General features: G+C 39.6%; 1 protein-coding gene and 1 long non-coding RNA gene across 2 annotated transcripts; both read left to right on the top strand.

Annotated features, from left to right (window-relative positions):
• The first annotated feature begins 35063 nt into the window (after nucleotides 1–35063).
• LOC142537545 (uncharacterized) lies at nucleotides 35064–37307 on the top strand. The gene is made up of 5 exons (XM_075643053.1): nucleotides 35064–35079; nucleotides 35195–35900; nucleotides 35956–36487; nucleotides 36618–36701; nucleotides 36792–37307. The coding sequence occupies exons 1-5, from the start codon at nucleotides 35064–35066 to the stop codon at nucleotides 37305–37307; spliced, it is 1854 nt and encodes a 617-aa protein (XP_075499168.1).
• An 897-nt stretch (nucleotides 37308–38204) lies between these two features.
• LOC142537403 (uncharacterized) lies at nucleotides 38205–38668 on the top strand. Its single transcript, XR_012818547.1, has 3 exons — nucleotides 38205–38311; nucleotides 38387–38479; nucleotides 38557–38668. It is a non-coding gene; the product is annotated as an uncharacterized LOC142537403 (long non-coding RNA).
• Nucleotides 38669–72089: the final 33421 nt, after the last annotated feature.

Genomic DNA, 72089 nt, shown 5'->3' with positions numbered 1-72089 from the left:
AGTGTAATATTGCATTTGCATCTCACCGTTTACCTAGGTTTTGGACATGGATCCATATATGGCTCATATGGATCAATTAGCTATTGGTTACCGATCAACATTTATTATTTATAATGTATGTTATATATTGTAAATAATCATCATGAGTGCTATTATTATTATAATAACAAAAGTTGCATAAATCCGATAAACATACAAACAAACATGGAAAAGATTTTAAAACAATGATGAGACAAATTTTCAAATTAAAATCCATCATTTTGAATAAGATTCAAAATTAAAATTAATCTCTTTCAAAAGAAAATTAAAAGAAAGCTTAATAATTCATTTCCTTCCATCAATAGTTGTTGCATGAGCTATCCGCGGTCAGTGTCTGGCTCATATTATTGGGGAGGTCTTGACGACGAAAAGTTTTGACAGTCCACTAAGGTTCAGCTCATATTATTGGCGACAGTCCACTAAGGTTCAATTCATAATGGACTGTCATATTCTAGTATATTATTGATAGGTCGAGCTTGACACGTGAAGATAAAGTTGATCATATTATTGGGCCCTCATCAAATGTGAGGCAAAAATACTGAGGGTTGCAAGAGTAGAAATTGGGCTCTACCTTTTAAAAATTATAATTTTCTGATGGTATTTGAGATAATAATTTACCAATTGGATTTTGCGAACTCGCTAAGAAAATTGAATTTCCAATTTTCATCAGAAGATGTTAAAAATGTAAAAAAAGATAGAGGCAATTCATAAAAACAAAAGTCCATATTTTATTTCTTAAAAAATATTTTAAAATAGTTAGTAAGGTTTATTCTGTTTTGCGAAATCCTCTATCTGTTATATTCGATCAAAAAAGATAACTTGACCAAATTACCTAAACTGGCTAAAAAAATTAAAAACTATTTTAAATTCTGTAAAAATAGCACATGTTCTCAACAACGTTCCTCCAAAATGACTGTTGTCAATGTCCCTGCTGAGGAATTGGCTAAGATTGAAAAATGGTGGGACCATGAATCGAAAGCTAAGAGCTATATGATGGCTTTTATGTCGAACGAGTTGCAAAGGTGGTTTAAGGAAGCTGTAAATATTGATGACATTTACAGTCAACTAGAAGAGTTGTATGTCGAATAAACATGTCCAGTGAGGCATGATACTGTCAAGGAGCTCACGATATCAGGCATGCGAGAATGGGTCTCGGTCCATGAGCATAGTGTGAGAATGATTGGGCTCATCGAGAAGCTAGTGGGCCTGGACCTTGTTATTCCAAATGTATTTTCCTCGGAAATTCTACAACCGTAACTGTCGTCGTCTTTGATGGGTTTCTGGTGAAATTCAATATGAACAAGCTGAAGGTCACCCTTGAAAAGTTGGTCAACATGCTTGCTACCTATAAAACATAATCAAAAAACTTGTACCAACACTTTAAGAATCTATGTACATAAGTCCGGAGGTCCAGGGTTCAAATGTTGGGGGAGGCGAAAGAAACCACTTTCCAGGGGTGGATATTCTATGAGTGACGGTGCATGGGCATGGGTTATGACTCATGTTGGATCATCATAACAACCCATGACCAGTAGTGGTGCATGAGTATGGGCCGAGACTCATGTTGGTTCAACCAAATGGCCCATTATCATTACAAAAAAAGGCTCAACTGGTAGCAATACTTAAAAAATCTAGGTACTTAAGCCTGGAGGTCCTGGGTTCAAGTGTTGGGGGAGGTGAAAGAAATCACTTTCTAGGGGTGAGATATTCTATGATGACGGTGCATGGGCATGGGTTGCGGCTCATGCTAGACCATCATAACGATCCATGACCAGTACTGGTGCATGGGTATAGGACGAGACCCATTTTGGTTCAGCCTAATGGCCCAAGTTCGTTACTAGATCAAATGGTACCAACACTTTAAGAATCTAGATACTTAAGCTTGGAGGTCCTGAGTTCAAGCATTAGAAGAGGCGAAAGAAACAACTTTCTTGGGGTGGGATATTTGGTGAGTGACGGTGCATGGGCCTGGGCTGCGGCTTATGCTGGACCTTCCTACGATCCATGACCAGTAGTGGTGTATGGTATGTGCCGAGTGTACCTAGATTCTTAAAGTGTTGGTACTAGTTGGGCTAGTAGCTCAAATGATACCAACACTTTAAGAATCTAGGTACTTATGCCTAGAGGTCCTGAATTCAAGTATTGGGGAAGGCGAAAGAAACCACTTTCCAGGGATGTGATATTCTATGAGTGACAGTGCATAAGCATGGGCTACGGCTTATTCTGCATCATTCTAATGATACATGAGTAGTAGGGTGGTCTGGTTTGGGGCTGGTCCGGTCTAGTTTGGGCTAGGATAAAAAATTCGAGGGTGGTGCATTAGGGTTTGAAGGTTGCAAAGTGTAGAATTTTCCAGCAGCTTTTTGGTAATTTTTGCGGGTCTTTGATGGTCTGAAATAAGTGGTTTAAGGGCTGGTCATGTAGGTTCAAGTAATGGTTTAAGTTGGGAAAAGTTTGGTTGAGTTTCGGGTTAGTTCGGATTAAAACCAGAAACCTTGTCCAAGTTTTTAAACTAATAATATAATTTCTTGAATGGGCTTGATTTGTGTTTAGGAAATGGTTATAAATTTGTTTTGAGGTGTTTTAATAAGTTTAATTGGCTTCGTGTCAAAATTTTGGGGTCCAGGGGTAAAATGGTCATTGTGCACATGGGTCGTGTTAGCAGTCCTGGTAGTGCTCTGAAAATTGAAATTGCATGTTTAAAAATGTACATGTTAATTTGAATATGAATTTTTAGGAAAATACGTAAAATACGTTGCATGCTTGGTTTTAAGAAAATGTACGTATATGCATGATTTTTATAAGTGATGAATACGATGACATGTTTTTGAAGGAGGGGAGTTGGTTGTGACTAATACGAACACAAACACGAACATGTAAGGCCAAGGCTCAGTGGATGGGTAAAACTATCGCTGATGTCCCCGCCGCGGGGCACTGCAGTTATACATAGATGGATCCATCGATTAAAGCTGATACGAAAGTCACAACTAATGATCTGAATTTAATAAAATAATATGAACACGTATATGTTGATATGATGAGATATGTTATGGATACGTTTATGCTTTGTCATGCTATGTTTAAGTGCATTCTTTTCAGAACATGAAATGTATTTTAATTACAATACTTTTCACTATTTCATGATATGTATATGTAATTGTTATAACGATTGAGGTGTGTTGAGTCTTTAGACTCACTAGATGTGATTGATGCTGATGTTTTATACGTTTCACATCTTTTTATATGTTGATAATATGGCAGGATTTTGAATGTTGCATTTCAGCTCTTTTAAAACGGTAGTCTAGGGATTTGAGGATGTTTTAGATTTATCTAATTGCAATTATATTTTTTAATCGGCGATGGAATAACTTTCTTATCATGCATGATTGTGACATTTTGTTGTGCCACCACCATCTTCAGAAGCTCAGTCGTCAAACCTCAAGTCTATAAGTTTGCATGTTTTAAATAGTTTAATGCTATCACCTGCATGTTTACACGATGTATGTTTTACAGTATACGTTTAGCTGTTTATATGCTTTAAGGATAAAATGTTTTGAGAACTAGATTGAACTGCATGATGGGTAACATTTAGAATTTTGATTGTATTCAGATATTATGCCTTCGAGACGAGCCCTATAGAATAGACAGGGAGGATGGTAATACTAGAGGCGATTGAGGCTTCCCACCACCACAACCAAGAGATCCAGCTACTCGAGTTCTGGTGTGTATTGCTAGATTGATGGAGCAGGATCAGCAGGCTCGAGACCCCAGACTGGCATTTATGATCAGTTCAGAAGGCTCAACCGGAAGGAGTTCGGGGTACTACTGATCAATTCATAGTAGAGGGTTGGATTCGGTCTCTAGACATGAAAGACGGAGACCAGGTCAGATGTGCCACATACATGCTGAGGGACGATGCATCCTTATGGTAGGACGGAGCAGCTCACGGGGTGGATTTGGATACTCTTACATGAATCAGTTGAAGGACACCTTCTACAATAAGTATTTTCCAGCTGACGTCAGGGGGCGCCTGACCCGAGAGTTCATGAGTCTCCAACAGAGGGACTTGTCTGTGGTTGAGTTTATCCGGATTTTCAATAGGGGCTGCCACTTTGTGCTCATTATAGCTAGGGATGCTGCGGAGAAGTTGAGGCACTTCATGGATGGCCTCAAATCGACCATTCGCAGGGATGTCATGTTGATGAGGCCAGCTACTTATGATGATGACACTGCTTGTACATTTTAGGTGGAGTAGGCCTTGAGGGATATCGATGTGGAGATGCCGCGGAAGAGGCATCAGGCCCAGCAGAGCTCACAGTCGTTGAAGAAACAGTTCACCAGGCCACTGAGGAATCAGGGGCAGCAGAAGCCCCAGAGACAGTTCAAGATGTAACAGTCCCGAAAATTTGAAGATCCACGTAACCCACATGCATGCAAGTTATCAAAATTATTTTGTATTTTATTAAGTTGTTTTAATATGCATTAAATGCATGTTTATTGCATAAATATATGTTTTAATTCATGGGTTATTAAAGTTAATGCATAATGGCTTTTAAGTTGCATTCGAGCTCGAACGAGGAACGGAGACCGGGGATATTCAGGAAAATATATTTATTGAATAATTAATTTTAATTATTTAATATGGGGTGTTTTAAGAATGATTTTTGATAATGGACCTTGGTTGAGTATTTTTACTCGCCGGGTTATATTTTTAACCGATACATAATTTTTAACGATTCAGGGGACTTTTTGAGGGCTCGGACAGTATTTTCAAAAACATACCTAAACAAAATATTTTTCGGATGTTTTATTGGGCTTGTTGGGCTTGTTGTAATGCTTATTGGGCTTAAAACCCATTTTATCCCTTAATTTTTATGTTAAGGCCCGTTAATGCTTAATTAATCAATTTAAAACCCTTATTAACAACCCTAAACCTATTCCTTTCTTCTAGTGGCCGCCCACAACACTTTACAGCAGCTCCTTCACGTGAAAAGCAGCAGCAACCAGCAGCTTTTCTCAAAACCCTCCATTGTCTCCAAGCAAGCTTCTTCCCCGCTCCTCCGGTTCCTGTCCCGTGCGTAGTTCTTCGAGATTTTGATCATATAAACGCTAAGGCACGCCATGTATCTCATTTCTCATCATTTATAGCATGATTATATGTTTTTGTTTATTTTCATGAAATTTCGTTGGTCCATTTTCATAGCATCGTTTTTTCAAAGGTTTTGACACATACATGCGTATATCTTGTGTGTAACTCACGTTTTATTATGCTTTGTGTAAGGGGGCTGCTATGGCTAGGTGTTTTGAGGCTGTTCACGTCTAGGACTATGAAGAAAATAGGCTGAGAGCATGTCGAGTCTTTTTTAGGGTGGAGGTCGATCGGTTTTGGGTGTGAGTGAGTACTCATTGGCTAGATCGGAGAAGAATAGAAGGGGGACAATGCATGGGATGTTCCAGGGCCATGGAGGAGGCCTTGATGGGTCTGAGACACGGCTTGGAGCAGCTCGTGCACGGCTGGTCTTGGGTGGAATGGAGATCGAAGGAGCGAGCCGCAAGTTAGGGTCGAATTGTTAGGTTGTGGGCTTGTGTCGTGTAAATCTCGGGAGCAGCGTGCTAGAGGCTGTGAGCTTGGGTTGTTTTGGTCCAAGAGGGTCCTAAAGTGGGCTATGAAGGGTTGGTTCAGGGTTTGTTCTAGTTGGTAGGGCCTAGGATCGAATATTTGCTCGCTTGGTGTGTTAGGATTCGATTATGCATGCGCCGGAAATTTCCAGCAACCTTTGGGCATGGTTCCTAGGTCGTAAGTGGTCTGAAATAAGTTGTTCAGAGGCTGGTCATGTAGGCTCCAGTCATGGTTTGAGTTGGGAGAAATTTGGTTAAGTTTCGAGTTGATTCATGTTAAAACCAGGACCCCGGTCAAAGTTTAAAAACAAATCGTTTAAGTTTTGAAACGGGTTCGAGTTTACGTCTAAGAAATGGTTATAAATATGTTTCAGGATGTTTTAAGGGGCTTGGTAAGCTTCAGGTCGAATTTAGAGTCCAGGGGAAAAATGGTCATTTTGGATTCCCAGGGGCAAATGGTCATTTTGCACCCGAGTCGAGATTTTTGTCTTGGCAGTGCCCTGAGCACAATTTTACATTTTTTTAAATGTTTATGAACCACGTATATGATTTTTTTTATGAATTATGGAAAATGTGTTGCATGCTTGATTTTAAGAAAAATTACGTATATGTATGGTTTTGATAAGTGATGAAAATGATGAAGTTTTTGAAGGATAAGAATTGGTTGTGACTGATAATATATGTATAGGATGATGACGACACCTAGGCCTTGTGGATTGTAATACTGTCACTGAGATCCGACCGCTGTTGGGTATCACGATTATATATAGATGGATCCATCAAATAGATTGATATGATTAGAGCTGATACGAAAGTCACAAATAATTAACTGAATTCAATTAAAGTAAATGTATAAGTATATGATAATGATATGATGAGCTGTTTTGTCACGCATGCTTCTACGATATGTTTACGTTTACGTTTTTAAGATCATGAACTATATGTTAATTACAGTACTTTTCATTGTTGCATGTTATGTATATGTACTCGTTCAAACGTTACAGGTGTGTTGAGTCTTTAGACTCACTAGTTATGAATGATGCAGGTGAGTTTGTTGATGAGGAGGTTGGGGGAGCCGATGTCTGAGCAGGCGGGGCTGTCCGTGCGCACGAGAACTCGAGGACCTTGTATTTTTCCGCAAATATATGATTTTATGGGAACACGTTTAAACAGATTTTTAAATACTTGATGATTTTATTTTGTTGAGAGTTTTGACATGTTTTAATATGCTTGATGTCTTATATTTTTAAACGGTAATTGTTTAGGTTGGTTGCTCTTTTCATAATTTTAGTTGTAGTTGTTTTATTCAACAGTGGGTTAATTTTAAAAAATGTTGTTTCGAATTTTATGTATTTATGTATGCGTGGTTTTGGCCATTGCATAAAAAAAAATTTTTTCTGTAGAATTTTAAAATGTGCAGAGGTTTCAGTTGGTATCAAAGCCAGTGTCCTATATTGGGTTGTGTCACTGTCAGCTTCTGCAGCTCAGTCTTCAAGCCTCAAGTTTGTAAGCTTTTATGTTTTTAACATTTTAAATGTTTTAATGATATCACCTGCATGTTTATGTGAAATATGATTTACAGCGACGTACAGTACATGTTTAGCTGCTCTCATGATTTCATGATTGAATGTTTTGGAAAAATAGATTAGCTTGCATGTTGGTTATGTTTGGAATTGGACATGTCTAAAACTCGAATATTGGACGTTAAGAGAAGTTGAAAATGATTTGACTATACTAATTTTTGGATTAATATTACTAATGTTCTACTTATGAGTCATAAGTTAACCTTGAAAATTATGAATGTTTTTGGGGCATGTACGTTTTCTAAGAAAATATTAATGGTTCGTGGTTAGTAGTTGAGTTAATTTTTGAGGATTTTATATAAAAAAATAATGATTCAAAAACTACGACAATTTCTAGAAGTATAAAAATGTATAATTTAGGATTTTAAGTATTTATGGAAATGCAAGATTTGTTATGAGAGTTAATTTTTGATTTACAAAGCTGATCATTGAACTTTATGTTATGGAAAACCTATATAATGGAATTAGGAATGCCAAAACTTATGGGTAATTATGGAATTTTTGTAATTAAGGACCGATCGGATAATTTTTTAAGAAATTAGGAATAATTTTTGCAATTGTTAAGTAATTTGGGGACTTGTTTAACAATAAGTGACAATTGAATAGTTTAAGTGATATAAATTTTCGACGATTGAGGCTTGAAGGGATATTTAGAATCTTGGAATATCAGGTTATGATGTTATAAGGAATTGTAATCAAGGACATTGTATGATGATCAATCTTGGGCTTGAAAATTTAAGCGTTAGAGAAATAGTGTTGTGGAAAATTAAGAATTTAGAGTGATAACGATTTAAGGTAAAATTGATCAATTAGTTAAATTAATATTAGACATTAGGTTAACTTATTTTTTGGAACTCAAGTTTGATGTATCTTAAGTTTTAACCATGATCTTAAGAGTTAAAACTATACCTTTGGTAGAGTTAAATTTTTCTAGGAAATCGGGTATGATTGATGATTGGGTTACTTGATAGACGCATGTAAGAAGTGAAGTAAATAGCTTATTGAGGAATTTTTTTTAGTCTTTGAGAAACTCGGGAATAAGTGAATATATATGTTCAAAATAATGTATCTAAGACTATTTGGATTGCGTAAGCTTGAATTTCAAGTTTATGAGATATGAGTTTAAATAGAAATTTTGATAAGTTACCCGTGAACGAATATTAAGATTTTCATCGAGTAATGAAATCTAAAATCTTAATATATGAATTCTAGAATTCTACGTATTTTAAGTGAAGTTGAATTATTAGAGTAAATATATCGCTAACATGTGTTAACTTATTAAGTTTTATACTCTAGTATTAATTAAGCATTAAGGATACGTAAGAATACGACATTTGTTTTAAGGAGGGAAGTCCAAGGTTCTAGGCCTCAACTATATTGTAATTGGGAAGAAAATAGTTTAAGCATGTAATTGATGCCAGAATGATTTTATTATATTGGTAGAATATCGATATTGTATATTTGGGTTTTATGGATTAACGTTACTCGAGGTTTAAAATTTGAGACAATTTTATATTCGGGATGTACTTGTAAATAATTAAGTTAAGTTTGGTGTTGTAAGGTAAAGATTTTATTCAAGGATCTTAAGCTAAATTTATTATGGGGTTGAAATACGGGTTAACTTTTAAGTGTATTACCGATGAAAGAAGTCGATCGGTGATTTTGGTGTTAAGCTTTCTTAAGTGAAACTGCATAAATGATAATGTAATAGGTTGATGAACATTATGGGTATAGTATAAGAAAAGTAAGGTACGATAAGTTTGGGCATCCAGTTCTAGTATGAGGAATTGTGAGAAAATTCAAATTCGAGGTTATAGAGGAATAAAACTAAGTCATCATAAGTCGTTTTAAGTTGCAATTCGCAAACGAGGATTTTTGTAGGTAAATTAATTAACAATGAGGAGACATAATGACAGTTTAACACTTATTTTATCAGAGTAGCGTAGCGGAAGCGGGGATTATTGGGATACTAGAATTAAAAGTCTTATTTTTTTGTTTGTTTATCGAGTATAAACGAATTTCGGGGACGAAATTCAATTTAAGGGGGATAGATTGTAACGTCCCGAAAATTTGAAGGTCAACGTAAACCACATGCATGCAAGTTATAAAACTTCTTTTGTATTTTATTAAATTGTTTTAATATGCATTAAATGCATGTTTATTGCATGAATATGTGTTTTAATTCATGGGTTATTAAAGTTCATTCATAATGGCTTTTAAGTTGCATTTCGCGCTCGAACGAAGAACGAAGACCGATGATATTCAGCAAAATATATTTATTGAATAATTAATTTTACTTATTTAATATGGGGTGTTTTAAGTATGATTTTTGATAATGGGCCTTGGTTGGATATTGTTACTCGTCGGGTTATATTTTTAACTGATACCCAATTTTTAACGATTCTGGTGACTTTTTGAGGGCTCGGGCAATATTTTCAGAAACATACCTAAACTAAATATTTTTCGAGAGTATTATTGATCTTTTTGGGTTTGTTTTAATGTTTAATGGGCTCAAAACCTCTTTTATCCCTTAATTTTTAAGTTGAGGCTCATTAATGCTTAATTAATCAATTTAAAACCCTTATTAACAATCCTAAACCTATTCCTTTCATCTAGTGGACGCCCACCTCACTTTGCAGCAGCTCCTACACGTAAAAATCAGCTGCAACCAGCATCTTTCTCAAAACCCTCCATTGTTTCCAAGCAAGCTTCCTCCCCGCTCCTCCGGTTCACGTCCCGCGCGTAGTTCTTCGAGCTTTTGATCATATAAACGCTAAGGCATGCCATGTATCTCCTTTCTCATCATTTACACCATGATTATATGTTTTTGTTTATGTTTTTTTATGAAATTTCGTTGGTCCATCTCATAGCATCGTTTTTGTGAAGGTTTTGACACGTACATGCGTATATCTTGTGTGTAACTCACGTTTTCTTGAGCTTTGTGTAAGGGGGCTGCTATGGCTAGGTGTTTTGAGGCTGTTCACATCAAGGACTATGAAGAAAAGAGATTGGGAGAATGTCGAGTCTTGGTTAGGTTGGAGGCCGATCGGTTTTGGGTGTGAGTGAGTTCTCATTGGCTAGATCGGAAAAGAATAGAAGGGGGCCAATGAATGGGATGTTCCAAGGACGTGGAGGAGGCCTTGATGGGTCTGAGACACGGCTTGGTGTAGCTCGTGCACGGCTGGTCTCGGGTGGAATGAAGATCGAAGGAGCTAGCCGCAAGTTAAGGTCAAATTATCGGATTGTGGGCTTGTGTCATGTAAATCTCGGGAGCAGCATGCTGGAGGCTATGAGCTTTGGTTAGGTCAGTCCAAGAGGATCCTAAAGTTGGCTAGGAAGGGTGTTCAGAGCTGGTTCGAGTTGGTAGGGTTTAGGATCGAACATTTGCGAGCTTGGTGCGTTAGGGTTCGATTATGCATGTGTTGGAAATTTCAAGCAACCTTTGGGCATGTTTTCTAGGTCCTAAGTTGTCTGAAATAAGTTGTTTAGAGACTGGTCATGTAGGCTCGAGTCATGGTTCGAGTTGGGAGAAATTTGGTTAAGTTTCGAGTTGATTCTAGTTAAAACCGGGACCCATGTCAAAGACTTAAATCGAATCATTTAAGTTTTGAAAGGGGTTCGAATTTATGTCTAAGAAATACTTATAAATATGTTTTAAAATTTTTACGGAGTTTGTAAGCTTCGGGTCGAATTTAGAGGTCTAGGGGTAAAATGGCCATTTTGGGTTCCTAGGGGCAAAATAGTCATTTTGCATGCGAGTCGAGATTTTTGTTATGGAAGCGCTTTGAGTACAATTTTACATGTTTTTAAAATCTTTATGCACCACGTATATGATTTTTTTTATGAATTATGGAAAAGTTGTTGCATGCTTGATTTTAAGAAAAATTACGTATATGCCTGATGCAGGTGAGTTTGTTGATGAGGAGGTTGGGGAGTCGAAGTCTGAGCAGACAGGGCTGTCTGTGCGCACGAGAAACCGAGGACCTTGTACTTTTCCTAAAATATATGATTTTATGGGAACACGTTTAAAATTTTTTTAAATAGTTGATGATTATATTTTGTTGAGAGTTTTAACAGGTTTTAAGTGCTTGACGTCTTATATTTCGAAACGATAATTGTTTAGGTTGATTGCTTATTTCATAATTGTAACTGTAGTTATTTTATTCATCAGTGGCTTAATTTTACAAAATGTTGTTTCAAATTTTATGTATTTATGTAGGCATGGTTTCGGCCTGCATAAAAAAAATATTCAGTAGAATTTTAAAATGAGCAGACATTTCAGAAGAAGCCCGTACAACAGAAGCCACCACAGGCTCCAGGTGCTCTTAAGTCAAAGGAGAGACAGCCTTGCAAGTAGTCCAACCGGTTCCACTACGGTAAGTGCATGTGGGGGACCTTCAAGTGTTTTATTTGGAAGGAAGAGGGCTACAAGGCAGCTGACTGCCCTAGGAACAAGGGCCCTACTATTGCAGAGCTTATCTGATGCATGCGGAGGAGGCGGAAGCTGAGCCAGACTCGACACTGAATACCAGAAGGATATATATTTCATGTGTAGCCATGTATGCATTGCAAGATTCCGGAGCTACACATTCATTTATATCCAATACATTTTTCAAGCGACTAGGGATCATACCAGAGGCCATGGATTTGGGATGATTTAGAGCTTCAATTCCTTCCAGCGATCACATGTTTACCTCGCAGGTAGTGAAGACTTTGGAGCTTCGATTGCAGAAAAATGTGGTACTGACAGATTTGATTGTGCTACCGTTGTCCTGTGTTCGACATTATTCTGGGTATGGACTGCATTCTTCGAACGGAGCTACGATAGATTTTCGACAGAGGTCAGTATCTGTCCGACATCCCAGAGGGAAGCCATTTATTTTTGAGACAGCCAGGCACAGCAGATGCCGCACATCATTTCTTGCATTTGTGCGAAAAAACTTATGAGGAGAGGCTGCCAAGCATTTCTTGAAAGTATTGTGACGGTGACCGAGCCAGTCAGTCATAGGCTAGAGGATGTAGAGGTGGTTAGGGATTTTCCCTGTGTTTTCTCGGACGATGTTTCAGGCATTCCACCAGACAGAGAGGTTTACTTTTCTATCGAGATGTACAGTGCCAATTTCTAAGGAACCCTATGATAGAGCTGAAGGATCAGATTCAGTACTTGCTGGACAAGGGTTTCATTTGCTAGAGTTACTCTCCATGGGGCGCACCGGCACTGTTTGTGAAGAAAAAAGACGGCAGTATGCGGCTTTGCATCGATTACAGGGAACTGAACCGGTTAACAATCAAGAACAAGTATCCTCTGCCTAGGATTGAGGATCTATTTGATCAGCTTCAAGGAGCATCAGTGTTTTCAGAGATAGATCTCCGATCAGGATACCACCAGCTGAAGGTGAGAGAGTCTGATTTGCACAAGACGGCTTTCAGGACGTGTTATTGGTGCTAAGAGTTTATGGTGATGCCCTTCAGACAGACGAACGCGCCAGAGATCTTCATGGATCTCATGAATCGCGTGTTTCAGCCGTATTTGGATCAGTTCGTCATAGTTTTCATAGACGACATCCTGATCTATTTGAAAATCAGAGAGGAGCAAAGTCATAATTTGAGGACCGTGCTATAGACTTTACATGACAGACGGTTGTATGCCAAGTTCAGCAAGGGTGAGTTCTGGATAGACAGAGTGGCGTTCTTGGGACTCATCATATCCTGAGATGGAGTGGAGGTTGATCCCAGCAAGGTTGAGTCAGTCAGAGATTGGCCAGCACATAAGAGTGTGACAGAGATTCGTAGTTTCTTGGGTCTAGTTGGGTATTACATGAAGTTCATCCAAGGTTTTTCTTCCATTGCGGTGCCTTTAACCGCCTTGACGAAGAAGAACATGAAGTTTGTTTGGGGGTCAGAGTGCCAGGAGATCTTTGATAGACTGTAGCATGCATTGACTTCAGCACCGGTCCTAGCTATGCCATCAGGGCAAGGCGAGTATGTACTATGAAAGGATGCTTCAAAGCTCGGTTTGAGCGCAGATCTGATGCAGCATGATAGATTCATAGCCTACGCATCCAGACAGTTGAAGGTTCATGTGAAAAATTATCCGCTCATGACCTCAAGCTAGCGGCAGTATTATTCGCCCTGAAGATTCGGAGGAACTAATTGTATGAGGAGAAGTGCAAGATTTTTCATCCATCACAAAAGTCTGAATTAATTCTTCGCACATAAAGAGCTGAATATGAGGCAGCGAAGATGGTTGGAGTTAGTGAAGGACTATGACTGCCACATTAGCTACCACCCGGGTAAGGCTAACATGGTCGCGGATGTCTTGAGCAGGAAGAACACAGTGATTGCTCAGTTGTTGGGATAGAGACCATTGTATGCAGAGATTCACAGGTTTGAGCTTGCAGTTTATGCCAGGGCGATGCTCCTAATCTCTCTACCCTGACATTACAGTCGACACTAAGGGACATGATTCAAGTAAGGCAAACTTCTGATGAGTACTTACAGAATTGGAGACAGAGGGATGAGTCTAAGAGCCTGAGGATGTATTCAGTTGAGGATGGCATAGTAAGATATTGTGACCAACTGTGGGTTCCTAGCGGTGATTCCCTGAGTTCAAATATCATGAGTAAGGCCCAAAACACCCCATGCTTCATTTATCCAAGGAGTATGAAGATGTATAAGGATCTGCAGTCTTTATATTTGTGGCCGGGTATGAAGCGAGATATTTTGCGTTTCGTGTCTGACGTGTCATCAGGTTAAGACCGAGCATTAGAGAGCTGCACGAAAGCTGAGACCACTCTCTATTCCCAAGTGAAAATGGTAGAACATTACCATAGATTTTGTGACAGGGCCTCAGACTGACGATCAGTCTTAGAGAGTGATTCAGATCTTGGTTGACCTACTCAAAGTTTGCGTGATCGAATTTCAGGGTAGCTGGGAGCCGAATTTACCTCTCGTGGAGTTCACGTACAACAGTTATAAGGCATCTATTGGTACAGCTCCATATGAGGCACTTTATGGGAGAAAGTGTAGGTCACTACTCTATTAGGATAAGGTAGGGGAAAGAGCAGAGTTGGGGCCAGACATTGTCAGTTCGACTGCAGAGCTATTGGTCAAGATCCGGGACAGGATTAAGACCTCTCAGAGCTGACAGAAGAGTTATGCAGAATAGAGGCAAAAGGATCTGGAGTTTGCAGTGAGTGATAATGTATTCGTGAAGTTCTCACCGATGAAGGGTGTGATGAGATTTGGGAAGAAGGGCAAACTCAGTCTTAGATTCATAGGACCATTCGAAATCTTTGAGAGAGTTGGGACACTAGCTTAGAGAGGCGCATTACCACAGAATCTGGCGACAGTTCATAACATGTACCACGTCTCGTTGCTGTGGAAGTACATGTCAAATCCTTCATATGTTCTGAATTACAAGCCTCTGCAGCTGATGCCGAACAAGTAGTGACCTGTTCCGAAATCACCTACTAATCAAGATCTAAGCATGCAATTAACCTAAATAACAATAATCTTAGATTATTGCGGAAATGGTAAAAAAAAATAGTTATACAACCCAATCGAAGTCCAGAATATATCTCAAACCAAAATATACGATAAACCATATCGAATCAAAACAGTAATGATAAAAAAAATAACTGGCCACTCAACGTCCTCCTCGTCCTCTTGAATCATCCAACCTGAGGCCTGCCTTGTGAAAATGTGGTATCCAAGATAAACAAAAAGAAAGGAAATGAGCGATAAAAACGCCCAGTACAAAAGCATGAGTCACTAGTAGAAAAATCGAATTTTACTTCGACAGGCGTTACTTCGACAATAATAAATTACGAAGTAATACATTATCAATAACTTCACTAATAACACAAGCGAAGTAAAATAATATATTTTACTTCGGATGTTTAAAAACACCGGCTTCACTGTATTTTTTTTATTATATTTTACTTCGGCATATCAATGACGATGAAGTAAAAAATAAGGAAAATAAGTTCATACTCAAGTAAAAAGATGAACCGATAAGTTTAATTAATTTAATATCGATTATATCATATATCCTTCAGACGAGCTCATTTCGATCGATCCACATTTTCCTTCAAAATTAACCCTAATTTCAGTCTTCTTCGCTTCGAACCGCGCCACGCCGCCGTCATTCCACGCACCGCCGCCGCCTTTCCACCACCGAGAGAGAAGAAGGCGGGACGAACAACACCACCACTACCACCACCGTTCCAAGCACCGAGAGGGAAGCTGCGACTGGAGATACACCACGTTCGCTTCGAACCACCAACACCACCGCCGTTCCACTCACCGAGAGGGAAGCAAAACACCACCACCACCACCGTTCAAAGCACTGAGACGGAAGAAGCGACTGAGATACACAACCGCCGTCCTCTGCACCTTTGTTTCTTCTCCATTTTGATTGGAACGATATTGCTTTACTTGTGTTAGTCCCTCACCAGTTTCCCGAGGTATGGTATTGATTGGAACGATAATTGGTTAATTTCTTGTTGTCGCCTTGGTTGTCCGTCTCTGGGTTCCTAATTTTCGGCACATGTGAGAGTAATTCAAATCAAAATTAATTAGGAACAATGTTGCTTTATTTTCATCAATAGGTAGTCTTCTTTCGTTTTTTTTACGTTCAAGAAATTAAATTGAAAATGACATTATTAAATGTAATATTTTTAGGTTTAGATCAAATTTATTGTTTTATATTTCTGGTATTTTGCTATATTGAAATGGATAAATCTTGGATTCACTCGGATAGAAGGTCAAAACAGTACGAGGAGGGTGTGGAACTGTTTATCAGAGGTTGTTTAGAGAATCCCCATATTGACCCCAATTTAATTCATTGTCCTTGTTGCAAATGTAAAAATCTTAAAAAAAAAACCAGCTAAGTCCATTCGAGAGCATCTTTATTTCCATGGTTTTAGTCAAAATTATGTGAATTGGATTTGGCACGGTGAGTCTGCTGAAAGTGACAAAGTAAATTGGAGCACCAACAAGGAGCCAATTGGTAACTATCACGGAGACTTTGAAACCACTAATATGTGTGAGGCAGCATATGATAACTATACAGAAAATCCAAAAGCGTTTATTGAATTTTTAGAGGAAGCAGAGAAACCTTTGTATAATGGATGTAAGCGTTACACAAAGTTGAGTGCAATTGTGAAACTATACAACACCAAAGCAAAGCATGGGATGAGTGACGCTCTATTTTCCGATCTACTAATGGATTTTGGGGATATGCTACCAGATAGTCACAACCTGCCAACCAAAATGTATGATGTAAAAAAGACATTGAGTTGTTTGGCGTTGGTTCATGAAAAGATTCATGCTTGTTCCAATGATTGCATTCTTTATAGGAAGCAATATAAAGACTGCATAAACTGCCCTAAATGTGGCTTGTCACGGTGGAAACTAACCAAGAAGAACGTTGAGAAGAAGGTGTTCCTGCAAAGGTGTCGTGGTATTTCCCTCCCATACCAAGATTTAAGCGCATGTTTAAATCTCTACATACATCCAAAAATTTAACATGGCATGCAGAAACCACAGGAGTTCCCGGTCAATTACGTCATCCAGCTGATTCACCATCTTGGAAGTTGGTGGATCATATGTGGCCCGACTTTGAAAGTGAACCAAGAAATCTTCGCCTGGAACTTGCAGCTGTCACGCCCCAAGTCCGAAGCGTCGGTGACATCCGACATTGTTTAACAATTTCTTGAAAACAATTAAGCCTCGTATCGAAATGCCAAAAACCAGTCCTTTTCATAAATTAAACATTGTCTTTACATTGACAATAGAAATAAAAATACATCAAAGTAGCAATTGCGGAAACTAAACAAAAGAGAAATAAAGTCTTGATTTCTTGTATACTGCTCGTCGACTACCATCCCCAGAAGGCTCTTTGTTCCTCCTCATTCAGCTGTTCTTCATTTTTATCTGAAATTTGTAAGGGGTGAGTGTTTTGGGAAACACTCAGCAAGTGGGGGTCGATCGATTCTAAAGATACATATAGAACTTAGTTTTCTTAAAACGTTCTTTTAACAGACTTTCAAAAATTAATAATCTTAACTTATCAGGACAGAGACAAATCGAATAAATGACAGAATTCATCAGATGATTCAGAACAATTCAGAAACCGATTAACTCAATTCAGAACTGAACATATCAGAAAAAACAGAACACTGTTACTCATCTCATTTCCATGGTCAAATTGTCCCCAATATGTTAGTCCTCTAAGGGGTGAGGCCAGAACTCGGTTTTATACCCACCAGTGGGGGCCAGACAGAAATGGTTTTATACCCATCATTGGGGGCCAAACAGAAATGGTTTTATACCCACCATTAGGGGCCAGACAGAATCACAATTCTCATCCCATTTCAAATTGAATCATAACAGTGTAACAAAGATTTCAGAATTAACAGACAGAACTTATCAGACAGAACTTATCAGAAGTTTCAGATATCAGAGTTTCAACGGATTCAGCGGAATCAAAGAATTTCGAAGTATAAAGAAAACACATAATCGATCGAAATTTTAAAAGACGGATATCATGCTGTTTTCGAAAATGAGGACACACATTCATGCATGTCATAACTTATTTATTCAAGATTTAAAATACAAACGAATATACATAACAAAAACCCACTTACCGTAATTTTGAAGGTAGGTTCAAAATTGCAAACTTTTGGCCCGAACTTGTCTCTCGAAAATTTGACAGCACTCCGACGGAACTTTTACAGATGACGTCTTTATTTCAGCAGCACTTCGACACCGGTCTTTAGCAGTTGAACAGAACGTTCAGCACTTCCTTCTTGTTGAATTGGCCGAGAGGTTTTATGGTGGGGGAGAGGGAGCCGAATTTTAAGGATTTTTTATTGTGTTTTTCTATCAACCTTAATGTCCTATTTATAGGTGATTTTTGGTCCATTCATTCTCCTCATGGCCGATTTCTTGGTCCTCAAGATTGGAGTAATGGTGCTCATAATGTAGGTACAAAGTTTCATGCAAAAAATCCAAAATCCCATGCATTCTTCAAGTTCTAGATTAGTCATGAATGTGGCTCAAAATTTCATGCACTCCTTAAATGTCATCTTAATTTTCTAAAGGGTCGTTTCCTGCATCATCAATATGTCCTAGCTCTTAGCTTCTCCCGCAACTCGTTCATGGGTTAATGCGAAGGTCATTTCTTGCACATTTAATTTGTCCAAACTCTTGGCTCAACTTATAGCTCCCTTTTTGGTCTTGTTAGGACAAGCCTGGTTGAGCTTCTTTGAGCTGAAAGTTCGAGTCTTTGAGCTGGGTTTTACTCTTCCAGTGATAATTCTTTAATGGATATGGTTGCTTGCAGTTTGGCCTCCCGTTGAGTGAGTCACCGAGCTTTGAAGCTACTTCCTCGAGTTAAATTTTCTTAAAATCTAAGTTAACATTCAAGTTTTATAGTTACGATGAAAGTTGTTAAGCTTAGTTTGAGTTAAATTCCAAGTTCGAATTTCTTACATGATTTGTTTCGGATCGGAAAATCCCGGGTTCTCACATCCCTCCCTCCTTATTAAAACTTTTGTCCTCGAAACTTGCATTAGCTTGATCTTTCGAACATATGAGGGTAATGTGATCGCATTTTCTCCTCGAGTTCCAATGTTGCCTCCCTTTTAGTATGATTTGACCACTGTACTTTGACATAAGGTATTGTCCGATTTCTCAACACTTGGTCTTTTGTGTCCACTATTCGGGTAGGGACTTCTTCGTATTTGAGTTCTTCATTGAGGTTTCCCTCAATCATCAGTGGTACAACCTTGAGTACATGACTCGGGTCTGGGACATACTTCCTCAGCTGTGAGATGTGGAAGACATTATGTATCCTGGACATATCAGGCGGTAATGCTAGACGGTAAGCTAAGGTTCCTACCTTCTCCAGTATTTCGAACGATCCCACATATCTCGGATTCAATTTTCCGGATTTACTGAACCGAACTACTCCTTTCATGGGAGAGACCTTAACGTAAGCTTTCTCGCCAATTTCCAAATGTAAGGGTCTTCTCTTCAGATCGGCCCAGCTCTTCTGCCTATCTTGGGCTGCCTTAAGTCTCTCCTTGATTATGACTACTTTATCAACGGTTAGCTGAATAAGTTCTGGTCCGGTAACAGCTTTTTCTCTGACCTCATCCCAATATAGAGGCGACCTACACTTCCTTCCATACAATTCCTCATACGGAGCCATCTCGATGCTACTGTGATAGCTGTTGTTATAGGCAAATTTGATCAAGGGTAACTGTTCACTCCAATTTCCAGAAAAATCCAGTGCAAATGCCCTCAGCATATCTTCGAGGGTTTGAATTGTCCTTTCGGTTTGGCCATCAGTCTTGGGATGATAGGCCGTGCTGAGAGTAATCTTGGTTCCCATAGCCTTTTGGAAACTTTTCCAAAATCTTGATACAAATCTTGGATCTCTGTCGGACAGAATACTCGTTGGAACTCCATGTAGCCTCACTATGTTGTCCACATACAAAGTGGCTAATTTATCCAAATTATAATTCATTCGTACTGGCAAGAAATGGGCAGACTTGGTCAATCTGTCAATGATCACCCAGATCCCATCGTAACCCTGTCTTGATCGTGGTAATCCTACTACGAAATCCATGGAGATGTTATCCCACTTCCACTCCCGTATCTCCAATGGCTGCAAAAGTCCCCCAGGTCTTTGATGTTCTGCCTTGACTTGTTGACAGACTAAACACTTAGCAACAAAGACAGTTACATCTTTCTTCATACCGTTCCACTAGTAATTATTTTACAAATCCCGGTACATTTTGGTGCTTCCTGGATGTACTGAAAATCTCGATTTATGTGCCTCGGCCATCACTTCTTCTCGAATTCCATCGACACTTGGCACATACAATCGTCCTTTCATCCATTGTATTCCATTTTCATCAATTTGAAATTCTGGAGCTTTTCCTTCTTGGATTTGTTCTTTAATTTTAAGGATGGAGGTGTCTTGACTCTGCTTCAATTTGATGGTCTCTCGGAGATTTGGTTTCACTGATAGGGAATGTAAGTTCACCTTCCCAGGGTTCCTTCGACTCAACGCATCTGCCACCTTATTTGCCTTACCCGGATGGTAATTAATTGACATGTCATAGTCCTTGAGAAGTTCCATCCACCTTCTTTTCCTCATGTTTAATTCTTTTGGAGTGAAAATGTACTTGAGGCTCTGGTGATCAGTGAAAACTTCGCATTTTATTCCATAAAGGTAGTGCCTCCAGATTTTAAGCGCGAATACCACTGCGGCTAACTCCAAATCATGAGTGGGGTAATTCTGCTCATATGGTTTTAGTTGCCGTGAGGCATAAGCAATTACCTGACCCTCTTGCATAAGCACACACCCTAATCCTCCCTTTGAAGCGTCACTGTATATAGTGAAATTCTTACCATCCTCGGGAAGAACTAGTACTAGTGTGGATGCGAGTTTTGTCTTTAGGGTTTCAAAGCTTCTTTTACATTCCTCATTCCAAATAAATTTCGAATTTTTTTGAGTAAGTTTGGTGAGTGGAATGGCTATCGAAGAAAATCCTTCCACAAATTTTCTATAGTAGCCTGCTAAACCCAGAAAACTCCTGACTTTAGTCAATGTCTTTGGTTGTGGCCAATCTTTGATTGCCTCTACCTTCTTAGGGTCTACTGACACTCCTAATTCAGAAATTATATGTCTTAAGAATGCCACACTTTTTAACCAAAATTCACATTTCTTGAATTTGGCGTATAGTTCTATTTCTCGAAGTGTCTGCAAAGTGAGACGCAGGTGCTCTTTGTGTTCTTCTTCACTTCGTGAGTACACAAGGATATCATCTATGAAGACAACCACAAACTTTTCGAGATATGGTTTGAATACCCGATTCATCAGGTCCATGAATGCTGCAGGAGCATTTGTTAGGCCAAAAGGCATTACCGTGAATTCGTAATGTCCATATCTTGTCCTAAAAGCAGTTTTAGGGATTTCTTCCGCTTTGACCTTCAACTGATGGTAACCAGATCTCAGATCTAGTTTTGAGAAGACCTTGGCTCCCTTTAACTGATCGAAAAGATCATCTATTCTTGGGAGTGGGTACTTATTCTTTATGGTGATCTTGTTCAATTACCGGTAGACAATACATAGCCTCATACTTCCGTCCTTTTTCTTTACAAAAAGCACTGGGGCTCCCCATGGGGATGCACTGGGGCGAATCTGCTTCTTATCTAATAATTCCTGCAGTTGCTCCTTTAGCTCCTTTAATTCAGCTGGAGCCATTCGGTATGGTGCCTTTGATATTGGTGCAGCACCAGGGGCCAAATTGATTTCAAATTCTATTTTCCTATCTGGTATCTCTCACGGTAGTTCCTCGGGGAAAACGTCTGGAAATTCTTGAACAATCGGTATTTCTTCCATCTTTTGAATTTCTTCTCCCTTGACTTCATTGATCATTGCCATATAAATCTCTTCTCCTCCTTTTATGGCCTTCCAGGCTTGTGAGGCAGATAACAGAGATTTTCTTTCTTTGGACTTCCCGTGGTATATGACTTCCTCCTTAGTCGAAGTCTGAAGTCTAATATCTTTTTTTGACAGTCTACTATGGCATGGTTTTTGGCTAACCAGTCCATTCCAAGGATGATGTCAAACTCAACCATATTGAGTTGAATTAAGTCCACTTCAAAAGTTTGATTGCTGATACAAATTGTATAGTTTTGATACACTTTATGTGTTTCAATTGTTTTGCTGGCAGGTGTTACAATTCTTAATGGTTCACTAAGAATATCATGTTCAAGTTTAAGCTTCTTAGCAAATCTTCTAGACACAAACGAATGCGTGGCACCACAATCAAACAAAGTATATGTAGGTATCCTATGGAGTAGTATAGTACCTGCTACCACCTCGTTGGTGTTATCAGCTTCCTCTTGGGTGATTGCATACACCCTAGCATTGGTCTTGTTCTCATTTTACTTTCTGGGTCCCGCCCCTTTTTCTTTGTTCTCCGGACATTTTTTAATTCGATGACCCACCTGACCACACTTAAAACATGCACCTGACTTCCGATAACATTCCCCGTTATGATATTATTTACAGGTGTCGCACCACTTCCCTTCCCTGATGCCAGTATTACCAGAACTTCTTTGGGAAGGCCCACCTGAATAATTTGGTTTCTTAAACTTTGGACCATTCTGAGTAGGTTGATTGACCATTGGTCTTTTATTCTTGTTCTCTTCCTCGCATCGCTTTATATCAGTTTCTGCGCTCATTGCAGCGCCCATCAAATCCGCAAAGTTGTTTGGCTTGAATACTGCCAATGCCGACTGAATTCGACTATTGAGTCCCTTCTCGAATCGATGCATTTTTAACGTTTCATCCGACATGATCGTTGGTACATAGGTTCCCAGATCGTTGAACCGTGAAGTGTATTCCATCACTGACATATCCGAAGCCTGTTTGAAGTTTTCGAATTCACCCAACTTCTGTAGTCGAAATTAAGCGAGATAGTATTGTTTCAAAAATTCTCTCTTAAAAATCTACCATGTGATCTCTTCCACTTCTGCCAAAGATGGCGACACAGTTTCCCACCATTTCCTAGCTCGTTCTTCCAAAAACGGTGTTACAACCTCCACTCTCAGTTCTTCAGGTATTTCCAGTAAATGTAGTTGTGTTTCGACGTTCTTGAGCCAGTTGTGGCTGACTTCTGGGTCTGGGTTCCCATCGAACGTTGGAACTCGATTCCTTCTGAGAGATTCGTAATGGTACTTAATCCCACACGATTGCAGCTCAGGTGGTGGTTGTATGGCGTTAGCCAATGGGTTCACGAATCCTTGTAACGTTGCAGCTACGATAGTAGCTATTGCCATCATATCCTCCTGACTGAGATTCAATCTGGGTGGTGGTGGATTTTCGTTTTGGTTGGCACCACGGGGGTTACGGTTGTTTCGTGGTGGTCTGCCTGCCATTTCCTATAAACATGTATTTTATTAATTTGTTTGCCACAATATTTAATCAAAGGAATAATTTAATTAAATTGTAAAAATATTCATACAGCCAAATATTTTTCAAATCAAATGATTAATCAAATATTTCTAGATACAATCGAAGCCTATTCTAGAACTCTCTCTCACTATTCGTCTATAACTTCTCCGTCCCCTACTGCTTCATTAATTTCTTCCTCCACAGGGTTCTCTTCCAGTTGTTCCATGAGTTCTTCCATATTGACCATCCCATTTTGTAGGTGCTCAATGTAATTCTGCAGTTGTGTGTTGTGGTGATCAAGATTGTTTACTTGATCCTGTAGTTCTTGTATTGTTGATTGGTTCACTTTTTCATCGATTTCTTGCTCTTCAATCCGCTCCTGAAGACGACGTTGGGTTTTGAGAAGATTATTTTCCCGAATTTCGAGTGTAAAAATCCTATCGTGCGCTTTCTTCAACTCTTGCTTGGTGATCTCGTGCTGACGCTCTGACTCCAGATGATAAACCGTGTAATGTCTAACGTCTTCGCGTAGTTTCTTCTCTTCCACTCTGGCCTCACGAAGATCCTCCATCATGCACACGTTATTTTCATCCAACTGATAGTTATCTCTCTCAAGTTTATCATTCTTTTCTTTCAGTGTTTTAATTTCTGACTCCTTTTCCTGAAGTTGTTTCTGAAGTTCATTTATAATGCATTTGTAAGGCCCGAGAATTTGATTACCGTAATCTGAAATGATTTGGGGATAATCGATGTGATTATAGAAGTAAAGGATTAGACTGGAAAATACGAGAAAAGACACGCAAAGTAGGTGTATGGGTGTGCCATACGCGCACATGCGCGACGTGATGCGCGAGCCATGCGCGAATTGGGCAGAAGACCCCGCGCATATACGCGGCGTGAGGGCGCGCATATGCGCGAGGTGTCCAGTAGCGAAGGAGCTATAACAGAACATTGCGCGCACATGCGCGACGTGAGCTGCACACATGCGCGAGGTAGGCAGAGAGTTGGACGCACATGCATGGGGTGAAGTCGCGCATATGCGCGAGTGAGTGTGTGCACGAGACAGTAGGTCTCGCGCATATGCGCGAGCCGAGTGCGCGCATATGCGCGAGTTGATAAATTCAGAAGTGCCGGGCAGAAAGCCAGGCGCATATGCACGGGGCTTAGGCGCGCATATGCGCGGGACATGTAGAAGGAAAATAAGCCACTTGGTCTTGGAATGCGCGAAGATGTATATACATGTATAAATCTTGAATTCGTTTCACAATTCAGAAGAAACGAAGAAAAGGAAATTGGGAAAGCTTCTGAAATCCTTACGCCTTTTTATTTCAATCCGTCCGTCAGATTTTGAATCCGACTTCAGTACTGAATTACTATCGACGCAGGCTACAACTGGACGTAAGTTTTGTTACGTTTAGACATGATTTGAAATTATGTTATTGTCAGAATCGAATATGAATCAGATATGATGTTCTGGTACAGTAGACATCGTATATTTGAAGTCAGATTAAAGAACAGACTGTTTATGTAATTGGTATGATTTTCAGAGTTCATTTGATTGAGATTCGATATCAGATTTGTATTGTTATTGAGATTATGAGTTGTACCGATACTGATTATGATTTCTGGTATTATATCTGTGATGTTGAGATTGACGGGGTTATCGAGACTGTATTGTTATGCCGTCGAAACATCAGTAGATTGATATTGATCAGATTTACGATTGATGGAGATTGTATTGTTGTACTTTATGTCGATTGACATTGATCAGATTGTATTTTGATTTTAGTATTGATCAGAACAGGTTCTGAATTGAGTTATATATTGATATTGTGCCTGTTCGATATTGTCATTGCCAGATTGGGTATGGACAGAGTTGAATTCGAGACTTCGTCTTCGTCAGATCGAGAAGAGAAAGGTATAAATCGATGTTAACTGGGAGATCGACTTGAGTTAGATTTAACTCGAGTTTCCCTAAACCACATACTTGTATGGTATTGTTTTTATACCTTTGTGTTTTAATGATTATGTTTATTCTATTGAATTAGAAAGTAAAAGCAGAGAGCTATTGAGTGAGAGTCACTGACAGAGGAGCTAGATTATGACAGAGGAGTCACTGGCCCATTGCACATTGTCAGAATAGGGTTAGTCTTGGACAGACATGCCAAGACACTGAACGTTTGGTATATCGAGATGCTTCAGATACAGATAGCATCCTTATTACAGATTATTCGATATAGACTAGACCAAAGTCAAGAAATAAGAACGTACCGCCACCGCGACCGGTAGTAGTAGGTGGGAGACCTGTTACGTTCTTATTCATCGAGATCCCTAGATTAGATGAGAGATGAGTCGAGTATGAGATGCCGAGTCATAAGTTGAATTACAGATTGTATAAATTATGTTTCGTAGATTACAATTCATGTTTTATTTAAAATTTGATTTCGATTTGCATTGTCAGATTATGATACATGTAGTGATATCTGTTTCATGCTTTATTATACAATGGCATGTACACATTGTTTATACTGGGATTTATTCTCATCGGAGTTATCCGGCTGTTGTCTTGTTTGTATGTGTGCATGACAATAGGTGGGACATGATCAGGGTCAAGAAGATGATGAGAGAGAACAAGTTTAGCGTGGTGATTCCGGACTTGTTGTAGATATGGTTCTAACACTTGAAATCTAGTAGTTGAACCTTAGTCTAGTCTGAATGTTTATTGTACAGAATTGTATTTTATACTGATATGTATATTAATTAAATTCCATTACGTTCCGTCCTTGTATTGTAAAAGAAAAAAAATTTAGACCCTGTTTATCTTAATTGATAATTAAATCCCAAAATTGATTAAGAAAATAATTAGCGTCCGGGTCCCCACAACAGGTGGTATCAGAGCATTATGTTCCAGAACAGTAGGTTCTAGAACTATAGGTTCTTGAGACTGAGATAGAAGCTAGTGAGCGGGGTAGAATGTGTTTTCTTTCCTTGCATGTGATTGCTAGCATGTGATTTATTATAATGTTGACTTACATTGGATACGCTAATAGTGCAGTAGGTTTTACTGTTTTGTTTGGAAGATACATGTTACCTGAATATCTGAGTTGATTTGGTAATGTGTATTATTTTAGAACGAATCAAAACCACTTCTTGATCAGAGGTAAGCTGATCGGAAAGGGACTGAGACGAATTTGTCTCATGTGATTGCTAACCCTTATGATAATCAAATTAGCTCCTCGAAGAATCCTTGAACCAGGGAAGTATCTTGATTGATCAGATGGATGTGTCAAAAACTCCGATGGAAATACAGTTGAAGAGGTTTCAGTCATTGACACAGCCGATTCTGAGGGGTACTGAAATGACTATTGATTGTGAGAATTGGCTGGATGATATAGAGATACTATTTGATTCACTTGAATAACCAGATGAACGTAGAGTTAAACTGATTGGACATCAGTTACAGGAAGTCGCAAGGAGTTGGTGGATTGAAACCAAAGGAGTCTTGGAACAGTATGATACAGTGATTACGTGGAAGATCTTCAAAATTGAGTTCGATAAAAGGTTTTTCCCAAGTTCGTACCGTTAAGATAAGGGGGCAGAGTTAGAAAACTTGAAACAGGGTCAGCTAAGCATTGAAGAATATGTTGCTCAATTTTCTACCTTGCTACGCTTTGCACCTCACGTGGCTGAGAATGACGAGTCTGTGACCGACAAGTTTGTTAAGGGATTGAATCCTGAGATATTGACATTAGTAAATACAGGTCGACCCTATAGTTTTGTTGATGCTCTGAGTAGGGCCAAGAGAGCCGAAGCTAGTCTGACAAGACAGAAAAGAGCTTCGTTTGCGCCTCTAGCATCGAGACCACAGCAACCACCTCTCGGACCTAAGACTGGTAGTAGTAGTGGTGAAAAGAAAGACTATTTGAAAGCTCAAAAGAAGCAGTTTAAAAAGTTAGGCAGCAGTCTTTCTAGCTCCAGTAGTTCGAGTCAGAGTTATAGCGGAGAGTATTGCAGCACATGCGGAGGGAGAGATCCCACTGAGCAATGCCAAGGAGTATTTGGTAGTTTCCGTATCTGCCGACAGTCAGGACATTTTGCGAGAGTATGTCCACAGAGAGGTTCCTGAAGATTCCAGGGAGCAGAGGCATCTGGTGGTAGTGACCGAGGAACAGATCCAGGATGCACTTAATGATGTAGTGACAGGTATCTGTTCTTTTATGATTTTGTTCCATATGTATTGAGGAAATTCTCGTACATCCTATACCTGATTCTGTATGAATTGCATTGACATATGCTGTATTCGGTTGGGTCTGTATATACTGTAGTATTGATTTCTTTATCTTTTCGGGGGAAAGATTGATATCAGTGAATTCTGTAAATATCGTATACTGCAGTGAAGTGAGAATGAGATTGAGTTATACTGTGTTGTACTTTTGTTGTCTGATTTTGACTGCATTATTGATATTGATGTGTTGACAAGTACAAAACTATTGTAGGTTCTTGCCAGGAGATGGTGAGATTCGGACTTGAAATGGCCGAAGAGTGAATAATATACGGTAAGGATTTTCGATTTAAAATTCCTTTGATATCCATATTATCTATGATTCCATGATTACCAAAAGGAATGGAGTAATTCCTTATGTATTCAGTGGATTACTGAAACTAAGCGTATCATGGGTTGATTTGCCAGTAGCAGGAGAATTGCTAAAGTCTTCCTAGCTGAGATTCTAGAATGATGTTGATTGTATCGGAAGAATTGAAGTATCAGTTAGAAGATTTACTGCCTGAGAGTAAAGTTATATCTGATTGTGTGTTTCTCTGTGAAATACTTCAGTTCTGTTTATCAGTTCAGTTATGGGCGGATGAATACTGTGTTCAGAGGTATTCTGATGATTTTATGCTCGGTATATTCATGATATTTTGATTACTCGCAGCATATGACCGATTGAATCGAATATTTTGTATTGAATATTCTGAGAACTGAGATTATGGTAGATAAGAACTGTTGAATTGTGAATCTGGCCTTAGACAGATTGTATTCAGAATATGTGACATCTGAAGACGGTATATCTGTTGAGCTGAGTACAGTGAAGCCGTGATCAGTGGCTGACATTGATATCAGTGTCAGATATTGGTTGTTGTATGAATTTAGCAGGATATTATATACGATGGTTGTAGTAAATCTGCTTGAGACTTATTATCTTTTAACTCAATATTTGATATAGACTACATATCGTTGAAATTCTATACAGTGTGAGTCAAACCAAAGCTGATTTCGCAAATTAAAGCAGTCCAGAAGTTTGATAAGAATGTTCAGAACTTGGTTTAGATAATCAGAACAGGGTGTCGATCAGAATATCAGGTAGGTGATAGTGTATTGTATGTGAATAACCGACTTGTTTGTGCCGAATATTTCGAATTTGAAACGACAGGTATGATCAGAAATGTGCCATCTTTAACTCAACATTTATTCTGATGATAGAAAAATGTAGACTGACTTGAACTGACTGATGTTAGGGAAACAGATGAAATCAGTTGTAACAGAATTTGTACTGAAATGTCTAAATTGCCGACAGGGGAAAACAGGAGATTGGTTATATCGATTATCGATTCTTGAATAGAAATGGGAGTACATTTCTATAGATTTCGTAATGAAACTACCGAAATATTTTCAAGATTGGAAGGCGATGTGATTGTTATTAATAGATTGCGTGAATTTTCATATATTATTTGTACATGAAGACTTATGGATACGACCAGTCGATGGAGATTTATGTCAGAAAAGAGGATAGATTGTACTGAATGCCAAAGTGGATTATATCAAACTGTGATTTTCGTTTGATTTTGTACTTTTGGCAGAGTATACAATAAACTCTTTCACTTATCGTCTATAGATCAACGGATAGTCGGAGCGAACTATCCTGATTCTGAAGAATATCCAGGAACTATAGTGTTGGATGTTAGCAATAGTTGACATGATTTATTGTCACTTGTAAATTATCGTATAACGATAGTTATCAGATGGGTATCGAGATAGCATCATTCGAGGCATTGTACAGTGAGGACTGCAGATTTCCTTAGTATAGAAATAATATTTGCGAGATACCTGAGATTGGATCGGATGGAATCAGAGATATGAAAAAGAAATTGAAACCGATTCCGATGAAAATGAAGACAGCTCAAAATAAATAGACTGAATATGTCAACATCGGATGATGACTGTTGATATTTGAGGTTGAAGATTGAATATAACCTTGATTGGAGTTATCAGAGTTGATAGGAGATGTTAATGTTGATTTACTATGAGCTGTTGATGGGTATATACGGATGTTGTGTAACCAATATTGTGAGATTAATTCTGTTAGAGCTATTTCGAGTGGTATTATGAGATTATACTTCTTGAATGATTATTCCAGAGTGAAATCAGAGATTCGTGAAAGAAAAATATTTCAGGATGAAGAATATTCCGCTGTTGGTAGTATAGTACAAACATCAGGGCATCGAATAGGCTCCTGGAAGACTGAGTCTGATATGAGGTATCGATGTTCAGAATTATTACACTGAAAGGAATTATGATTTAAACTGTTATACATTTCTTTCGTTGTCGGACTTGCTATCGGATTTAATTGCCTGTGATTTCGGGGACAAAATCGTATCTTAGGGGGGGAGAAATGTAAGGCCCGAGAATTTGATTACCGTAATCTGAAAAGATTTGGGGATAATCGATGTGATTATAGACGTAAAGGATTAGACTGGAAAAGACGAGAAAAGACACGCAAAGTAGGTTCAGTGAGGGTGTGCCATTCGCGCACATGCGCGACGTGATGCGCGAGCCATGCGCGAATTGGGCAGAAGACCCCGCGCATATCCGCGGCGTGAGGGCGCGCATATGCGCGAGGTGTCCAATAGCTAAGAAGCTATAACAGAACATTGCGCGCACATGCGCGACGTGAGCCGCGCACATGCGCGAGGTAGGCAGAGAGTTGGACGCACATGCGCGGGGTGAAGTCGCGCATATGCGCGAGTGAGTGTGTGCACGAGACAGTAGGTCTCGCGCATATGCGCGAGCCGAGTGCGCGCATATGCGCGAGTTGATAAATTTAGAAGTGCCGGGCAGAAAGCCAGGCGCATATGCACGGGGCTTAGGTGCGCATATGCGCGCGACATGCAGAAGGAATATAAGCCACTTGGTCTTGGAATGCGCAAAGATGTATATATATGTATATATCTTGAATTCGTTTAAGAATTCAGAAGAAACGAAGAAAAGGAAATTGGGAAAGCTTCTGAAATCCTTACGCCTTTTTATTTCAATCCGTCCGTCAGATTTTGAATCCGACTTCAGTACTGAATTCCTATCGACCCAGGCTACAAGTGGACGTAAGTTTTGTTACGTTTAGACATGATTTGAAATTATGTTATTGTCAGAATCGAATATGAATCAGATATGATGTTTCTGATACAGTAGACATCGTATATTTGAAGTCAGATTAAAGAACAGACTGTTTATATAATTGTTATGATTTTCGGAGTTGATTTGATTGAGATTCGATATCAGATTTGTATTGTTATTGAGATTATGAGTTGTACCGATATTGATTATGAGTTCTGGTATTATATCTGTGATGTTGAGATTGACGGGGTTATCGAGACTGTATTGTTATGCCGTCGAAACATCAGTAGATTGATATTGATCAGATTTACGATTGATGGAGATTGTATTGTTGTACTGTATGTCGATTGACATTGATCAGATTGTATTTTGATTTTAGTATTGATCAGAACAGGTTCTGAATTGAGTTATATATTGATATTGTGCCTGTTCGATATTGTCATTGCCAGATTGGGTACGGACAAAGTTGAATTCGAGACTTCGTCTTCGTCAGATCGAGAAGAGAAAGGTATAAATCGATGTTAATTGGGAGATCGACTTGAGTTAGATTTAACTCGAGTTTCCCTAAACCACATACTTGTATGATATTGTTTTTATACCTTTGTGTTTTAATGATTATGTTTATTCTATTGAATTAGAAAGTAAAAGCAGAGAGCTATTGAGTGAGAGTCACTGACAGAGGAGTCCTTGGCCCATTGCACATTGTCAGAATAGGGTTAGTCTTGGACAGACATGCCAAGACACTGGACGTTTGGTATATCGAGATGCTTCAGATACAGATAGCATCCTTATTACAGATTATTCGATATAGACTAGACCAAAGTCCAGAAATAAGAACGTACCGCCACCGCGACCGGTAGTAGTAGGTGGGAGACCTGTTACGTTCTTATTCACCGAGATCCCTAGATTAGATGAGAGATGAGTCGAGTATGAGATGCCGAGTCATGAGTTGAATTACAGATTGTATAAATTATGTTCGTAGATTACAATTCATGTTTTATTTTCAATTTGATTTTGATTTGCAATGTCAGATTATGATACATGTAGTTATATCTGTTTCATGCTTTATTATACCATGGCATGTACACATTGTTTATACTGGGATTTGTTCTCACCGGAGTTATTCGGCTGTTGTTTTGTTTGTATGTGTGCACGACAATAGGTGGGACATGATCGGGGTCAAGAAGATGATGTGAGAAAACAAGTTTAGCGTGGTGATTCCGGACTTGTTGTAGATATGGTTCTAACACTTGAAATCTAGTAGTTGAACCTTAGTCTAGTCTGAATGTTTATTGTACAGAATTGTATTTTTATACTGATATGTATATTAATTAAATTCCATTACGTTCCGCCCTTGTATTGTAAAAGAAAAAAAATTTAGACCCTGTTTATCTTAATTGATAATTAAATCCCAAAATTGATTAAGAAAATGATTAGTGTCCGAGTCCCCACAGCTTTGAAAGTCCACGTTGGTTTCCTATAAAAACATTTAAATAAGTTACTCATCCATTCTTAAATATGCAATAATAGAAAGTTTAAAAATAGTTTGATACACATATTATTTTCTTAGTCACAAGTTTATTACAATCCAGATACTTTAAGATAATGCTAATCTAATCGAACATCTCTCCGTCGTCGCTGTCGCTGGCACTGTCGTCTCTGGCCACCTCCATCGGTGCTACCTCCTCTTCCTCCATGTTCTCTCTCACCAAATGTAAGTAGTTATTCTGATCCTGAAGTCTTTCCATAGCGCTGTGGAGCTTTGAAATGTACCGATCCTGCCTGGCGTTGTACTCCTCCTGGTGCTGACGGGCTTGAGCAGCACGTCTTCGCTCTATCTCCACTCTCTCCAGTAAATCCCTATTAAGTGCAACTAAGCGTGTGATGCGAACGGAATCGGTCTGTATCTGCAATAGGTGGCTCTCCGCCAAGTCCAGATGATGAGTCAATCGCTGTACATCAGTCTCAAGTATGTGTCTAACCTCACTAAGCTCTTGTTTCTCCAATCTTTCCTTGGCTAGTTCCGCTTTCAAAGTCGCGATTTCCCTAGTCTGATTATCAATCGTGAGCTGACGCATGCGAAGGGCTTGAGCGCGAGTACGTGGAGCAGCCATTCCCTAGGATAAAAATCGAAAGTAAAGCATCAGAATTGTATCAAGGATAGAAAGGTACAAATAGTAGAAACAAAGTTGTCGTGGAAAATTTTCGGTACTCAGAGTTTGTGGAATGATCGAAGGGATAGATCTTTGAAGTCTATTCGAAATTTAGGAAACAGATGAAGGTTAGACTTCAAGAACAGGTGAAATTTGGACTCAAATTGGGATACACTAGGCTTTTGCCAAAATTTGACTTCGCCAAATTTTGTCAATCCCAGCGGGATTATGAACCTGGCGGCTCTGATACCACTTAAATGTCACGCCCCAAGACCGAAGCGTCGGTGACATCCGACATTGTTTAACAATTTCTTGAAAACAATTAAGCCTCGTATCGAAATGCCAAAAACTAGTGTTTTTCATTAATTAAACATTGTCTTTACATTGACAATAGAAATAAAAATACATCAGAGTAGCAATTGCGGAAACTAAACAAAAGAGAAATAAAGTCTTGATTTCTTGTATACTGCTCGTCGACTACCATCCCTAGAAGGCTTCTTGTTCCTCCTCATTCAGTTGTTCTTCATTTTTATCTGAACTTTGTAAGGGGTGAGTGTTTTGGGAAACACTTAGCAAGTGGGGGTCGATCGATTCTAAAGATACATATAGAACTTAGTTTTCTTAAAACGTTCTTTTAACAGACTTTCAAAAATTAATAATCTTAACTTATCAGGACAGAGACAAATCGAATAAATGACAGAATTCATCAGATGATTCAGAACAATTCAGAAACCGATTAACTCAATTCAGAACTGAACATATCAGAAAAGACAAAACACTGTTACTCATCTCATTTCCATGGTCAAATTGTCCCCAATATGTTAGTCCTCTAAGGGGTGAGGCCAGAACCCGGTTTTATACCCACCGGTGGGGGCCAGACAGAAATGGTTTTATACCCACCATTGGGGGCCAAACAGAAATGGTTTTATACCCACCATTGGGGGCCAGACAGAATCACAATTCTCGTCACATTTCAAATTGAATCGTAACAGTGTAACCAAGATTTCAGAATTAAGAAACAGAACTTATCAGACAGAACTTATCAGAAGTTTCAGATATCAGAGTTTCAACGGATTCAGCGGAATCAAAGAATTTCGAAGTATAGAAGAAACACATAATCGATCGAAATTTTAAAAGAAGGATATCATGCTGTTTTCGAAAATTAGGACACACATTCATGCATGTCATAACTTATTTATACAAGATTTAAAAATACAAAAGAATATACATAACAAAAACCCACTTACCGTAATTTTGAAGGTAGGTTCGAAATTGCAAACTTTTGGCCCGAACTGGTCTCTCGAAAATTTGACAGTACTTTGACGGAACTTTTACAGATGACGTCTTTATTTAAGCAGCACTTCGACACCGTTCTTTAGCAGTTGAACCGCACGAGCAACACTTCCTTCTTGTTGAATTGGCCGAGAGGTTTTATGGTGGGGGAGAAAGAGCCGAATTTTAAGGCTTTTTGAGTGTGTTTTTCTATCAACCTTAATGTCCTATTTATAGGCGATTTTTGGTCCTTTCATTCTCCTCATGGCCGATTTCTTGGTCCTCAAGATTGGAGTAATGATGCTCATAATGTAGGTATAAAGTTTCATGCATGAAAATCCAAAATCCCATGCATTCTTCAAGTTCTAGATTAGTCATGAATGTGGCTCAAAATCTCATGCACTCCTTAAATGTCATCTTGATTTTCTAAAGGGTCATTTCCTGCATCATCAATATGTCCTAGCTCTTAGCTCCTCCCGCAGCTCCTTCATGGGTTAATGCGAAGGTCATTTCCTGCACATTTAATTTGTCCAAACTCTTGGCTCAACTTATAGCTCCCTTTTTGGTCTTGTTAGGACAAGCCTGGTTGAGCTTCTTTGAGCTGAAAGTTCGAGTCCTTGAGCTGGGGTTTTACTCTTCCAGTGATAATTCTTCAATGGATATGGTTGCTTGCAGTTTGGCCTCCCGTTGAGTCAGTCACCGTGCTTTGAAGCTACTTCCTCGAGTTAAATTTTCTGAAAATCTAAGTTAACATTCAAGTTTTATAGTTACGATGAAAGTTGTTAAGCTTAGTTTGAGTTAAATTCCAAGTTCGAATTTCTTACATGATTTGTTTCGGATCGGAAAATCCCAGGTTCTCACAGCAGCTGATGGCATTAATCCTTATAGCAACCTTAGTAGTCGGTAAAGTTGCTGGCCAATTATGTTGGTCACCTATAATCTGCATCCAAACATGTGTATGAAGAGAAAATTCATCAAGCTAACTATGTTCATTTCAGGGCCTTAACAGCCAGGAAACGATATAGATGTCTATCTTGATGTGTTAGTTGAAGATTTGCAATGATTGTGGGATGAGTTGATGGTGTCTATGATGCTTATCGAAGACAATTTTTCACTCTTAAAGCAGTCTTATTATGGACCATCAATGACTTTCCAGCCTATGATAACCTTAGTGGATGTACTACACATGGTTATTATGCATGTCCAGTATGCAAAGAAGATACTTGTGCAAAGCATTTGGAAAATGGGAAGAAAATGTCATTTGTTGGTCATAGACAATTACTACCACGGTTTCATCCATATCGGAGGCAAATGAAAGAGTTCGATGGTATGGAAGAACATGGAGAATCATCTACACCATTATCTGGGGTTGCTTTGTTTGACAAGCTTTCTGACATAAGGTGTGTTTTCGGAAATAAGATTAGTGTGAAAGGTAAAAAGAGAAAGAATGCAAAGGACAATAATTTGGAAGATAGTTATAAGGAAGAAAAAGATTATGGATCAACAGATTTTAGAAAATGTTGGAAGAAGAAATCAATTTTTTTCAATCTTCCTTATTGGAAACACCTGCATGTTAGGCATTGTCTCGATGTGATGCACATAGAGAAAAATGTATTCGAATCTCTCATTAATACTTTGATGAATGTTAAAGGAAAAACCAAGGAAAATGTGGCATCTAGTTTGGTCATGGTTCAAATGGGAGTTAGGCCTGAATTGGCACCTAAATTTCGTGAAAAAAGAACATATCTTCCTCCTACTGCATGCTCATTAACAAAAAAAGAAAAGTTACAAGTTTGTCAGTCGATAATGGATATAAAAGTCCCAGAAGGTTTCTCATCGAACCTGAAAAATCTTTTGTCCTTGTCTGAGTTGAAATTGATTGGCTTGAAATCTCATGATTGTCTTGTTCTAATGCAGGCATTTCCTGCCAATACTCATACGTGATGCGTTACCAAAACATGTTAGATATGCCATCATAAGATTATGCTTCTTCTTCAAAGATATTTGTTGCAAGGTGATAGATGTAGCCAAGTTAGATAAGCTACAATCTGACTTGGTTGTTACACTTTGCTTATTGGAGCAGTATTTCCACCCTTCTTTCTTCGATGTCATGCTTCACTTAACAGTTCATCTTGTTCGAGAAGTTCGATTATGTGGACCAGTGTACTTCCGATGGATGTACCCGTTTGAAAGATCCATGAAGGTGCTTAAGAGTTATGTAGGCAGTCGAAAACATCCTGAAGGTTGCATTGTTCAGAGATATTCAGCCGAAGAAGAAATTGAGTTTTGTTCGGAATACCTAAATGACCTTGATCCTATTGGGGTCCCTCAATCAAATCGCGATCCCAAATCAAACATTCCTGGCTTCTTAGCATGCAAAACACTAATTATAGTGCCACAAGTTGACCTTCAACAAGAACATTTGACTATGCTGGAAAATACAGAAGAAGTATCTCCCTAGATTATGTAAGTGTATTGCATTAATCTATAATTCTGCACCCATGTAATTGTCAATATTTAATATCCAACACAAACTGCTATATAAATATTTCCACAGTGAACATAAATATTTCCTGAAGTCAATGTTTTCGAAAAAAGAGAAAGATGAAAGGTGGATACAAGATGCTCACAATAAGAAGTTCATTGACTGGTTTCGTGCAAAGGTTAGGTGGATAAATCTGTTTTATGCATTTTGCGGTGAACAGTTTGTAGCTAGTATTTTAATCACCCTATTCTAATTGTATAAATGTAAGGTGGATGCTAAAATAGATAGCTGCAATGGTGGAACGACATCAACATTGACATGGCTGGCTCATGGTCCACGTGGGCAAGTCATTAAGTATAGTAATTACGTGATAAATGGAAATTTATACCAAACAAAGGAACGGGATGATGAGACAGTTTGCCAAAACAGTGGGGTTTCTCTAGTTGCTAGCACCATGCTTGTCTGTAGTGCCAAAGATAAGAATCCCTTGATGACTGATGTGACTTTCTATGGAGTGATTGAAGAAATATGGGAGTTGGACTATCATCAATTTCAAGTTCCTTTTTTCAAGTGTGTGTGGGTTGCAAATGACAAAGGAGTAATCAACAATGATGAATGTGGATTCACCTTGGTCAATATGAACAAAATAGGGCACAAGAATGACTCATTTGTCCTTAAAAGTCAAGTCAATCAAGTCTTTTATATTGATGACCCATTACAAAAAGGGTTGTCAATTGTACTCCCTGTGCTAAATCGATGTTACGAGGGAGATGATGACGGTTAGACTAGTATTCCTGATTCTCGACCAATTGATGATGTTGATACTCATTGTATTCCGTCTCATTTAGAACAGAAACTGAGGGTGGCTGGGAAACGAACAAGAAAAAATGATGCTTTTCACTTTTACGTCATGTTTTTTGTTATGCTATAAACATAACCTCATTGTTATTATTTATGTCATGTTTATTATTTATGTCAGGTTTCTACAAGTCATGTTTATTATTTATGTTATTATTGTTTCTGTTATTATTTATGTCATGTTTATACATGTCTTATTAGAATTATTGTTTATGTTATTTTAATGGTTAATGTTATTGTGTAGGTTTTAACATTGGTTTCATTCATGTAAATATGTAGAAAAAAGCTCAATGGATCGTAAAAAAAGGAATCAAATGCTACAGTTGAGATGATACAAGGAGTACATGATGATAAGATAAATGAAGTTACTAATGCAGAGCACCCTGTACTTACTGATGGAGAAGAACATCCTGTAGATGTGCAGAGGAACAAGCGAGGCCCTACGTTGATGGGTAAACTAATTGTTACTGCCAGATGGGGGAAAAAAGCAAAGATTGATTATGATGACATGGGGCGGCCAGCATACAATGCAAATGGAAGGTCTTTACAATCATACATTGGTTCTATTTCTAGAGCCATGGTGCCACTCAGTATAAAGTCATGGCCTGAAGTTCCAGAAAACATAAAACAAAAACTGTGGGAAGAGATCTCGGTAAGTACAAGCTTCAATTTGAATTTACAGTCATACTTGCACTTCTAACTAATCTGTTTTTGTTGCAGAATGTATTTGAACTAGAGCCACAAAGTGAGTATGCTGTGATGAATTCAACATCTCAGAAGTGGCGAGATTTCAAAAACAAATTGACTAGTAGATTTGTCTGGTCGAACAAAGATAATCCTGAAAAGTTGATTTCACCACCAAGTCAATATCAACTCCCAATAGCAGATTGGAAAGCATTTGTGGATGCGAGACTGGATCCATCATGGGAGGTACTTTAATAATTGATATGTTTCCTCACGAATTTATTAAATTCAATACTTAACTGAGCCAACATAATGATGTAGGTCACTCATGAAAAACAAAAACAACGGACCATGCATTGTAAATATCACCACAGAATGTCTCGCAAGGGTTACATCGGCTTGGAGGCTGAACTGGTAAGAAACAGAGCAATATATTTGTAATTTTTAGCTTGTTCTTCATGTTATTAAACATATGAATTTTGAAATTGTAGCGGAACAAAAACTTGGTTGCCGAAGATGAGGAAGTTGATAGATCTGTGCTTTGGCGTAAAGCTCGAGAAGACAAATCTGGCAACATAACATGTTCGGAGACATCGGAAGTAGCTGAAAAAATTGTAAATGTTTAGTTTTATTCAATTGCCATATTGCCTAGATAAATAACACTGTAGTTTGTGAATTGATTTGTCATGTCTTCAATTGTAGGATGAATTGTTGGAAAAAAAAGGCAAAAAAGAGTTCAAATCTTCTGGAATGAATGACGTGTTAACCGCTGCCTTAGGAAGCCAAGAACACTATGGAAGGGTTCGAGGTGTGGAAGGTTTCGTAAAACCACAAGTATACTTTAAAACTCCAGGAAAAAAGAGAGAAACAATCTCAAAAGCTGTGATTGAAAATGTAAAAGCACAATCAGAGGAGACTAAAAGTTTGAAAGCTGAATTGGAGAAGCTGAGGTCTCAACTTGCTGTTGTGATTCCATTAATCAATGATCGATCTTCTAAGACTGTAGCATCAAACAAGTTCTCAGGAGTGAAAGACTCAAAATTGTCAGATGATGTGGAAGAACTTTATGATTGCGGCACTTCAAATATGAAGGTTGTATGTCTCTGGATTTAATGTCAATTAAATTATATTCACCTCCATATAAAAATATATCATGTCTTTTTATTCTTGAAAGGGGAAAAAATGTCACCTGGCTGTAAAAGAACGCGAAAACGTGGTGGCTTATGGCACAATAATATCAGAAGGAGGTCCAAATGTTATGATTCACCATGTTCCACTTGGGGAAGAGAACTTCAAGGTATCTATGGATGTTGTCTTAGATGAAAAAGCACAGCTTCCGATCCCAATTAAGTTTGGACCAACAATCATCAATGATGCTGTTGGAGTCATTGTTGGTTGGCCTAAAGAGTTGGTTATTTTTCCAACAACAAAGGTACTTTAGGTTTTCATTTGACTTTGTGTTTGAAATTGTCATATATGTTGCTCGAACAATGTTTTATTTTAAAATACTTGTATGAATAATATTTTAAATTGTAGAGGAAGGGGAAGCCTCAATCATTTGCGCTTGCGGATGTTCCTGGTCAGCACGACAAGTTCAAAGAAATTGAAAAAACATTACCCATGTAATGCAAGTATATCTACTCTCATGTTGTTAGATTGCTGAATGAATCGGATACCATATACATTGAGTTTGAGGACGCTATGTTTGGACATCCTAAAAGCATACAGTTGCTAAGAGAAGATATCTTACACTTTATGAAGATGAGGGAGATAGGTGCCAGACAAATTTTAGTTTACATGGGGTATATATAATGTCTAACTTACAATATTTGTGCATTTATATAATATTTTTTGTGGTACTTGTTCATATTTTGAAAATTTTCTAAACGATATATGCAATATCCAAGCTTGGTGAACGGTACGGTTTAAGATTTCTTATGTTTATGGACTATTTGGTTAAGTTTAATTATAGTTTAGATGTTAAGAATTTGGATTTATGATTTATAGTATTGTTGATTATAGATGGTGTGTAGTCATAGTGTAGCGTCGTTACTATTAAATTCATGATAATTTGTATGTTGAGCCAATTGGTATGAGGCTAATTGTAGTGGTTAGATAAGACATAGAGGTGTAACTTTCATGTTGTAACTGTTGCCAAAATATGAGAAGAAGCGACGTTGCGATTCGATTTTTGTTGCAAAGAGTATAGTGTTGGCTACAGAGGAGAGTGCACCCGCGGTCCATTATGTAGTGCACCCGCGGTGTTTGGGCAGAACCTCCAGCGCACCCGCGGTAGGAAAAGCAGCGCACCTGCGGTCGTTTTCTTCGGATTTTTTAATTGGTACAGTATGTGTAGCGCACCCGCGGTCCAAGGGCTAGCGGACCCGCGGTCGGTAAATAGTAAAGTCGTGTTTTGGAGTTTTAAGTGATATAATACAAGAGTTGGCTCATTTTTCCTCATTCTTTCCTTACATTTCTCGATTTTTCAGCTCAAGGAGACCTAGGGTTCTCAATTTCTTTCATTTGTTCCTTTGATTCAGGCATCTTGTTGGGTATTTGAAGTAAGAACAAGATCATTTTGGGTTCAAGGAGCTAAGGTAATCTTGTGGCTTTAGTTTTTTTCTTGGATTATGGTGTTGGGGGTAACCATGAAATGTTTGATTGTGTTGGTTTTATGGGTTTTATGGGTTTAATGGTATGGATTTGTGATTATTAAGTTGTTGATGATTCAATTCATGGTTTATTGTTGTAAGATTTGTACCAAGAGATTAAAATCAAGGTTTCCATTGGTGTAAGTGGAATTATTTTCTTGTGCTTCATTAATTATATTTATTGAATTTCAATGGTTTTAATATGGTATTCCCTTCCATTTGATTCATGTTATGTATGGATACACTTCGTTGTATATTAGAGGCTTTTATATGTCTCAATTATATTAAAGGGAATGAAAGAGAAAGAGTCTTCAAAGTGTTTGATTTAATGCCAAAGAGAGAGTTTTATTGGATTGATAAAGAGATAGTCAGAGATAGCATGCAATTAGTTGATCAACGACCATAGGCTTATATCCCAACAGAGTAATCGATTTATATCGATGGGATATAGGTACAGAGACAGAGATACTATTGAAATATCAATCCACCAGAGAATAGAGAAAATACCATCGTTATGTTCATGTTCTACTATATCATTCATGTTTAAGAGTTAGATGGTATTTAATGATTTCAAAGTCATGTTTTACAGCGTATGATATGTACAGATTGTTATGTAAGAGTTTCACTTGCTGAGTTTTATACTCATTTCAGTTATTCATGTGATGCAGATAAGAGTGACGAGCCAGGATGTTGATTGGAACCGAGGTCATATGCATACAAAGATGGAAGGAAGAAGATATTTTGCTAGCATTTTGGCATGATCAAAAATGATATTTTGTATTTTGATGCAACTCTTGATTGATCATGTATATACTTTTGATTGTAAATATTTTATGTCAAGAAAATTTTAAATCCTTCTTCCCTCTAAGTAAATTTTTAATATTCCGCTGTGTTATTTTATAAAATCAGTCGAGGGCGTTACATTTAGTGGTATTAGAGCAAAGTTCTTCGGGCCGATGCATATGACTTCGTCTACTTTCAACTGTCCGGGTATGTCTTCTTCTACATCTATTTATTGTTATTGGTTGATAAGTATTATGTGAGAACATTGTAGGATTTAATGCCTCCTAAGAGAAAATCTTCAGAGGGTGAGGATAGCTCCTCATCGAGAGTTGTCGACGAGTTCAGAAAATTATTGAAAGAGCAAGCCAAGGTTCACAGTGAACAGATTCAGCAGTTGCTCTGTTTGCAAGGTTCAAGTCAAGGTAGAGGCCAAGGGAGAGGCCAAGTTGTTCAAGCAGTTGGGACTGATGGGATCTTTACTGCTTTTAAGAGGATGGATCCGCCTGAGTTTGCAGGAAGCACTGATACATTGGTGGCTGTAGAGTGGATTAAAGTACTTGAGGCGATATTTGATCATCTCAAGTATGAAGACAAGGACAGAGTTGGTTGTGCAGTATTCATGCTATTCAAAGCTGCACGTATTTGGTGGAATGCTACCAAGGTAAGTGTTGAAGTTCCGGCATTGAAGTGGCAAGATTTCACGGATCTTTTCTACGACAAGTATTTTCCGGATGCACTTCAAGCTCGGAAGGTGACTGAGTTTTCAGAGCTTCGACAAGGAAGTATGAATGTTGACGAGTACATTTTGAAGTTTGAGGAGGGATGTTTGTTTGCCCCATATATTGTCTCGAATGACAAAGATAATGGTGCTCATTTCATTAGAGGACTTCGAGCAGAGATCAGGAGGGACATCAATATGTCTAAGGCGGTGACATTTAAAGAGATTGTGGCTAAAGCATTGTTAGCCGAGCAAGATGAGAAGGCTATTGCTAGAGAGAGACAGGCAAGGCAACAGGCTATTGTTCAAAGAGGTCAAGGTTCGAGCCAAAGAGGGAAAGGAAGTTTCAGGGGGAAAGACAAGATAGAGCCGAGTTCTAAAGCACCGACAGTTACACTTGATCCAGAGAAGCTGTTGTATCCCAAGTGCAGTAGGCATCATAGGGGTGAGTGCAGGTTTGGTACTCATACGTGCTACCGGTGTGGTACTGCAGGCCATATCGCCAAGGATTGTCCGAGAGGATCGAGTAAAGAGAAGGTGCAGGGTCGCATCTTCACCATGACGAAGGAAGGTATTAATCCTGATTTGTATGTTGATCTCTAGTACTATCTTAATTTTAGGCAGAGTAGCTACGACATTGATTGATACAGGTGCTACTCATTCTTTTATGTTTGAGCTTTTTTTGAGATCTTTGGGTTTAGTTCCTTCTGTTCTTCCCCTCTAGTTTAATGTTGTATTGCTTTCTGGGTATATGTTGTGCCCGACGTCTATTTTCTATGTGTGTTCTGTTCAAATTGATGAGCGAGTGGTTTATGCCGATTTGACTGTTATTCTGATGGTTGCGTTTGATATTATACTTGGCATGGATTTGCTATCAACTTATCGTGCGGTGATTGATTACGTTGCCAAGACTGTGAAATTTGCAGATGATGGAAATAAGGAAGGTATGCTCGCTAGTGCAGGTACTTTGTTGGTCCTTCCTTTTATTTCATGTCTTGAGGCTAAGAAGTTGTTGTTTAGAGGTTGTGATGGGTTTTTGACTTCGATTGTGGATATGGATAGAATTGTAAATTTGAATATTGATGATATTAATGTTGTGAGAGAGTTCCCTGATGTTTTTGAGGATGATGTGCCGGATTTACCGCCGGACAGAGATGTAGAGTTTGTGATTGATCTAGTTCCGGGTACGGTTCCTATTTCTAAGGCTCCGTACAGAATGGCCCCGACAGAGATGAAAGAATTGAATACGCAGTTGCAGGATCTATTGGATAAAGGTTTCATACGGCCGAGTTCTTCGCCTTGGGGAGCTCCGGTTCTTTTCTTCAAGAAGAAAGACGGGTCTTTGCGGCTGTGCATTGATTATAGGGAAATCAACAAAGTGACGATTAAGAATAAATATCCGTTGCCAAGAAATAGACGATCTTTTTGATCAACTGCAGGGAGCTACAGTGTTTTCGAAGATTGATCTGCGATCTGGCTATTACTAGTTGAAAGTTAGGGTATCCGATATCCCTAAGACGAATTTCCGGAACATGTATGGTCATTACGAATTTCTTGTAATGTCGTTCGGTTTGACTAATGCTCCTTCAGTCTTCATGGATCTTATGAACCGAGTGTTCAAGCCGTATTTGGATAACTTTGTCATTGTTTTCATCGATGATATAATGATTTATTCCAAGACCAGAGAGCTTCACGCAGAACACCTTAGAGTTGTTCTTCAGTTGTTGAGAGAGAAAAGGCTGTTTGCTAAGTTGAAGAAATGTGAGTTCTGGTTGGAGCAGCAGATTTCTTTCTTAGGCCATGTTGTCTCGAAGGATGGTTTATCTGTTGATCGAGCAAAAATAGAGGCAATACAAAAGTGGCCTATCCCTACCACTATATCCGAGGTACGCAGTTTTCTTGGTTTGGCGGGTTATTATCGTCGTTTTATTTCATATTTTTTCAAAATTGCCCTGCCGTTAACCAATCTGATGAGGAAGACTGTGAAGTTTGAGTGGTCCAATGAATGCCAAAATGGATTCCAAGAGTTGAAAGATAGGTTGACGACAGCTCCGGTACTTGCATTGCCTAGTGGTACAGAAGACTTTGTTGTTTATACCGATGCGTGGAAGAATGGCCTCGGTGCAGTGCTGATGCTACGTGGAAAGGTTATAGCTTATGCTTCTCGTCAGTTGAAAGATTACGAGAAAAATTATCATACGCATGATCTGGAACTGACAGCTGTGGTATTCGCCCTGAAAATCTAGAGACACTATTTATATGGCGAAAAGTGTGAAATTTTCACGGACCACAAAATTTTAAGGTATTTGTTTTCCCAGAAATAACTCAATATGCGACAGAGACGGTGGTTAGAGCTTGTCAAAGATTATGATGTGACGATTAGTTACCACCCTAGGATGGCGAATGTTGTAGCGGATGCATTGAGTCGTAAGTCGAGTTCATCTTTGAGTTCTATGATCCAGAAACCGTTGTTGTTAGACCTGCAACGAGAAGAGATAATTTTGGTAGTACCAGGAACTATTGATCGTTTTTCAGCGTTGGTCATTCAGGCTACATTGACGGACGAAATCCGTAGAGAGCAGGACAATGATGTACAGTTGACAGAGATGAGAGCCAGAGCAGAAGAGTGAGGTAATTCAGAGTTTGGGATGAATAAAGAAGGTTTGATGACATTCAAAGGCCATATATGTATTCCTACTGGTGATGATATTCGGCGAGACGTCTTGACAGAGGCACATACCGCGCCATACTTGATACATCCAGGTGGTACCAAGATGTATCAGGATCTTTGTAGACTCTATTGGTCGCCAGGTATGAAGAAGGATATTGCCATGTTTATTTCCTAGTGTTTAACTTGTCAGAAGGTGAAAATCGAGCACCAGAAACCAGCTGGGACATTGCATTCATTGCCGATTCCTCAATGGAAATGGGAGCACATTACAATGGACTTCGTGATTGGTCTTCCTAGAACGCAGAAAGGTTATAACTCTATTTGGGTTATTGTTGATCGGTTGACCAAGTCAGCGCATTTTCTCTTAGTCAAGACAACGTATTCAATGAACCAGTATTCCGAAGAGTACATAGCAGAGATTGTCAGACTTCATGATGTTCCTGTGTCTGATCGTGACCCTAGATTTACTTCAGAGTTTTGGAAAAGTTTACATAGAGCCTTGGGTACACGGTTAGCATTCAGTACAGCATATCATCCCCAGAGCGACGGTCAATCAGAGAGAGTTATTCAAATTTTAGAGGATATGCTCAGATCTTGTAATATCGACTATCCTAGTAGTTGGGATTCCAAATTGCCTCTGGTTGAGTTCACGTACAATAACAGTTAGCAAGCAACGATTGGCATGGAACCGTATAAAGCACTGTATGGCAGAAAATGTAGATCCCCCTTTTATTGGGACGAGATTGGTGATAGAAACATGTTGGGTCCAGAGTTGGTCCAACAGACAGCTGATGTTGTTTCTGTTATTCGAGAGAGGATGAAGACAGCACGGTCAAGACAGAAGAATTATGCTGATGTACGGCGAAGGCCCTTGCAGTTTGAGGTTAGCAATCACATGTTCTTGAAGATTGCACCTCTTAAAGGTGTGATGCGGTTTGGCAAAAAGGAAAGTTGAGTCCAAGGTTTATTGGCCCATTTGAGATTTTGGATATAGTTGGTGATCGAGCTTACAGGTTAGCCTTACCACCAGATCTTGATAGAGTTCACAACATGTCTCATGCTCAGGAAGTATATTGCGAATTCTTCCCATGTTCTTCGTCACGAGCCATTGGATTTGACGCCGAATTTGACGTACCAAGAGATTCCAGTCCAGATTCTGGATCGCAAAGTTAAAGTATTGAGAAACAAAGAGATCGGCATTGTTAAAGTCCTTTGGAGGAATCAATTGATTGAAGAAGCCACGTGGGAACCAGAGGATGAGATGAAAGGAAAGTATCCTGAGTTGTTTGCGCAGTGACATCAATTTCGGGGATGAAATTCCTTTAAGGAGGGGAGATTGTAATATCCAAGCTTGGTGAATGGTACGATTTAAGATTTCTTATGTTTATGGACTATTTGGTTAAGTTTAAGTATAGTTTAGATGTTAAGAATTTGGATTTTTTATTTATAGTATTGTTGATTATTGATGGTGTGTAGTCATAGTGTAGCGTCATTACGATTAAATTCATGATAATTTGTATGTTGAGCCAATTGGTATGAGGCCAATTGTAGTGGTTAGATAAGACATAGAGGTGTAACTTTCATGTTGAAACATTTGCCAAAATATGAGGGGAAGGGACGTTACGATTCAATTTTTGTTGCAAAGAGTATATTGTTGGCTACAGAGGAGAGTGCACCCGCGGTCCATTATGCAGTGTACCCGCGATGTTTGGGCAGAACCTCTAGCGCACCCGTGGTAGGAAGAGCAGCGCACCTGCGGTCGTTTTCTTCGGATTTTTGGATGTGGTACAGCATGTGTAGTGCACCCGCGGTCCAAGGGCTAGCGCACCCGCGGTCGATGAATAGTAAAGTCATGTTTTGGAGTTTTAATTGATATAATACAAGAGGTAGCTCATTTTTCCTCATTTTTTCCTTACACTTCTCGATTTTTCAGCTCAAGGAGACCTAGGGTTCTCAATTTCTTTCATTTGTTCCTTTGATTCAAGCATCTTGTTGGGTATTTGAAGTAAGAACAAGATCATTTTGGGTTCAAGGAGCTAAGGTAATCTTGTGGCTTTAGTTATTTCTTGGATTATGGTGTTGGGGGAAATCATGGAATATTTGATTGTGTTGGTTTTATGGGTTTTATGGTATGGGTTTGTGATTATTAAGTTGTTCATGATTCAATTCATGGTTTATTGTTGTAGGATTTGTACCAAGAGATTAGAATCAAGGTTTCCATTGGTTGTAAGTGGAGTTCTTTTCTTGTGCTCACATGAATTATATGTATTGTATTTCAATGGTTTTAATATGGTATTCCCTTCCATTTGATTCATATTATGTATGGATACACTTTGTTGTATATTAAAGGCTTTTATATGTCTCAATTGTATAAAAGGGAATGAAAGAGAAAGAGTCTTCAAAGTGTTAGATTTAATGCCAAAGAGAGAGTTCAAATGATTTATTGGATTGATAAAGAGATAGTCAGAGATTGCATGCAATTAGTTGATCAACGACCATAGACTTATATCCCAACAGAGTAATCGATTTATATCGATGGGATATAGGTACAGAGACAGAGATACTATTGAAATATCAATCCACCAGATAAAAGAGAAAATACCATCGTTATGTTCATGTTCTACTATATCATTCATGTTTAAGAGTTAGATGGTATTTAATGATTTCAAAGTCATGTTTTATAGAGTATGATATGTACAGATTGTTATGTAAGAGTTTCACTTGCTGAGTTTTATACTCATTTCAATTATTCATGTGATGTAGATAAGAGTAACGACCAAAGACGTTGATTGGAGCCGAGGTCATATGCATACAAAGATGGAATGAAGAAGATATTTTGCTAGCATTTTGACATGATAAAAAATGATATTTTGTATTTTGATACAATTTTTGATTGATCATGTATATACTTTTGATTGTAAATATTTTATGTCAAGAAAATTTTAAATCTTTCTTCCCTCTAAGTAAAATTTTAATATCCCGCTGTGTTATTTTATAAAATCATTCGAGGGCGTTACAATATATTTGTGCATCTATATCTTGTAGTCACCTCTACAAATATTTGAAGGAAAAAGATAAGGCTGATTATTTTTTGTTTGTTGATCCCGATAATATAGCTACATGCTCGATTGGCACAAATGGCCGTACTTATCACAACATATTGCTGACCAGTTGGAAGCAGTGTGTAGAGATAGCATCTGCCTCATCCCATACAACACTGGGTAAGATTTTAGTTATTTATAGATTTCTAGTTCATGATAGTCAATGTTGTAATTTCATTTTTTCAGGTACCATTGGATATTGACTATCGTCAACGAAGATAAGAATATGATATATTTATTGGATTCTACGTCTAACAGGAACCGAGATGATAAATGGAAAACTATTGTGACAAAGTAGGTAGTAGCTTATGTTGATTTTGAATACATTAACTTATAAATATGCAATAAAATAACTTCTTACCTTTCAAAATATATTGGGGTGAAGATGTACAATGCCTCTTAGGGTATTTCTAAAGGGCCAGGTTTTAAAATATTGACGGTATGTATTGTACTTATTTATGAATACATGAATTGATAGTGGTTATTAATTAGATTGTGATTGTTGCATTAACTTTTCAATTCATTTATAGGGTAATATAAAACAAAGTGGTTCTGTTGAATGTGGATAATGTGTGATGAGGTACATGAAAGAGATAGTCGATTGCGATGATCCACAATTAGGGAAGATGGTGAGTTTCTTCTTGGGATAAATTTGTTGATTGATTGAGATGAATTGTTGCCATTAAGATATATTTTATTGTTGAGATAATGTGATGCCATTGGGATATATTTTATTGTTGAGATAATGTGTTGCCATTGGGATATATTTTATTGTTGATATAATTGCTTGAGATGAATTGTTGTCATTGTGATGTATTTTATATTAATGATATTTTAGCTGAACACACTAACTTGTTTGCCTTTGGATTCTGCAGAATTTATATAAGTGAAATATGGATTTTGTATTCAGATTTTAGCAGTACCGTAGCTGCTAAAATTCAGATTTTGTATGTTGGATTCTGCAGTGTGAATAACCACTGATATTAGTGCATAACCACTTATGTTAGCCGAGTCAGAAACCATAGGCTCTTCAATGAAAAGTTTCATGAATTGGTAGCCGATTCAGAAAACATATCATCTGGAATAACCACTGATATTAGTGAATTGGGTCTAGAAATTGAAAAGTTTCATGAATTGGTAACTTTTGAAAACTATACAGATCCCCATGATTCTTCAAATCCGTACCATTGCATAATATTGCTTTTACCTATCTTCTTCGTTCATTTTCCTTTGTTGTATCTACAGAGAGTTCTTAAATGCTTTAATTAAGTTCCCTGTTCTTTTAGTTTGTAGTTCCAGTAATACAAATTGAGATACAAAACTGTTATGGAATTGTTAACTTGGTGAACTTAGCAATGAAAAGTCCACTCGTAAACGAAGTTGATGGATTGAAACGCAGTGTCTTTGGTATTCTTGCAAGGCTAACCCTTTGCATCTTCTATCTCTACCAATTCTGTAAAAACGGTTTTCCTTCTTGCATAGCTTTATATCCAAGTTGTCATCTTCATGTCTTCACTACCTTCGTTAACTTGTAGCTGAGAACTGGAAATTGATATTTTGTGATTTTTGGACTTTTCTGCCGAGAAATGGTACATTCACATTAACAAAAACAACTCAAAACAGAAATTCTAGACATTTTTTGGTTATGTGACTTTTGGACTTTTCTGTCCAAGCATCTGTGTTTTCAGTCGAGAACTGTTACAGTCATATTGTATGCTGATGCACAATCAGATTTTCCTTTGAGTCGATTCTTGGTTGCATGCTTCATTAATTGGTTTCTCAGTTTTGTGAAGTTCTCACACACGGCTGTTACCATCTCTGTAATTTTTGTCATTATATCTCCATTGTTTTTTTATTTAAGTGCCAACAGATATCTAATATGTTCAGATTTCATCAATTTAAATATTTTTTAAATATATATCTGTCAATTTTTATTTAAAATAGAAAAATCTAATGTATTTTCTTTTTTAAATTTCAGTTTGCAGGATGCATCAAGAACCAATTTTACAACCAATCTCAATATGATGAGGTCAGAAGTGAATGGAGTGAATTTTTCTACTCCTATGTAGGTGCCTAAATGGATGGTGTATGTTGGGATAAATATTTTGTTTGTCATTGTGGATTTTTGGATATACTTTTGGTTTTGTGGATATATTTTTGGGTTATTTGTGGATTGATGAATATGTAATTATGGATTCTTGGATATTCATCATTTTTAGATGGATAATTTATGAATTTAATTATATTAGTGTATTAAGTCATATATTGCGAAGTCTTTTTTTAACAATTACTTCATCAAAATAAAAAAAAATGAAGTGTAACAGATAAATTACTTCGTTGTTATTTGCAAATTGTGAAGTAACATACTATTAAATACTTCATCAATAAGAAATCAGACGAAGTGATAGAATTAATTTACTTCACCATTGTTATGTAAAAACAAAGTTGTTTTGCGCAATTACTTCACCAAAATACAAATTATTGAAGACTTTCGAACCATTTACTTCGTCACTAAATGTAAATTGTGAAGTAAATAATATAAAATACTTCAACAAATAGGATAAATGCTGAAGTTATAGATTATATTTACTTCAACAAATAGGATAAATTGTGAATTTGTTTGCGTCTATTACTTCACCAAAATACTTAACTACGAAGTCTTTCAGATGAATTACTTCGTCACTCAATGTAAATTGTGAAGTAAAATATTATAAACTACTTCGCTAAATAATAATTAAGACGAAGTTATATATATTCTATTATTTCACTATTTACAAAAATCGATGAAGTAAAACACATTTCTTACTTTGACATCGGTCCAATTCTGGACCGGTTTTTCTTTGAAAACTGGCCAAAGACTTCAGTAATTTCAATCATACAACTTCGGTTATTATGCGAAGTAAAAGATACATCTATTACTTCACGTCCATATACTTCGGCAATTAACTACCTTATTACTTCATTGAATACGCGAAGTAAAAAGCGATTTTTCTACTAGTGAGTATACAAACCTATATGGCATGCACATGCTATGAGTCCACAGGACAGGGCTGAGCGGCCCCAAATAATATAGCTTATCTCAATAGAGATACATCTCAACAATAAAGGCTATCTCGAAGGAGATACAACTCAACATGAAATGCAACATACAACATAAAGCGTGACATAATAACATGCATCATATGACATATATCAAAGCAACAAATAATCATGCAACACTTATAAGAATGTATACTCGACCAGGATATATTGGATTGTACTTTCGTACCTCTATCGGAGCAATCCTAATCCACAGGAAAACCAGAACAACCAGGTCTAGTCCAAGCCTATACATCAAGTGAAAACCATCACTAAATCATATCTACCAGACTTAAATAGAGTATCAAATACTCTTTAAATATTAATGATACAATTCTGTACCTTTGTTCGTCGTAAGTCCATTGATGACGATGCTCTGAGTCCAACCTATCCAAGTTCGAACAGTTCGTTCTCTGACTGCTTCATTCCCTAGCTGCCCTATCCGGACTGCTCTGCTCTGCTCTGTCCGGACTTCTATGCTCTATCTTGCTCGGACTACCCTGCTCTGTCCAGACTGCTCTGCTTTGTCCTGTCCGGACTGCTTTGCTCTGTCCTCTTCGGACTGTTCAGTTCTATCAGACTTCTCTGTCCTGTTCGAACTTTTCTGCTCTAACTCCTCTGTCCTATCCGGACTGCTCTGTTCTGTCCGAACTCACTAGGATGGATAGAACTTGCACAAAATACATCCTTCATAGTGAGAAATCCTATGGCCTATTTATAGACCTCAGTTGGGACTCCCGAGCCCTTTCATTCATGGATGTTTCAACCCAATGCCATGCACTTTGACGCCTGTCCGGACACCTGTCAATCGGCCACATGCACAGAGACACCTGTCTCGACTTGTGATACGTTATTGGATTCCTCAGCTCACTATCCCCACCTCCATCTTCGCTCCGTACCTAACATACCAGTTTGGACATATTCCCTAGCACCAGTTCGGACATATTCCCTAGCACCAGTTTGGCTCAGACACTTCTGCTCAGCCATGTCTGTTCAACCGCTACCTAGGCTGCCATGACTTCTGAAATCAGGTATGGATTCTGAAATCAGCTATGGCAGTTCCAATGTCAATTAACAATTGATTTACTTAATTTAAGACACTTAGTTAACTTAGTAGATACATTCTCCCCCACTTAAAAATATTTCGTCCTCGAAATCAGGTTTAGAGGATGAACAAAACGGAATAATAACATCGTTATTACATCTCAATTGTTGTTGAATACAAATGATATTTGGATTATAACTGAAAACACAAATACATCAAAAGTACAACTACAGTACAACTCAAAAGATCTATGGATGCTTTGAACGCATACGACTCTGTAACTCCCAAGTGGCTTCTTTAGTGCCTCTCGCTGCCACTAAATTAAGACAAGAGGAATGATCTTATTCCGTTATTCTGCAACTCTCTAGAACCCGTAAATTAGACTACGTACGAGCCATGCATAATTTTAATATTTTGAATTTAATTGACTTTATTGCATGATTATTTAAATGTTTTTCTTTGAAGTTAATTATTTTAGCCAGCAGTTTAATTTTATTCTTTCAGTTATTTCAGTGAGGCCGGACTGGATTTGGAGTTTAGAGATAAATTTAAGATTTAGAAAATATTTCCAGGATTTATTTTAGCTAGCAAGTAAGTTAATTTAAGTTAATAAAGAAGTTTAAGGAATTATTTAAGCTACTTGAGGTGAGTAGAAAATAAATTCATTTAAGTTCCATAATTAAGGGGTTAGTTCACTAAATTAATTAAGGGATAGGTAAGGCTCTTAAGGTATTAAAATTTATCAACTAAACAACATTCCCCCTTCATTTTTATTGTGTAATTTCGGCCACCCTTAGTTGATTAAGCATTGATATGCCAACTCACCCTTTGACCCATTCTTTGTTATTTTAGCATGCTAACCCTTTTAATTATTAATCAACCTTAATTAATTAATTATTAAGCATTATCCTAGTCTAGATTAACATGAGGAATCGGCCACTCATTCTAGATCCATCCAAGAAGATTTGATAGCAAACCAAATTCAAATTTCAAAAGAGGAGACTTGGTCATACCTTGGTATCCCTTTATTTTTGGATCTCCATCACACTCCTAACCATTTCCCCTCCCCCCACCACCGAAATCTTGAGAGAGTTCAGAGCATTTTCGTGGGTTTAGTGAGGAAAAATCGATAGCTCATTAAGGAAAAATCGAGTGAAGAACGAGGTAGCAAGAACGCTCCACCTCCTCCGCGCCGAGTCGTCGTATTCTTTCGTTTTTCATTCAAACGAAAACCAAGGCATGTCTAGATTTCTTTCAAACCTCAATCAAGTCCTACTATTATTTTAAACATCATTTTTACATGATTTTTACACAAGAAAACCGAAATTTACATCAAGCATTTTCGAAATGCATGTGCAGAATTTTTTTTGACTTTCATGATGCTCTTCACGGTTTTCTTTTGTTTCAGTTGCTACAGGTTATGGTTCGACTCCAAGCTCACTAGGATACATATAGACACATACTAGGGTGTGTCAAGACCATGATGGTCCATTCAAACCAGCCCCATGTGTAGAACCCGTAAGTCAGTAGACGTATAAGCCATGCATAATTCTAGATTTTTAAATTTAATTGACTTCATTGCATGATTATTTTAAATGCATTTATTTGAAGTTAATTATTCATTATTTCAGTTCAGTAGTTTGATTTTTAGCATTTCAGTTATTTCAGTGAGGCCGGACTGGAGTTGGAGTTTTGAGATAGAATTTAAGATTTGAGAAATATTTCCAGAAGTTAATTTAGCTAGCAAGTAAGTTCATTTAAGTTAAAAAGAAGTTTAAGGAATTATTTAAGTTAGTTGAGGATTTTAATTTAATTATTGGAGGTGATTAAGATATGAGCTCATTTAAGTTACTTAATTAAGGGGTTAGTTCACTAAATTAATTAAAGGATTAGTAAGGCTTTTAAGGGTTATTAAATTACTAGATAATCAATTTTTCCCCTACCATTTATCATGCATTTTCGGCCACACCCCTAGAAGAACAAACTAGGACTTGCCAACTCACCTTTGACCCATTCTTGGTTGATTAGCATGCTAATTCTTTAGCTATTTTTCCACCTTAATTAATTAATACTAGACCACTATCCTAACCCTTGTTTGGCATGATAAAATCGGCCACTATAGTCTAGAACCACCCAAGAGATCATTTGATAGCAATTCAAAATTCAAAATTCAAATGCATGAAGACTTGGTCTTGATATGATCCTATTTTTGTGCACCCTTCTCCTCACCTTCATAACCATCACTCCCCCCTCCACCTCCACCGAAAATAAGACCCCTTTTCAGTAGAAAAAACGTGAATAACAGCTAGGGAGAAAGGGAAAAAAATCGAGAGCCAAGAAAGGTAGAGAAGCAAGCCACTCCGTCTCCTCCGCGCCAACTCGTCTCTTCTTTTCGTTTTCTTTCGAAACGAAACCAGGCATGTCTAGATTTCTTTCAAACCTCAATCAAGTCATATTATCATTTATTTTTCAGTACATGATCATGTTTTAGCAAGCAAAAACCGAGATACATGTCAAAATATTTTTGGAACACACATGCAGAATTTCGGCCCTTTCATGACAAGCTTCACGTTTTTCTGAGTTTTGTGGTTTCAGGTGATTGGTTCGATTCCAGGCTCCCAAGGCGGCTTGTATACATGTAGTAGGATGCATTAGGACCATGTTGGTCCATTCAAACCAGCCCCATGCTTGCTGGAAATTCAGAATGACAGCAAGTTCCCCATAGGTGCAGAAATGTGGTTCGAAAATTCAGTTTCTTGTCAAGGGGTTGGATCTGATCTTGGCTGCCCCAAGGGCCTTTAGCCATGGTTGGATCACTTCCCTAGCATGTCTAAGACGTGACTAAGTCGCCCTTTTGGTGGCTTGGTCCATGGCTCATCGGTTTTTAAATAATCAACAAGAACAGCCCCTTTCCCCATTCGGCCCTTCCATTTTTCAGCTTATGGTTCGTTTCTTTTGTGGCTTGGTGTGGATCTTGGTTGGCCTATGGCCCTTAGCCACGGTTCATATCATGCTCCTAGATGTCTAGATCGTGCCATGGTCAATCAAATGGCCACTGGAACGACGCAAGACATCGATCATAGCATAAACACTACACACGCATATGCTGCTGTTCAGAAGCGTCGTTTGAGTTCTTGGTTGGCTTTTAGCCCATGGCCTTGGACTGGACAGTGCCTCATTGAGTTAGGAAGGTCATGTGTTTGACCGTTCGTCATTTGGATCATTTTTGAGGTCGTACGAGAATTTACGGTGCAATGTGCCAAATTGACTCTCGAAAGAGCGTTTCGTGTTTTGGCCTCCATTTCACCTAGATTTCGACCCTATCATTTTAGGAACATTATTTTATGATTTTTCAGCGTATTTTAATCATGACTATACGTCAGTTCAGTGTCGGTTCAGGTTGGCTCTGAGTCATGATTAAATGCGAAGTCATTAGGCGTCATAGTCGCATCTTTTGAACGTAAATTGCATAGTTGGTCATGTTTTAGCTATTGCATATTTTTCATGGCACAGTTAGGTTGCAGCGAGCCTGGGAACGATCCAATCCAATCCAGTTGGTAAAATTACAGGAATTTTCATTACGCCAGTTAATTATTTTACGTGCATTAAAAAAAAATGATTATTTTTGAGATTTATGCGATATGGCTTGTGGTTCATTCACTATGTGGGAGTGTTATTTTATACGGTCGCCAGTGACCGATCAGTTCAGTATGGTACCACCCGGTCGCCAGTGACCGGCCAGCTCAGTTCAGTTTCAGCCTCCCCGGTAGCCAGTTACCGATCAGTTCAGCTTAGTGCAGTGGCCACAGGCGTAAAACATAATCTCAACAGAAAATTTTATCAGTTATTTCAGTACAGGCTCCAAGGAGCAAATATTTTTACAGTGACTTCCAGTTCAGTTATGCACGTATTATAATTGCTCAGTACAGATTATTTTCAGTATGCCTCAGGGCAGGATATTTTATCACATGCATATTTTAAATTCAGATTTTTACTCGTTACCTGCGATTTATGCATGCTGAGTCTTTAGGCTCACTAGACTTGATTGTTGTAGGTACTGATGAGGCCAGGGCCGAGGGCGGGGACCAGTGAGCCAGCTTGGGTCGGCAGTAGTGGCACCCGAGGACCTCAGAGCAGCAGTTGTTATTTTCTTCGCAAACAATTTTTATCAGTTGTTGGATATTTTTAAATCGTTGTTGTTGGCAAAACTTTGATTTTCTTCCGCTGCAATATTTTGAAATATTGAACTTGATTCACCAGTGATTTTATGAATGAGGCCATTTAAGTTCTTTTAAAAAGAAAATTTTTAATTTTCCGCAAATTTTCAAGAAAGGAGTTTTAGGCCCTTCACAGTTGGTATCAGAGCCAGGTTCTGTATAGGGTTTCACTACTACTGACCGCGAGAAGCTCACGAAGCCACGCCTTTGGTCTGTAAGTTTTTCAGTTCAGCATTTTGTTCAGCATTTCAGTTAAAGCATGAATTATTTTGTCAGCATGCTTCCAGATTTTCAGTATTTCAGAGTTCATTTAAAATAAAGTATGGAATTATGCATGTTAGTTACGTATGGGTTATGTTGGAACAGTATGCCCCCTAGACGCATTTTAGAGCGCAACAGAGAGGTGGAGCCTCGCCGAGAGGACAGAGAGGAGCATAGACCGGAGGGAGACCTACCACCTCCTCCACCGCCACCACCGGACATGATTGCCCAGATGTTAGCTGGGATGGCACAGTTCTTCGCACAGTTTGCGGGGGGCAATGCCGCAGCCGTAGCCGCAGCCGCAGCCAGGCCGACAGGGCCCGAGGCTGTGTATGAGCGATTCATGAAGATGCGCCCGAAGGAATTCTCTGGGGCATCTGACCCCATGGTTGCCGAGGGATGGATCAAATCCCTCGAGGTTATTTTCGATTTTATGGAGCTGGGGGACGCAGACCGAGTCCGATGTGCCACCTACCTGTTCACTGGAGACGCCCGCTTATGGTGGGAAGGAGCTTCGGTAGCCCTGACATTGGCTACACTTTCTTGGACCCGCTTTACGGAGGTTTTCTACTCCAAGTATTTTGCTGAGGAGGTTCGCACCAGGCTGACCACCGAGTTCATGAGCCTGAGACAGGGGGATATGTCGGTTACGGAGTTTATCCGTAAGTTCGAGAGGGGCTGTCACTTTGTGCCCCTGATAGCGAATGATGCCAAAGCCAAGCTGATGCACTTCCTGGTGGGTTTACGGCCGATCTTGCGCCGGGATGTTAGGGTATCTGACCCTGCTACTTATGAGGTTGCCGTCTCCAAGGCCTTAGCCGCAGAGCAGGATCTGCGGGATATCGAGAGGGATCGCCAGGGCAAGCGCCCAGTCCAGGCACCGCACCGCCCTCCTCCTCATCAGCATCAGCAGCAGAATAAGAGGCCTTTTCATGGACCACCCAGGAACCGAGGCCAGCAGCAGCAGCAGCAGCAGCAGCGGGGACGCCCAGCCCCGAGGACTCAGGAGCACCCAGTCTGTCCCAGGTGCTCACGTCGCCATCCTGGAGCATGTATGGCTGGCTCAGGAAAGTGTTTTAAGTGTGGCAGTCCAGACCACATGTTGCTGCAGTGCCCTCAGAGGAATCTGCCTACCCAAGGCAGAGTTTTTGCTCTCCATGCCGCGGAAGCCAACCCGGAGACTATGTTGTGGACAGGGAGAATTTTTATATCTGGTTCCGCTACCAAGGCCTTGATAGATTCAGGGGCCACTCACTCGTTTATTTCGGAGATCTTTGCAAACTTTCTCAAGATCCAGACCATTGGGCTAGATACAGCCTTTTCAGTAGTGTTGCCGTCAGGCGAGGAGATGGCAGCCACCAATGTTATCCGAGATATAGACCTTGAGCTGCACGGTAATCTTGTTTATGCGGATCTGATTGTGCTACCGATGCCGGAATTTGACATCATCCTAGGGATGGACTGGCTATTGAAGAACAGAGTGTTGATAGACTTCCAGCGGAGATCCGTTCTTGTCCGACCGCCTGGAATGGAGCAGTTCTTATTTGAGCCGGACAGGTACTTTTCCTTACCGCGCATTATTCCTTATGTTCAGGCTAGGAAGCTCATGCATAGAGGGTGTCGGGCATTTCTAGCAACCTTTTTATCTGTCCCCGAGGAACCCATCCAGTCAGCCTCAGATGTTCCGATTGTTAGAGATTTCTTAGACGTTTTTCCCGAAGACGTCTCTGGTATGCCACCAGAGAGAGAGGTGGAGTTTTCCGTTGAGCTTACGCCAGGTACGACTCCGATATCCAAAGCGCCATACCGACTAGCACCGACAGAGATGGCAGAGCTTAAGAAGCAGATCCAGGAACTTCTCGACAAGGAGTTCATTCGCCCGAGCTTTTCTCCATGGGGCGCGCCAGTCTTATTCGTTAAAAAGAAGGATGGCTCGATGAGGCTTTGCATTGACTACAGGGAGTTGAACAGGGTTACAGTGAAGAATAAGTACCCACTGCCGAGGATTGAGGATCTGTTTGACCAGTTGCAGGGAGCTTCGATTTTCTCCAAGATAGATCTGCGTTCCGGTTATCACCAGTTGAGGGTGAGAGATGCTGATGTCTCGAAGACAGCTTTCAGGACTCGTTATGGCCACTACGAGTTCCTAGTGATGCCGTTCGGTCTGACGAATGCGCCAGCGATCTTCATGGATCTAATGAATCGCGTATTTCAGCCGTACCTTGACCAGTTTGTGATAGTGTTCATAGATGACATTCTCGTCTACTCCAAGAATCGGGAGGAGCACAGCAGGCATCTGACCACAGTGTTGCAGACATTGCAGAAACATAAACTATTCGCAAAGTTCAGTAAGTGCGAATTCTGGTTAGAGAAGGTGGCGTTCTTGGGCCACATTGTTTCTAGCAGTGGTATTGAGGTAGACCCCGCAAAAGTTGTAGCAGTCAGAGATTGGGTTGTGCCTCAGAATGCATCAGAGATCCGCAGTTTTCTTGGGCTAGCAGGATATTACAGGAAATTCATCCAGGGATTCTCCTCTATAGCCGTTCCACTCACAGCACTGACCAAGAAAAATGTAAAGTTTGTGTGGAGCGAGGAGTGTCAGAAGAGCTTTGATACTTTGAAGCAAGCTCTTATCTCAGCACCCGTTTTGGCTGTACCGTCAGGATCTGGTGAGTTTGTCCTTTATACCGATGCTTCGAAGCTTGGTTTAGGTGCAGTTTTGATGCAGCATGGGAGAGTGATAGCGTATGCTTCTCGACAGCTGAAAATTCACGAGAAGAACTACCCCACCCATGATCTGGAGTTAGCGGCCGTAGTTTTTGCTTTGAAGATTTGGAGGCACTATCTGTATGGAGAGAAGTGCCAGATCTTTACCGACCATAAGAGCCTCAAGTATTTCTTTACGCAGAAGGAGCTGAACATGCGTCAGAGACGTTGGTTGGAGCTTGTGAAAGACTACGATTGTTACATTAGCTACCACCCGGGTAAAGCTAATGTAGTTGCGGATGCTTTGAGCAGGAAAGTCGCAGTGATGGCTCATTTGACGATTCAGAAACCTCTTCAGATCGAGATGCAGGGGTTTGATCTTGAGACTTACCCTCGAGGTAGAGTTCCTCGTTTATCTACCTTGACTATCCAGTCCTCTCTTATTGACCGTATTCGCAGCGGTCAGGCAGCAGATGAGCAGTTGGCACAGTGGAAGAAGAGAGATGAAGCTAAGGGCAGTGTTTTGTATTCAGTCAGCGACGGTATTGTGAGATACCGAGATAGGATATGGGTTCCTAGCAGTGATTCTATCCGAGCAGACCTCTTATCAGAGGCCCATACGTCCCCGTACTCCATTCACCCTGGGAGTACGAAGATGTACAAAGATCTGCAGCTACTGTATTGGTGGCCAGGGATGAAGAAGGACATCAGGCGTTTTGTATCCGAGTGCCTGACTTGCCAGTTAGTGAAGGCCGAGCATCAGAGACCAGCAGGTTTGCTCAAGCCTCTCCCTATTCCCGAGTGGAAGTGGGAGAATGTTACCATGGACTTTGTGACCGGATTGCCGAGGTCAGCCAGAGGATCGAATGCTATTTGGGTGATTGTAGATCGTCTTACCAAATCAGCGCACTTCTTTCCTATTAAGACGACTTTCACCATGGTTCAGTATGCAGAGCTGTATATCCGAGAGATAGTCCGACTCCACGGTATTCCAGTTTCTATCGTATCCGACAGAGATCCCAGATTCACTTCCTCGTTTTTGAAGAGTTTGCATTCGACTTTGGGTACGAAGTTGCTGTTTAGCACAGCTTTCCATCCGCAGACAGATGGACAGTCGGAGCGAGTTATTCAGATCTTAGAGGATCTTCTCCGTGCTTGCGTCATTGATTTCTCTGGGAGTTGGGAGTCGAACTTACCATTGGTAGAGTTCACCTATAACAACAGTTTCCAGTCGTCCATAGGTATGGCTCCGTATGAAGCGCTGTATGGTCGCAAGTGTAGATCTCCTGTTCATTGGGATGAAGTAGGAGAGAGAGCAGAGTTGGGTCCAGAGATTGTTCAGCAGGCAGCAGATGTAGTAGTCAAGATCCGTGATAGGATGAGGACTGCTCATAGCCGACAGAAGAGTTATGCCGATCAGCGGAGGAGAGAGTTAGAGTTTGCAGTGGGCGATCATGTCTTCGTGAAAGTGGCACCTATGAAGGGTGTCATGAGATTTGGCAAGAAAGGGAAGCTCAGTCCGAGATTCATTGGACCGTTTGAGATCCTCGACAGAGTTGGGACGCTAGCGTATCGTGTGGCTCTTCCGCCAAATCTGGCCGGAGTACACAATGTCTTTCACGTCTCCATGCTGAGGAAGTATATGGCAAATCCTTCGCATGTGCTGAATTTCGAGCCGTTGCAGCTTACTCCGAACTTATCTTATGAGGAGAGACCCGTGCAGATCCTAGACAGACAGGAGAAGAAACTTCGGAACAAGTTGGTTAAGCGAGTCAAAGTCAAATGGCTCAACCATTCAGAGGAGGAAGCTACGTGGGAGTCTGAGTCGGAGATGAGAAGTCGATACCCTGAGTTATTCGGTGAGTTCTAATTTCGAGGACGAAATTTATTTAAGGGGGGAAGGATTGTAGAACCCGTAAGTCAGTAGACGTATAAGCCATGCATAATTCTAGATTTTTAAATTTAATTGACTTCATTGCATGATTATTTTAAATGCATTTATTTGAAGTTAATTATTCATTATTTCAGTTCAGTAGTTTGATTTTTAGCATTTCAGTTATTTCAGTGAGGCCGGACTGGAGTTGGAGTTTTGAGATAGAATTTAAGATTTGAGAAATATTTCCAGAAGTTAATTTAGCTAGCAAGTAAGTTCATTTAAGTTAAAAAGAAGTTTAAGGAATTATTTAAGTTAGTTGAGGATTTTAATTTAATTATTGGAGGTGATTAAGATATGAGCTCATTTAAGTTACTTAATTAAGGGGTTAGTTCACTAAATTAATTAAAGGATTAGTAAGGCTTTTAAGGGTTATTAAATTACTAGATAATCAATTTTTCCCCTACCATTTATCATGCATTTTCGGCCACACCCCTAGAAGAACAAACTAGGACTTGCCAACTCACCTTTGACCCATTCTTGGTTGATTAGCATGCTAATTCTTTAGCTATTTTTCCACCTTAATTAATTAATACTAGACCACTATCCTAACCCTTGTTTGGCATGATAAAATCGGCCACTATAGTCTAGAACCACCCAAGAGATCATTTGATAGCAATTCAAAATTCAAAATTCAAATGCATGAAGACTTGGTCTTGATATGATCCTATTTTTGTGCACCCTTCTCCTCACCTTCATAACCATCACTCCCCCCTCCACCTCCACCGAAAATAAGACCCCTTTTCAGTAGAAAAAACGTGAATAACAGCTAGGGAGAAAGGGAGAAAAATCGAGAGCCAAGAAAGGTAGAGAAGCAAGTCACTCCGTCTCCTCCGCGCCGTCTCGTCTCTTCTTTTCGTTTTCTTTCGAAACGAAACCAGGCATGTCTAGATTTCTTTCAAACCTCAATCAAGTCATATTATCATTTATTTTTCAGTACATGATCATGTTTTAGCAAGTAAGAATCGAGATCCATGTCAAAATGTTTTGGAGCACACATGCAGAATTTTCGACTTCCCTTGACAAGCTTCACGTTTTTCTGAGTTTTGATGGTTTCAGGTATTGGATCGACTCCAGGCTCCCAAGGCGGCTTGTATACATGTAGTAGGATGCATTAGGACCATGTTGGTCCATTCAAACCAGCCCCATGCTTGCTGGAAATTCAGAATGACAGCAAGTTCCCCATAAGTGCAGAAATGTGATTCGAAAATTCAGTTTGGATGTCAAGGAGGAAGGATCTGATCTTGGCTGCCCCAAGGGCCTTTATCCATGGTTGGATCACTTCCCTAGCATGTCTAAGACGTGACTAAGTCGCCCTTTTGGTGGCTTGGTCCATGGCTCATCGGTTTTTAAATAATCAACAAGAACAGCCCCTTTCCCCATTCGGCCCCTTCCATTTTTCAGCATATGGTTTCGTTTCTTTTGTTGCTTGGTATGGATCTTGGTTGGCCTATGGCCCTTAGCCACGGTTCATATCATGCTCCTAGATGTCTAGATCGTGCCATGGTCAATCAAATGGCCACTGGAATGACGCAAGACATCGATCATAGCATAAACACTACACACGCATGCACGTTGCTCTCGGTTGGACCCTTCGGTTAAGATTTGGTGTGATGCGGATTGTGGCTGGCCTAGGGCCCTTATCCATGGTTCAAATCATTCCTTGGGATGTTGGTAAGAGTCTCTGGTCGGTGGTTCACGCCCCTAATGGCCGATAGTCTCGAAACCAATGCAAGTCTTGTAGTGCGCAGCTGCTGTATTTTTTTGACAGCAAGTATGCTGCTGTTCAGAAGCGTCGTTTGAGTTCTTGGTTGGCTTTCAGCCCATGGCCTTGGACTGGACAGTGCCTCATTGAGTTAGGAAGGTCATGTTTTTGACTGTTTGTCATTTGGATCATTTTTGAGGTCGTACGAGAATTTACGGTGCAATGTGCCAAATTGACTCTCGAAAGAGCGTTTCGTGTTTTGGCCTCCATTTCACCTAGATTTCGACCCTATCGTTTTAGGAACATTATTTTATGATTTTTCAGCGTATTTTAATCATGACTATACGTCAGTTCAGTGTCGGTTCAGGTTGGCTCTGAGTCATGATTAAATGCGAAGTCATTAGGCGTCATAGTCGCATCTTTTGAACGTATATTGCATAGTTGGTCATGTTTTAGCTATTGCATATTTTTCATGGCACAGTTAGGTTGCAGCGAGCCTGGGAACGATCCAATCCAATCCAGTTGGTAAAATTACAGGAATTTTCATTACGCCAGTTAATTATTTTACGTGCATTAAAAAAAATGATTATTTTTGAGATTTATGCGATATGGCTTGTGGTTCATTCACTATGTGGGAGTGTTATTTTATACGGTCGCCAGTGACCGATCAGTTCAGTATGGTACCACCCGGTCGCCAGTGACCGGCCAGCTCAGTTCAGTTTCAGCCTCCCCGGTAGCCAGTTACCGATCAGTTCAGCTTAGTGCAGTGGCCACAGGCGTAAAACATAATCTCAACAGAAAATTTTATCAGTTATTTCAGTACAGGCTCCAAGGAGCAAATATTTTTACAGTGATTTCCAGTTCAGTTATGCACGTATTATAATTGCTCAGTACAGATTATTTTCAGTATGCCTCAGGACAGGATATTTTATAACATGCATATTTTAAATTCAGATTTTTACTCGTTACCTGCGATTTATGCATGCTGAGTCTTTAGGCTCACTAGACTTGATTGTTGTAGGTACTGCTGAGGCCAGGGCCGAGGGCGGGGACCAGTGAGTCAGCTTGGGTCGGCAGTAGTGGCACCCGAGGACCTCAGAGCAGCAGTTGTTATTTTCTTCGCAAACAATTTTTATCAGTTGTTGGATATTTTTAAATCGTTGTTGTTGGCAAAAACTTTGATTTTCTTCCGCTGCAATATTTTGAAATATTGAACTTGATTCACCAGTGATTTTATGAATGAGGCCATTTAAGTTCTTTTAAAAAGAAAATTTTTAATTTTCCGCAAATTTTCAAGCAAGTAGTTCGAGGGCCTTCACACCATGCATGAAAGAAACCGAAATTGACAGCAGCTTCTCATTCATAGCCATTTGTTTTTTTCGAAAATTCTGTTTTGAGGTCAAGGGAAAGGATCTGATCTTGGCTGCCCTAAGGGCCTATAGCTATGGTTAGATCACTTCCCTAGCATGTCTAAGACGTGACTAAGTCGTCCTTTTGGTGGCTTGGTCCATGGTGAATCGGTTTTTACATAAAACAACAAGAACAGCCCCTCCCCTCTCGGCCCCTTCGGTTTTTGACAGCATGTGTGTGTTCGAGTTTTGTGGAATGGTATGGATCTTGGTTGGCCTATGGCCCTTAGCCACGGTTCATACCATGCCCCTAGATGTCTAGATCGTGCCATGGTCAATCAATGGCCACTGGAACGAGTCGAGATAGCAAGCGAAGCACAATACCACACACGCACGCATGAGGGCCCTCGGTAAGAGCTTTTGGTTGGTTGCTGGAATGGTGAGGATAGTGGCTGGCCTAGGGCCCTTAGCCATGGTTCAAATCATTCCTTGGGATGTTGGTAAGACTCTCTGGTCAGTGTTTCACGTCCCAATGGCCGGTAGTCTCGAAAACAACACAAGATACGCGATTGCACAGCTGCTGGAATTTGACAGCAACTTGCTGTGAAGGTTCGGAGGCTCGTTTGAGTTCTTGCTTGGCTTTTAGCCTATGGCCTTGGACTGGACAGTGCCTCATCAAGTTAGGAAGGTTGTGTTTTTGACCGTTTGTGATTCGGATCATTTTTGAGGTCGTACGAGAATTTACGGTGCGATGTGCCAAATTGACTCTCGAAAGAGCGTTTCTTGTTTTGGCCTCCATTTCACCTAGATTTTGACCCTCATCATTTTAGGAGCATTAGTTCATAATTTTAAGCGTATTTTAATCATGAACATACGTCGGTTCAGTGTCAGTTCGGGTTGGTTCGGAGTCATGATTAAATACGAAGTCGTTAGACGTAATTGTCGAATTTTCAAACTTAATTGCATAGTTTGGTCAAGTATAAGCTATTGCATATTTTTCATGGCATATTTAGGTTGCAGCGAGCCTGGGAGCGATCCAATCCAGTTGGTAAAATATACAGGATATTTTCATTATGCCATTTAATTATATTACGTGCATGAAAATAAAAATACTTATTTTTGAGATTTATGCGATATTGCTTGTGGTCAATTCACTATTATGAGAGCATTATTTTATACGATCGCCAGTGACCGATCAGTTCAGTTTGGTACCACCCGGTCGACAGTGACCGGTCAGCTCAGTTCAGTTTGATACTCCCCGGTAGCCAGTTACCGATCAGTTCAGTGCAGGGGCCACAGGCGTAGACCATAATCTCAACAGAAATTTTTTATCAGTTATTTCAGTACAGGGCTCCAAGGAGAAAACATTCTATTTACTATGACTTTCTGTTCAGTTATGCACGTATTATGATTGCTCAGTACAAGTTATTTTAAGTATGCCTCATGACATGATATTTTATCCATGCAAATTACATTTTCTCGTTACCTACGATATTTGCATGCTGAGTCTTTAGGCTCACTAGACTTGATTGTTGTAGGTACTGATGAGGCCAGGGCCGAGGGCGGGGACCAGTGAGCCAGCTTGGGTCGTCAGTAGTGGCACCCGAGGACCTCAGTTTCAGCACATGTCATTTTATGCTCAAACATTTTTACCAATTGTTGGACATTCTTTGAATTGTTATTTTTGGAAAACTTTATTTTCTTCCGCTGCTATATTTTTTTAAACATTGAACTTGATTCATCAGTTGATTTTATGGATGAGGCGCTCCATTTATTTTAAAAGAAAAATTTTTAATTTTCCGCAAATTTTCAAAGTAAGAATTTTCTGGCCTTCACAAACTCCTCGTCTTTGCGATCTAGAATCTGAATTGGTCGCTTCACGTTAGACAAATCCGAATCAAGTTGGACTTTAGAGGGATGTAAGATGTGAGACTCATCTGCTACATACCGTCTCAACAAAGATACGTGGAACACATCATGAATACTCGATAGGCACGGTGGCAATGCAAGTCTGTAAGACAACGCTTTGCAATATCTTAAATGGACCAATAAACCTCGGAGATAGCTTACCCTTGAGACAAAATCTCAAAATCCTGCTAAAAGGCGAAACTCTGAGAAACACTTTCTCACCTGGATGAAACTGAAGAGGTCGACGCTTTGTATTCGGATAACTAGCATGTCGATCATGTACAGTCTTAATCCACTTCTTGATTACTGCAACTTTATCACTAGCCTGCTGGACTAACTCTGGTCCCTCAACCTGTCGTTCCCCAACTTTGTCCCAGAATAATGGAGTACGACAACGTCGCCTGTACAACGCATCAAATGGTGCCATACCAATACTACGATGGTAGATGTTGTTGTACGCGAATTCAATCGAAGGAAAATGATCCTGCCAAGCGGGTCCGAAATCCATAACACATGCTCGCAACGTATCTTCAAGCATACGGATAGTCCTCTCTGACTGACTGTCAGTCTCCGAATGATAAGCAGTACTCAGACTCAGTGAAGTACACAATGCTGACTGGAAACTACCCCAAAACCGTGAGGTAAAATGAGGATTTCTGTCACTAACAATACTGACTGGCACTCCATGCAAATTTACAATCTCTTGAATGTTCAATCGAGCCATATGATCGAAAGTGAAATCACGGATATATGGCAGAAAATGAGCAGACTTGGTGAGTCAATCCACCGCTACCCAAATAGCATCACTGTTCCTCGAAGACAATGGCAAGTGAGTCATGAAGTCCATCGTGATATGCTCCCACTTTCACTCAGGAATAGGTAGATTCAACAATAATTCTCCAGGTCGACGGTTCCTACCTTAGCCTACTGACAAACTAGACACTTGGAGACAAACTGATACATGCTGCACTTCATCTCTTTCCACCAAAATCGCGTCCTCAAGTCTTTATACATCTTGTTACTTCCCGGATGAACACTCAACTTGCTGCGATGAGCCTGAGACAAGATCTCTTCCCTCAAAGTGTCATCCTTTGGTACTACAACCCGACTATACAAACACAGAAGACCATCAGACTGATAGTGGAAACCGCTATCTCCATCAGCTAACCAAGCTAATCTCTGAGTCTTGATATCAGACATCTGAGCATCTCGATCCGAGTGAACAAAGTTGGCTCGGATAAAATGATAGCAACACGAATTCTCTCCATTTCCTTCCGATGCTTGAATTTAAACCCCAGCGAACAACAATCCTGGACAGTAATAGACATAGAACTGGTCTGAAGTGCATAAACTCTCACCTTGCAACTAAGAGCATCGGTTGTGAGATTCGCAGAACCTGGATGGTACTTGATGACACTGTTGTAATCCTTAAGTAGATCCATCTAACGATGTTGTCTCATGTTCAACTAAGCTTGAGTGAATAAATACTTTAGCCTCTTATGGTCTATCTAGATTTCAAACTGAACATCGTAAAATAATCACGTCAGATCATTTGTGCAAACACAATTGCTGCCAACTCCAGATCCTGAACATGATAATTCTCCTCGTGAGATTTCAAATGTCTGGAAGCATAAGCGATCATATGACCATTCTGTGTCAACACACATCCTATGCCCTGCAAAGATGCATCGGTGTAGACATTGAAACCATCAGCTCCTGACGATAAAGCCGAAACAGGTGCAGAAGTTAGAAGTTGGTGAAGCTCTCTGAAAATATCTTCACACTCAGATACCACTCAAATGGAACATATTTTCGAGTAAGCTGCCTCAATGGACTAGCTACCTGAAAAAATTCACGATGAAGCGACGATAATACCTTACCAGACCCAGAAAACTGCGGATCTCGGCCACTGTTGTCGGAAGTGACCAATTCATCACTGCCTCAATCTTGTTAGAATCCACAGAAACTCCTTCCCTGGAAATCACATGACAAAGGAATACTACACGATTAATCCAGAACTCGCACTTACTTAGCTTAGCATACAATTGCTTCTCGCGAAGAATCTGTAACACAATCCTCAAGTGCTGGGCATGATCCTCCACACTGTGAAAATAAATCAAGATATCGTCGATTAAAACCACAACAAACTAGTCCAGATAATCTAGAAATACTTAGTTCATCAGATCCATGAACACCGCTGGTGCATTCGTCAATCCGAAGGGCATCACTAGAAACTTGTAATGCCCATATCTAGTACGGAATGCAGTCTTGGAAATATCATCATCTCTGACTCTTATCTGATGATAACCAGATCGCAAGTCAATATTCGAGTACACGGAAGTACCCTAAACCTGATCGAACAAGTCATCAATATGAGGTAACGGATACTTATTTTTTATTTCCACACGATTCAACTAGCGAAAATCAATACAAAGTCGCATTAATCCATCATTTTTCTTGACAAACAATACCGAAGCTCCCCAAGGTGAAACACTCGAGTGAATATCATTTATGAAGAAGATCCTGCAACTGCTACTTCAATTCTCTCATATGTGACGTAGCCAGACGATAGGGTGCACGAGAAATCAGTGCAGTTCCTGGCACTAACTCGATGCCAAATTCCACCTCTCTAATCGGAGAAGAACCATGAATCTCATATGGGAAAAATCAGGAAACTAACAAACCACTAGAAGATCATTTATACCAACACTACTTGTAGACGAATCAATCGCATAAATGAGGTAGCCTTCCCTGACTCTAAAGCACGACAGGCTTCCAGAGCGGATACCACTGGCATCGGAGGTCGCACTCCCTCACCATATAAAAACAAACTAGAGCTCTCAGTCGTACGAAACTAAACAAGCTTTCGGTAACAATCCACATTAGCTCGGTAGGTAGTCAACAGATCTATACCTATAGTACAATCAAAGTCTTCCTTCTCTAGGATCATATGATTCGCAGTCAACTTGTTACCCTCAAAATCTAAAGGACAACCCATCAATAGATGCTTCGCTAACACCGAATGACCCATTGGACCAGAAAAGAAAGAATGACGTCTAGAGAAACATACAATAAATTATGATGCTTAACAAATCGTCCAGATATGAATGAATGTGATGCTCTGTTATCAATAAGGACAAAAGAAAGAATATTGCATAAACGAAAAGTATCTGCTATGACTCTACATGTCTCATCTGCAGCCTGATACTCGTTCAACATAAATACATGACCCTGGGACGAGGTCGAAGATTCGAACCGCCCACTGCCTGACCCTGTGTCCTCTTCTGAACAGGCATCTGAGATCCGGAACCAGATCCTGCTCCACCTCGTAACTCAAGACAATTCTTCTTAAGATGACCCTTCTCTCTGCACTGAAAACAAGCTCATGTGGCTGTTCGACCATACTTAGAAGGATGGTTCTTCCCAAAATGTACACAAGAAACCTTCTTATTACCAAAGAGAAAAACACTGCTAGATCGAGACCCAGATCCAGATCCAGAAGAAGAGAAACCAGATTTTTGAAAGACTGAGATCGTGGGATCAAAGTACTCGGAGGTCGAGAAGACAGAATAGACCTACCACGCTGCAGACTGATCTTTTCCCGGTGACACCGGCTCGCTAACCCCTAATAAGAAGTAGGATAATCGCAGAAAGTGACTCGATCAAAGATCTCCTAGTTAAGGCCCTGGAAAAAATGGCCTTACTGGGCCTCGAAACTGCCACTAATATGACGAGCAAAGAGCAAAAACTCGAAGAACTTCTGCTGATACTCGTCAACAGACATACTCCCTTGCTTAAGACTCTGAAGTTCAATCTTCTTTGCCTTGCGAAGGCCTGGAGGAAAATATAGCTGCATGAAAGCTGAACGAAAGTCGGCCCAGGTCACCCTACCACGAGACTGGACTATCGGAGCAGAAGTCGATCGTCACCACTTGCACGCATGCACTTCGAGAAGAAAACCAAGGGTCTCAATCTGCTGCTCCTCAATGCACTGGAATGCACAGAACGACTCTCAATGCGCTCTAACCAATCCTCCGCAACATCGAGAGTCTAACCACGACTAAAGGTTCAGGCCCCATATGAATGATACAGTGCATCTCAAAACTCCTAGGGCCATCCCGAAGATGACGATGCTCACGATGACGGATATGGTCGTCCTGGTCACCCCAACGACCTACACTACAGTGACTACTCTCACCACCGTGACTACTCTCACCACCAAGGTGCCTAGCCATCGCGACAAGATATAATAGAGGAAAACGGTCAAATGGTCAACGGAAATACCAAAACAAAATCTATATACCAAAAATCAAATGCATGCTCTGATACCATAAATGTAGTGATCCGTTCCAGAATCACCTACTAATCAAGATCTAAGCATGCAATTAACCTAAATAATAATAATCAGTGAATATTGCAGAAATGGTTAAAAAACAATAGTTGTACAACCCAATCGAAATCCAGAATATAACTCAAACCAAAATATACAGTACAACCATATCGAATCAAAACAATATTGATAAACTGAATCAACCGGCTACTCAACTTCCTTCTCATCAAATTGAGCCATCCAACCTGAGGCCTGCCTTGTGGAAATGCGGTGTCCAAGATAGACAAAACCGAGGACGTGAGTGATAAGAACGCTAATTACAAAAGCATGATTATACAAACCTATATGACATGCACATGCTATCATATGATACCAGGGTAGTCAAGAAACATGAATCACAAAAAATCTCAACATGCTCAGTCTAGAGGCGCCAAGTGGATAGTGCCGCGCGGTACTCCTCTGGGTCACTACATCCACTACAAGATCAGACGTGGACCTGAAATGTGCCGGATCACCAAAGCCCTCCCGATTCATCGGCCATTATGTACTCTCAGTGTCTATGAGTCCACAAGACAGGGCTGAGCAGCCACACAAGATATAGATTATCTCGAAAGAGATACAACTCAACAGTAAAGGCTATCTCGAAAAAGATACGACTCAACATGAAATGCAACATGCAACATAAAGCGTGACATAATAGCATGCATTATATGACATATATATTTGCAACAAATAAACATGCAACTCATATAAGAATATATACTAGACCAGGATATCTCCAAAAGTACTTTAGTACCTCTATCACTGCATCCCTAATCCACAGGAAAAACCAGAATAACCTAGTCTAGTCCAAGCCTATACATCAAGTGAAAACCACCACTAAAGCGTATCTACAAGACTTAACTAGAGTATCAAATACTCCTGAAATACTAATGATACAATTCTATACCTTCGTCTGTCGTCATTATGCTGATGACGATGCTCTGATTCCAACATGTCCAAGTTCGAACAGTTCGTTCCCTGATTGCTTCGTTCCCTAACTGCCATGTCCGGATTGCTATGCTCTACTTTCTCTGGACTGCTCTGTCCTGTCCAGACTGCTCTGCTTTGTCCAAGCTGTTCTGCCCTGTTCAGACTGTTCAGTTCTGTCCAGATTGCTCTGTACTGTCCGGACTGCTCTACTCTGACCTGCCCAAACTACTCTGCCCTATCCGGACTGTTCAGTCCTGTCCGGACTACTCTGCCCTGTACGGACTGCTCTGTTCTTTCCGGACTCACTAGTAATTCTGGACTTGCACAAAATACACCCTTCATAGTGAGAAATCCTATGGCCTATTTGCAGACCTCAGTTCGAGACTTCTGAGCCCTTTCATGCATGGACATGTCAACACAATGCCATGCACTTCAACACCTGTCCGGACTCCTGTCACTCAGCCTCATGTACAAAGACACCTGTCCCGACTTGTGACACATTACTAGACACCTCAGCTCACTATCCCGACCTCCATCTTCGCTCCCTAACAAACATACCAGTTCGGACATATTCCCTAGCACCAGTTTGGCTCAGC

Source organism: Primulina tabacum, chromosome 2 (assembly GCF_025594145.1).
Source record: "Primulina tabacum isolate GXHZ01 chromosome 2, ASM2559414v2, whole genome shotgun sequence".
NCBI lineage: Eukaryota > Viridiplantae > Streptophyta > Magnoliopsida > Lamiales > Gesneriaceae > Primulina > Primulina tabacum.
This window is presented reverse-complemented; position numbering and strand designations above follow the sequence as displayed.

Excerpts from the sequence above, each read along its gene's own strand:
- LOC142537545 (XM_075643053.1), top strand. Across the intron at positions 35,901-35,955 it reads CTGAAAAATCTTTTGTCCTT|GCATTTCCTGCCAATACTCA; the intron begins GTCTGAGTTGAA and ends GTTCTAATGCAG. Across the intron at positions 36,488-36,617 it reads TGCTGGAAAATACAGAAGAA|TCAATGTTTTCGAAAAAAGA; the intron begins GTATCTCCCTAG and ends TATTTCCTGAAG.